This window comes from Lucilia cuprina, chromosome 5 (genome assembly GCF_022045245.1).
Source record: "Lucilia cuprina isolate Lc7/37 chromosome 5, ASM2204524v1, whole genome shotgun sequence".
Classification (NCBI taxonomy): domain Eukaryota; kingdom Metazoa; phylum Arthropoda; class Insecta; order Diptera; family Calliphoridae; genus Lucilia; species Lucilia cuprina.
This window is the reverse complement of record NC_060953.1, coordinates 39,901,406-39,973,494: the sequence shown is the minus strand read 5'-3', so window position 1 is coordinate 39,973,494 and position 72,089 is coordinate 39,901,406. Positions and strand designations below refer to the sequence as shown.

General features: G+C 29.4%; 4 protein-coding genes across 4 annotated transcripts in view; 3 read left to right on the top strand and 1 right to left on the bottom strand.

Annotated features, from left to right (window-relative positions):
* Positions 1-345: 345 nt before the first annotated feature.
* LOC111684810 (lactosylceramide 1,3-N-acetyl-beta-D-glucosaminyltransferase-like) lies at positions 346-6,304 on the top strand. The gene is made up of 4 exons (XM_046952837.1): positions 346-812; positions 2,459-2,615; positions 3,120-3,267; positions 4,801-6,304. Exons 1-4 carry the CDS (start codon positions 449-451, stop codon positions 5,650-5,652), a joined length of 1,521 nt encoding a protein of 506 aa, XP_046808793.1. The 5' UTR covers positions 346-448; the 3' UTR covers positions 5,653-6,304.
* A 2,853-nt stretch (positions 6,305-9,157) lies between these two features.
* LOC111684815 (charged multivesicular body protein 5) lies at positions 9,158-10,504 on the bottom strand. Its single transcript, XM_046951954.1, has 5 exons — positions 10,287-10,504; positions 10,070-10,221; positions 9,847-10,012; positions 9,555-9,788; positions 9,158-9,322 (listed from the first exon to the last, which is right to left on the bottom strand). The coding sequence occupies exons 1-5, from the start codon at positions 10,353-10,355 to the stop codon at positions 9,260-9,262; spliced, it is 684 nt and encodes a 227-aa protein (XP_046807910.1). The 5' UTR covers positions 10,356-10,504; the 3' UTR covers positions 9,158-9,259.
* Positions 10,505-11,958: 1,454 nt separating this feature from the next.
* On the top strand, positions 11,959-44,182 carry LOC111684808 (integral membrane protein GPR155). The gene is made up of 14 exons (XM_023447016.2): positions 11,959-12,664; positions 36,856-37,145; positions 37,213-37,352; positions 37,468-37,802; positions 37,877-38,042; positions 38,116-38,355; positions 39,462-39,653; positions 39,725-39,878; positions 40,224-40,316; positions 40,381-40,699; positions 42,596-42,800; positions 42,865-43,040; positions 43,113-43,238; positions 43,304-44,182. Exons 1-14 carry the CDS (start codon positions 12,393-12,395, stop codon positions 43,503-43,505), a joined length of 2,910 nt encoding a protein of 969 aa, XP_023302784.2. The 5' UTR covers positions 11,959-12,392; the 3' UTR covers positions 43,506-44,182.
* Positions 44,183-66,325: 22,143 nt separating this feature from the next.
* Positions 66,326-72,089, top strand: part of LOC111678989 (prostaglandin E2 receptor EP2 subtype) — a 23,007-nt gene continuing 17,243 nt past the window's right edge. Inside the window, exon 1 of the mRNA XM_046952380.1 lies at positions 66,326-67,005. Within this exon, the coding sequence (XP_046808336.1) occupies positions 66,719-67,005 (287 nt within the window). The 5' untranslated portion in view covers positions 66,326-66,718. The remainder of the gene's footprint in view (positions 67,006-72,089) is intronic.

Here is a 72,089-nt window from a genome sequence, read left to right as displayed (position 1 = left end):
ATGATACCTATATCGACCATATCCGTTTATTATTGATCAAGATATATGCAATTATATATCAAAACTTTGGAGGCCTATAACTCCCGGACCCTAATAGAGCGGATAATTTTTTTTCCTTTGTTGAAGTCACAAGAACAAGTACTATCATGTGATATAAACAAAAGTATTAAAATCAGCTGGATCAGAACGCTTAATTTAAGCCGTGTTTTTTGACATTTTTAATATAGATACTTGTTTAATGGTCTTTTTTTTTGAACAATATTGATAAGATTAATAAACGGTGTATTTATCTTTTATAACTAGCTTTAGTTTTTTTTAATACATTGCTTAATAAAAATAAACCTTTTTCTATTATTTTTCAGTTAAAATGTACATATAGCTATATTTAGGCAAAAAATTTAATGTACAATAATATAATTAAAAAAAATAATAATAAACCAGCCAAGCAATGGGTCGTTATGAGTATGAAAAACTCACACTATTACCTTTAAGTTCAAACAGTTCTAATTCAACTATTAATCACTCATCAGCATCTTCATCATCGGCCGATGGTGATGATAATAGTGATCATGAGCATGAAGATTCTGCCGTTGAATTCAAACAGAATAAAACAAAACAATTTCGCAAAAAAATAGCCGGTGCCATACGTACAACCTCAGCTACGTTAACAGCGAATAATCGACGCAAACTGCACATAAATCGTGGGTTGGGAAAACGCCTAACACGCCTATTATTGTGTGCTTTTATGATTCCCATGTTGTTATTTTTAACATTTTATAGTACTATATTCTCGGGTGCCTCATCGAGACATTGTAAGTATATGATTTTTGATTTCTTTTCTTTCGTTATTTCCTTTATAATTTTTTTGAATACCCTACACATGTATAAGAAGTTTGGCATTTCGTTTGTGATTTCTGCAATATTATCTTGATACTATAAAGACATGTTCGTCCGTAGGTTCAATATTCATGTTTATTGAAATTTATTTTCTGAAGACTTATATACAAATAATTTTTCAATACTTTTTGCAGATTTAAATTTTTAAGAAAATATAAATTTCTATAAATATACGTGTTTAGAAAAAAAGAGTGTTATATTCGGCTGCGCCGAATCTTATATGCCCTTCACCACAGCTTGTTAAAAAAAAAACGTTCAGTACCAAAAAGTCTTCTTTTACAAGCTAAATTTCATATTTCTAGATTCAAAATTATGGAAAAGTCAAAAGAGTTCTTTTTTGAAAAATGAAAAAGTACCTAAAAATTCCCTTTTATGGGTTCTCACCTAATTTCGAATCTACATACTTAATTTCATGTTTCTAGGTTTAATATTATAGAAAATTTAAAAAGTACCTTTTGCAGAACGAAAAAGTACCAAAAAAAACCCCATTGATTTGTTCTCGTCTAATCTGGACTCGACATACTTAATTTCATGTTTCTAAGTTAATTATTATATAAACTCAAAAAGTACTTTTTGAAAAACGGAAAAAAGCACCAAAAAGTTCCCTTTTATGGATTCTCACCTAATTCCGAATCTACATACTTAATTTCATATTCCTAGGTTTAATATTATAGAATATTCAAAAAGTACCTTTTGAAAAAGGAAAAAGTACCAAAAAGTTCCCTTTTATGGATTCTTACCTAATTCAGGCTCTACATACTTAATTTGAAGGTTCAATATTATAGAAAATTCAAAAAGTACCTTTTGAAAAAGGAAAAAGTACCAAAAAGTTCCCTTTTATGGCTTGTAACTTAAGCCAGGCTCCAAATATTTAATTTTATGTTTCTAGCCAATAACAACATACTAGTAGTGCTCCCGCTCTGCTGCTCTTGCTCTGCTGCCCTCACTCTGCATTGTTTTTATAAACAAGAGTACAGTAACAAAATTTACCGTATGATTATGTATTTTGTTTTTGTTTTTTTGCAATTTCCATTTGAGCATGAATAAAAATCTCAATTTTTGATGAAACTCCGTTATTTATGGACCGTTTTTGCTGAATTTAAAAAAGCGATCTTCTCGAAAACATGTCTAACAGATTTATTAAAGATTCGGATCTAGTCGATATCTGGGATCCTTTAAAATCTGATTTTAACAAACATACAGACAGACGGACAACTCTATAAGGATCCAGAATATTTATACTTTATAGGGTCGGAAAACTATATTATAGAAATTACAAACGGAACGACAAACTTATATACCTATACTCTTCTCACGAAGGTGAAGGGTATAACTAGCTTATAGTTGAAGGGTATGTAAGATTCGGCATGACCGAATATTCCACACTGGCTTATTTAAAATTAAATTTGTGGTTACAGTACATTGTACGGAGTGGATTTTGGTTTTGTTGATTGTTTTTTTTTACTTTGTTGTTTTGTAATGTAATTGTTGCTCCTTTGTTTTGCTAATACGTATATTTTCTTTCTTTTTTTGTGTCTTTTTTTTTTTTGTTTTCTTACAGATCCCTTGTCCGATTGGGATTTTAGTGTGTCACGTAATATTAGTGATTATGTTTTGCCATTAAATGATACGACATTATTGGAACCGCGTCATAAGTGTCATGAGAAAATGTTCATTTTAATTGTTGTATGTTCGAGTTTAAATAATTTTGTTGCAAGGTATGTAAAAGATAAGAACATATGTATGTATATATCAAAGCTGTATGATGAATCATTCATTTTTAAATTAATTCGTTATTTATTTGTGAATTAAATTAGCAAATTTTGAATTATTCTTTTTATATAAAAAATGAATTGAATGAAATTTAAATCAATTCAAATTTATTTGGTAAAAATTAATAGCAATTCGTTTCTAATTTAAATGAATTACAATTCGTTTTCAATTCAAATGAATTTGTCAAATGAATTGCAATTCGTTTCTAATTCAAATGAATTTGTCAAATAAATTGCAATTCATTTAAATTTGAATCAATTTCCAACTCATTTGAATTGAATTGATTTGAATTAAAAAAATTTAAAAAATTATTAATTGCCTCTCGAATATTAAATGTGTTTTGTCGTTTAGTGTATTTCAAAAAAATCTAAAATCTATACCAAAACTTAATAAACTTCTTATAAGTCATATAACTACAATAAACTTCCTAACTCTCTCACACTTTTCAGACAAACCATACGAGAAACATGGGGCAATACAACGGAATTCAATTACAGCATGTTTGAGAAATTGCACTCGCATTTAAGCGACAAATATTTGCGACCAAAACGCCAACGCATTGAATTATTTCAAGAATTTTTCAAATTAAATGGCAATGTGAGTGAGCTAATTCGACAAAAGTTTTATAGTATATACATACATATGTATATGACTATGTACAGTGAATCAATTAAGTAATTTGCCTATGCAAAATTTTTTAAATTTTAAGAAAAAACTTTATCTGAACAAAAATTTACAGCAAAATAAAACTATTTGTTTGTTGTATTTTTTAAAGAATATCTTATTGATATTATTTAATGAACTTTTTGATAAAATAAGAACGTATTGTTAATTTTTTAGGTCAATAAAGTATTTTGCTTTTTTAGGATTTTTTTTTTGTTATTTTTTCAATATTGCTGCATTATTTTATAAAATTTAATATTTTTTTACTCCTATATATTACAATAATATTTTTAGATATTTTAGTAGTGGAACGACATTTCTTGGACATTTCTTAACTGCTTTATTATCCTATATACCTATAAGGATATATCAATATTTGACTTGATATGAAATCTATTGTTTCTTTGATTAAATTTCGAAAATAATAAGTAATCTTGAATTGGATACATAATATATTAGATAATTAATGGATTTGGACCTAGAAAAAATGTTTAGTCAGTTATAAATCTATATATTATAACAAAAATAATCTAGGTTTTCGGCCATTTTGTATTGATAAACAAAAACTACATTACGGAAACCACATTATCCTGGGGGGGAGTGTGTACTGTGTAAATTTTATTTAGAATTGTAAAATATTGATTCTTATTCAATAAATCTAACACTAAGTACCATCCTAGCCACTCTGAGTATGGGGACATCACCATGTACCACTATAGAACTATTACATGATAAAATCCTGATTTTCGACCTTATATTTTAAATGCTTTATTTTATGAATAAGATATGTAGTAGGCGTATTAGGATCTGGATAGTTATTCTTGATTTGGGTTCTAAATATTTATAAGTGTATGTATTAGCTGAAAATTTTTGCTTTTGTTGACCTTAGGGTGTGATAACCACCTCTTTTTTAAAATATCTAAATTACACGACATTTTACTTTACATTGATTCCAAGCATCCTAAGGTCTGTTTAGACATTAAAACATAGTGTTTCTCCTAGTTCGTATATAGATTTTGAAAAAGATAAATCAGGAGTCCAATAGTTTTCCTTGGATACAAGTCGCCTCTCTTCGGCAGTTAAAGATTTTGAAGCACCACTCAGTGCGTTTTTTTCTAATAATTCTTTGGATCATTTCATCTATTACTCTATTTTATATTTTTTAATGTTATTGATTAAACATTTTATAATTATAAACATAAATTTACTTTTTACATGTTTTTTTTCCAATTTTATTTATGAACAAAAATCTAAATTCTCTTAAAAAAAGGTAGGCAAAAAACTTAGTTGATTCACTGTATATGTATTTACTCTAATGTATTTAACTTCTTAGTGTAAAAAGAAAAACTTTTTTTGTATTTGCTTTATAATTTATTATTTATTTTATAATTTTTGTGTTTGTGTTTTTCTTATGCTATATGTAGTTTGTCATTAACACTTTCTATTGTTTATTTATTTACTATTTAGCAAACGACAGCAATTCCACCAGCCGCAATGCCAGTAAGAATATTATTCTTATTGGGTCATACAAAAATTGACACAGCTGACGGTATGGGCGGCAACGGGGGTAATAATGAAACTTACATACGTCTTCAACAAGAAGCCGAACAATATGATGATATAATACAGGAAAATTTTTTAGATACTTACAATAATTTAACCATTAAATCGGTGATGGCTTTAAAATGGATAACGCGCAATAAATGTTTTGAAAAGGCTGCATTTTTTATGAAATGTGATGATGATACATTTGTTAATGTACCCAATCTATTGCAATTTCTATTGGGTGGCACCGTTCCACTGTACAATGAAACATTAGATTACTATGACAGTCGTACGTATCAGACTTTATCGGCCATAAATCGTTTAAATGCCACCACCAACTATATGGTCGGTTATATGTTCTGTAAAGCTCCCGTTTTGGCAAATGTTAAGAGTAAATGGTATATGCCTTATTATATGTACAGTAAAGATTATTATCCCACTTATTTATCGGGTTCTGGTTATCTAATGTCCATGGATGTGGTACCACGCCTTTATGAAGCTTCCTTAAATACTAGTTTAGTGTATTTAGAAGATGTTTATGTTACCGGCATGTGTGCCGAAAAGGCCAATATACAAAGACATCATCATCCTTTATTTAATTATGGTCGTTATAAGCATTCGTGTACATTGAAAGGTATGATAACTTTGCATAAACTCACCAACGATGACATGTATGCTGCTTATAATTTTGTAACAAATGTTACATATCATTGTCCGCCACCAGGTAAATATTTTAAGCGTATACGTTTACGTAGATTAAGTGGCTGTGGTTAAAATTTAATAATTATATTTATAATGGTAAGTCCTCTTTAGCATAAAGACACACTTTTTTCTTTAAGGGGAGTGTTTAAGATTATGAAATTTGTTTAAATTTGTGTTTTTTATTCTTAATTAGCACAAATTTATAAATAACTAAAAGTTACATTGTAGATAGCTCAAATTGTATTGTAAGCAGTATTTTTTATTAAAAATTATTTTAGGATTTTTTTAATCTACATTCTCTAAATTCTTATTTTGAAATAAAATTAGTTGTTGTAAGATTTAGTTGGTTTATTTTTGAAATTAAACTGAAAATCAGTCTCGACCAAAATGCACACTACATTTGCTATGAAAATAAATGCTTCATCAGCAAAATATTGTTTTAAATTTTTATCCAGTGACCGGATTGTACAAATCATGGTGATTTCGTTAAAATATTCCAAATATATATTTTTTGGAATTTTATAAACATTCGAAGAGATGCAGAAATTCCAAGGAAAGATTCGGACTTAATGATACAAATCTTTTAGAAAGTCGATATATAGTCCCTGGGTTTTTTCAAATTTTCTTGGTCTGTATTCTATAGTCAATATTGTATATTCTAGACTCTAGTATAGTTTATAGTCTATATCTACAGTCTAGTCTATAGTCTAGTCTATAGTCTACACTACAGTCTAGTCTATAGTCTAGTCTATAGTCTAGTCTATAGTCTAGTCTATAGTCTAGTCTATAGTCTAGTCTATAGTCTAGTCTACAGTCTAGTCTATAGTCTAGTCTATAGTCTAGTCTATAGTCTAGTCTATAGTCTAGTCTATAGTCTAGTCTATAGTCTAGTCTATAGTCTAGTCTATAGTCTAGTCTATAGTCTGGTATATAGTCTAGTCTATAGTCTAGTCTATATTCTAGTCTATAGTCTAGTCTAAAGTCTAGTCTATAGTCTAGTCTATAGTCTAGTCTATAGTCTAGTCTATGGTCTAGTCTATAGTCTAGTCTATAATCTAGTCTATAGTCTAGTCTACAGTCTAGTTTATAGTCTAGACTATAGTCGAGTCTATAGTCTAGACTATAGTCTAGAATATAGTCTAGTCTAAAGTCTAATCTACAGTCTGGTTTATAGTCTAGACTATTGTCTAGACTATAGTCTAGTCTATAGTCTAGTCTATAGTCTAGTCTATAGTCTAGTCTATAGTCTAGTCTATAGTCTAGTCTATAGTCTAGTCTATAGTCTAGTCTATAGTCTAGTCTATAGTCTAGTCTATAGTCTAGTCTATAGTCTAGTCTATAGTCTAGTCTATAGTTTAGTCTATAGTCTAGTCTATAGTCTAGTCTATAGTTTAGTCTATATTCTAGTCTATAGTCTAGTCTATAGTCTATATCTAGTCTATAGTCTAGTCTATAGTCTATATCTAGTCTATAGTCTAGTCTATAGTCTAGTCTATAGTTTAGTCTATAGTCTAGTCTATAGTCTAGTCTATAATCTAGTCTTTAATATAGTCTATTGTCTATAGTCTAGTTTATAGTCTAGTCTATAATATAGTCTAGTCTATAGTCTAGGCTATAGTCTAGTTTATAGTCTAGTCTATAGTCTAGACTATAGTTTAGTCTATAGTTTAGTCTATAGTCTAGTCTATAGTCTTATCTATAATCTAGTCTTTAATATAGTCTATTGTCTAGTCTATAATATAGTCTATAGTCTAGTTTATAGTCTAGTCAATAGTCTAGACTATAGTCTAGTCTATAGTCCAGCCTATTGTCTAGTATATAGTCTAGTCTATAGTGTAGTCTATAGTCTAGTCTATAGTGTAGTCTATAGTCTAGTCTATAGTCTAGTCTATAGTCTAGTCTATAGTCTAGTCTATAGTGTAGTCTATAGTCTAGTCTATAGTCTAGTGTATAGTCTAGTCTATAGTCTAGTCTATAGTGTAGTCTATAGTCTAGTCTATAGTCTAGTGTATAGTCTAGTCTATAGTCTAGTCTATAGTCTATTCTATAGTGTAGTCTATAGTCTAGTCTATAGTCTAGTGTATAGTCTAGTCTATAGTCCAGTATATACTATAGCCTTTTGTCTAGTATATAGTATAAAATTTTCGGTTGTTGGGCTGGTGGCATATTAAAATAAAAAACCTATCTGTAGATCCGTGTCTGGTCTAGTTTATAGCCTTATGCTTGTGTCTGTCTACTATAGTCTTGTATATAGTATGGACTATATTCTAGTCTGTAAACTGGTGTATAATTAACACTTCAGTCTAAGTTAAATTTTTAGTAGAAAAAAAATTGTTTTTTTTTTAAATTTTAAACAAAAATTTGGTGAATCAAAAATTATCCAAAAAAGTATTAAAAATTTTATATCGATTAAATAAAATTGTTTAAAATTTCTCTAATCTTAGGCACTCCCTTAACAAACAACTTTGATTAAGTTATTTATATTAAAATAAATTCAGGAAATTTATACTGCCTTATTTATAAACATTTATCAAAGGTTTATAGAACAAATTTTGTATGAAAATTTCATTTATAAACCTTTGATAAAAGTTTATGAATAAGAACTATAATATATAGTTTATTTGCATCCATTATAATAGTTGTGATTTATGGAAAATATTTTGTTAAAAAAAAAATTAAATTCATTTGACTGCTTTAAGTTAAAATTATAATATTACACATTTATACCATATTATTTTTATTATTTTTTGTAGTTCCTTTTTTTATTTTATAGGCCACATACGAAAAGACTTTTCTATTTTTATATACAATTAAAATAAGTAATTATTTTCATTAAAATAAAGAGTTAAGTGTTGTACAAAAAAAAAAAAAATGAGAGAAAAAGTAATTTTTAAAATATTTAATAAGAAATTCTCAAAATTCGAACAATTTTTTTTTCTGAAGATACTTTTTTTAACACTTTATATGTATTAATTAATTTATCTAGCCTCCACATAATTACAATTCAATTATTTTATTTTTCATTATAAAATTAAACACGTACAATTTACAAAGGCAAAGAAAAGATACAAACTTTGTTCAATAACTTGCAAACACAAATTTAGAAAAATAAAAAATAAACTTATTAAACCTAAAAAGTCTTCCTTAACTAAATTAAACACAAATATTAAAAAATTGTAAACAAAAATGTTTAAATAACAAATATCCCTTTTTCTCTTAACTCTATACTAAAATCTAAAAGTGAAAAAAAAAACGAAACATGTTTAAAATCAAAAAAAAAAAACTTATTGTCCATTATTGTTAATATTTAAGTAATAAAAACAATTATTTTGCTAAGTTATTAATAAAAGAAAAACAAATTTATTTATTTTTTTATAATTAATTTATTTATTCATTCAAATATTTTTTTTCTCTATAAAATGTAAACAAATTCTTTTAACACACAAATAATATTATAAAAAAAATAAAGTGAATACAAACTTTCGTATAACTAAAAAGAAATTATTTATAAATTTTCTTTTAAATTGTTGTTGTTTTAGTTAGCAGCTAATTTTTAAAGCAAACAAACAATAATAAATTGAGTTTAGAAAAAATCGACAGTTTTTTTTTTGTTTAAAATAATAATAAAGCATTAAATTTGATAATGAAGTTAAAATACTAAAACAATGTTAGTTTTAATTTATGAAGTTTTTACCGATGTGGGTACCTTGGGTAAACCAAATTCATCAGTTTCAATGGAATTCTGAAAAGAAATGATAAAGTTTGTTTAAAACAAAACTGAATTTTAAACTATCGAGTACAATCTTCAAATTAAGATTAAAATCAAGAAATCTAACACAATTTAGCTTAATTAAGATATCGAAATAAGTTTTCAATTCGTAAAAATATTTCTTTTATTTTAAAGTTTCTTAAGATTGTTCAAAAATACGAAACTAATTTTGAATACAAGACAAATTTAATAAAAAATCGCTTACCTTATTGCCGGGTATAAAACTATCAGCACCAGGTTCCTTATCTGGAGCCGAAGGTGCTTTAACAACATCATCCAAATAACTAGCATCATCATCCAAAGCAATTTCATCACCTAAAGCATCCAATTCTGCTTCTAGTTCATCATCATCAACCTCAGGCATACCATAAGTGCGACCCAATGCCTCTTGAACTTCATCGGCCTGTTCTAGCATATCGGCCATGTCATCTTGTATGTCCTAAAAATTTTAACGTATTTCATATCACTATATTTAAGACAATTTCTCTCCTCCTTACCTCAATGTGATCAATATTGATTTTCTTAAATTCTTTTTGCATTTGTTTAACGCCATCTTTCATGGCGGCCACTGTAGCCTGGGTATCCTTTAAGGATTGAGCTGCATAATTAGCTTGTTCCATATTAAATGATTGATTGCGCAAAGCTTCAGCTTGCTGCTCATAACTAAGGGTATAACATATAAAATGTTTATCTATTATAGATTTTGCTTCCCTAACTTACGCTTTCTTTTGTTTCAACACTCTCATGGCCTTTTGTTTAACCGAATTCTTTGCCGGACCCTCACGCATTTTCGACATTTGCTCACGATATTTACGCAGTTCATTTTCCAATTTTGTTATTTTCTCCTCTATATTGCTAGCTCTTTCATCAACCTTTTAAACAGAAAATGAGTTCAGTTTTATGGGAAGCTTTATTTCCAACAAAAATTTCAACTTACTCCTTTAATGCAATCGTTTAGATTGGGCGCCGGTTCCTTAGGTTTTCCTTTGCCAAATAAGCGATTCATATTGTGGTATTATAAAATTTATTGAATTTTCAAAGGGAAACTTTTATTAAACTTGCTAAATTCGAGTTTTTAGAAGATAATTTGAGAATTTTAGTAGATTCTTATTGAATGATGACTAATTTTTTTATGTATTTGTTTTGACACAAACAATGAAAGAAAGTGGCAACTCTTTTAAACAGCTGTTTGGGAAAACAATGTTTACAAAAAGTTTTAATTTATAATTAAATAAAAAACATCGAAATTACTGAAACAAAACAACTATTATTTTTGGAAATTTTTGATTACATTTGACAAATTTATGACTCTCCTGCATGATCAAAATGATATGCACTTATCTTTTGATCATGATACGTTCGTCGGGAGATAATGGTACCCTACCCGCGATTCATTTAAAAGAGTCTTTAATAAGCCCCACTTCTTATCAGTTCTGACTCACTTTTTTAAGTAAGTCATTTGTATGTCGAAATACTGGCCGTTTTAGAGTAATTTTCGTATCATATTTTAATCATTTTTAGAACTTTTTTGATTAATTTTTTTTAATCATATATCAGAATTATTTTCAGTGTCTGTGTTCTGTAACTTTCGAATCGACAAAAACATCAAAAAAATGTATAATCATCCTGTTTAAAACAAGATGAACAAACAGTCATTCAAATATATTTTGGTTAATTGTAATGTGTTTAGTATAAAAATCATTTGAATCACTTAACTATAATATGGAAGACTCTAATATTTCAATGTGTTTTTCTTGAAAATAGGCACTGTTGGCTGATTAATCATCCAACAAACTTCCAAATTCTATTTGGGATTTTACATAAATAATAAAATGAGAATATAAAAACTAAAATAAAAATCTAAAATTTTTGAACTAACCTTTGCTTTTTGATTACATTTATTGTAAATATTAGTTTAAATCTTTGGTCAAAATAAAAACTGTAATCTTTCCAACAGTGTATGACATAACTCTTTACATCTTTAATTTTCTTATGAATTTTTTGCGATGCATGCAGTTTATATGAAAACAATTTTAAAAATAACTACAGAACAAAAATGAAAAAAGGTATTATTTTAAATAAAAAAAATTAGAGACGTAAAGTAGTTCCATTTTTTTATTTTTTTTTTAATTTATAGATATTTTATTAAAAATATTTCAATACTGTAAAAATGTAACAGAAATCTGCCAAAAATTCAAAATGTATTTATAAGAAAACATTAAAAATTTTTTCGTTTACCAACACTTTTCTTGAAAATAAACAAATACTAGAACATAGTGGCATCTCTTTCTCCCAGCTGATATAAGCAAGTAATTCTTTTTGATATGACATTTACTAACGAAATGTCAACGTGAGCGTATGTCTGAAAGGAAAAATAAAATTGTGTTTGCGGTGTGAATAAAAAGAAATAAATTATAATTAAATAAATTAATTAGTATAATTGAAACACAAAACAAAGAAATTTTGTATATATGTACATATATATATCCTTAATTATAACAAATTTTAAAAATAAAAGTGAAAAAAGAAGAAAAAGTTATAAATAAAAACAAATTTAATGTAAATAAGTTAAAAATAGCAGGGAAATTTTGTAAAATGTGTGAAAAATAAAAAGACAAAACGTAAATAAACAATTTTTATTGATAATTAAAGTAATTTAAATAATTAAAAAAAAAAACAAATTATTGCCTAATAAATTATAGATAATTTTTTGTAAAAAAAAAACAAAAAATTGCTAGTATATGCTAAAAAGACCTGCGCCCTTTGAATATTGGTGGCCAACCTTTGACGTATTTTTCACCCACTTGTTATAGATTTGTTAAAGAACAGACAAAGCAGCTAAATAACCATAAACCCGCATAATGACGTAGTTTTCGCTAAAATATTATAAATTAAGAAATTCCACAAAAATACCAACATTTTAGGAATACAACAACAATACAATACTTACCTGGCTTAGGAAGGAGACTTCCTTTAGAAAACCACCCTATTTTTTGGTACAAAAAACACGTTTAACGTGTAGTACTAGCTTTATTTCAACAATATGGATAGTTCTATGATGTTGGCAGCTTTGCATGGCGATTCAGCCGTATATGCTCACGTAGCTAATGCTGAAAATTTGGATGATTATGATGCTACTACTACCACCATAACTTCCTTAACAGATGGCTTAGTAAAGGTCATTACCTCAACAACAACGGCAGCTAACACCATCGTCAGTGCTAGTACAACAGCAGCACCGGATCATGATTCTAATATATCAATGAATAATTTTTATCCAGCCTTGGTACAATGTTTTGGCATTATAATTTGTGGGTAAGTTGCAAGCTTTTTTAACACTTCCACGTAAGAAATTTTAGTTTTGTAAAGCCGTGTAAATGAAAATCCTACACTAAAAATGAATTTGTATACGTAATACACGGTTGTTAGATCTTACAATGTTGTCAGTAAAATGTTCACAAAATGTCAAGTAAATGAAAATCCTACATTTACTAAAAAGCTACGTCAACACGATGGTTAGATCTTACAATATTGCTAGCAAAATGTTCACAGAATGTCAGGAAAATTAAAATCCTACATTACACAACAATGTTGTCAGCAATATGTTCACAGAATGTCAGGCAAATGAAAATCTTACATTAACTATTAAGCTACGTCAACACGGTTGTTAGATCTTTCAATGTTGTCAGCAAAATGTTCACAAAATGTCAAGTAAATGAAAATCTTACATTTACTAAAAAGCTACAGCAACACGGTTGTTAGATCTTACTATGTTGTCAGCAAAATGTTCACAGAATGTCAGGAAAATTAAAATCCTACATTACACAACAATGTTGTCAGCAAAATGTTCACAGAATGTCAAACAAATAAAAATCCTACATTAACTATAAAGCTACCTCAACACGGTTGTTAGATCTTACAATGTTGTCAGGAAAATGTTCACAAAATGTCAAGCAAATAAAAGTCCTACATTAACTATTAAGCTACGTCAACACGGTTGATAGATCTTACAATGTTGTCAGCAAAATGTTCACAAAATGTCAAGCAAATAAAAGTCCTACGTTAACTTTAAAGCTACGTCAACACGGTTGTTAGATCTTACAATGTCGTCAAACAAATAACAGTCCTACATTAACTATTAGGCTACGTAAACAAGGTTGTTAGATCTTACAATCTTGTCAGCAAAATGTTCATAAAATATCAAGCAAATGAAAATCCTACATTAACTATAAAGCTACGTCAACACGGTTGTAAGATCTCATAATGTTGTCAGAAAAATGTTCACAAAATGTTAAGCAAATGAAAATCCTACATTAACTATTAAGCTACGTCAACACGGTTGTTAGATCTTACAATGTTGTCAGCAAAATTTTCATAAAATGTTAAGCAAATAAAAGTCCTACATTAACTATTATGCTACGTCAACACGGTTGTAAGATCTTACAAAGTTGTCAGCAAAATGTTCACAATATGTGTCATAACCGTGTCAACTTACAATGTTTGCTTTATTTCCACGACAATTGGATCTTCGCTTCGGAACGACCCGAGTCATGTACGGCCAAAGATTGTCAACCCATCTACAGCTGTATCAACCGAAAGTTTTTTTTTCCACAGGAAAGAACTATTGGCCAGAGTCGAACTGTTAATAACAACCATTTTTAGTTTTCTCTGACAATGTTTTAAAACAAAAATTGAAATTTGACATTATTGCTAGTCATTTTCTGAACTTTTTTTGCCAACGTTGTAAGATCTTACATCCGTGTGGCTTGTGTATTATAATAATTATCGAAAAATACTATTTATAAGCTTTTGCATAAAACAGAGTACGATGTAAAGAGTTTTTTGGGTAAACTCCTGAAAAATACGTAAGACAAACCTCACAGAATTCGGAGTTTAGAATTAAACGTCCCTAAATAACAAGTTGAAGATCATTTAACAGAAATTTCGAAATGTCATTTGTTTGACGATAAAATCAGCAAACGATGTGGAGTGCATTTTTCCGAATAGACGAATTTCGTCTTAATCGGTTTACAAACTAATATATTTTGTGATATTAAACATTAGCACACATATGAATAAAAATTTCTCTACTTTAGATCTTTATAGTATATTAACCCAGATAGCGACTCAATATTATTAATGTTAAGTTTGTCTATACAAATGTTATCGTTCACTGATATCTATCTTTCGCTTATATGAAAACTTAAACACAAAGAAGTTTTAAGCAGCTGTTAAACAAAAAAAGTATAAAAAGCGTACATGTATTAGGAACAAAAATGATATTGATTAAACAATACATATTCATATTGTATATTTCCATATTTTTTGCACTTCTTTAAATAACAATTATTTAATAATGTTAAAAACATATACGGAACGTTGTATACAATATGTATTTGCAGACAGTCAAATTATTCACTCGTGAGAACAACAATTATAATGTTTATTTTTTTACCCCAAAATTTTAGTTAGACAGACACTATCATTTATGGTTCATTGATTTGTTTGTTGTATGTATTTTTTTTGCTTTAATTTGCTACATTTTAGCGTGTTTTTTTTGCGAATTAACCAGCCATCCTATAATTTAACAATATTATAAATGTGTGATTTTGACCTTGAAAACTACAATACCAAAAACCTACTTTCAAAATTTAAAAAGATTTATTTTGTATTTGATTGAACTGCTATGACTCCTTAAAACAGCTACATACAACTTTAAAAATTGTTTTAAAATATTTACAAAGAAATACCGGTATCTAGACTTTTTTAAGTAATTCCCCTTTTTTGCTAACGTTACGCTGCAGACAAACAATTTTAAACAAAAAAAAATAATTTTATCTTTATCTGTTTAAATGTAATGCTTAAACCAATTTTATACACATAAAATAACTTGTTTTATATTTTCCTTAATTCAAATTTGTTGGCCTAGTTTTAAAACAAAAAAAGTTTTTGGGTAATTTCCCTTTTCTCTAGCTTAACTCCAAATTTTATTTTTTGTTACTCTTTATTACTATAATAACAACTAGGCTTAAATCATGTGCAAATCTATTTTAATGGTCACATGTTAGGTAATTCCCAATTTTTTAGTAACGGAATTATTGTTAGATTTTTTTATGTTAGACGTAAAATTTTAATTTAAAACAATTGTCATTAATAATAGGTTAATTATTTAATAGTAACAGGAGTTTAAAATAGGATGAATCACAGTTTTTAATAAAAAAGTTATAATGTCAAATTTCAACAAAACTAAAATGAAAGAACTTCTTAACCGACTGTCTTAAAAAGGCAGTTTTGATGAGACAATTCTCTATACGAAAACTGTTTCAACTAGACACTTTTCTATATAAAAACTGTCTTGACAAGACACTTTTCTATATGAAAACTCTCTTGACAAGACACTTTTCTATATGAAAACTCTCTTGACAAGACACTTTTCTATATGAAAACTCTCTTGACAAGACACTTTTCTATATGAAAACTGTCTTAACAAGACACTTTTCTATATGAAAACTGTCTTAACAAGACACTTTTCTATATGAAAACTGTCTTAACAAGACACTTTTCTAAATGAAAACTGTCTTAACAACACACTTTTCTATATGAAAACTGTCTTGACAAGACACTTTTCTATATCAAAACTGTCTTAACAAGACACTTTTCTATATCAAAACTGTCTTAACAAGACACTTTTCTATATGAAAACTGTCTTAACAAGACACTTTTCTATATGAAAACTGTCTTAACAAGACACTTTTCTAAAAGAAAACTGTCTTAACAACACACTTTTCTATATGAAAACTGTCTTGACAAGACACTTTTCTAAATGAAAACTGTCTTAACAACACACTTTTCTATATGAAAACTGTCTTGACAAGACACTTTTCTATATCAAAACTGTCTTAACAAAACACTTTTCTATATGAAAACTGTCTTAATAAGACACTTTTCTATATCAAAACTGTCTTAACAAGACACTTTTCTAAATGAAAACTGTCTTAACAACACTCTTTTCTATATGAAAACTGTCTTGACAAGACACTTTTCTATATCAAAACTGTCTTAACAAGACACTTTTCTAAATGAAAACTGTCTTAACAAGACACTTTTCTATATAAAAACTGTCTTAACAAGACACTTTTCTAAATGAAAACTGTCTTAACAACACACTTTTCTATATGAAAACTGTCTTGACAAGACACTTTTCTATATCAAAACTGTCTTAACAAGACACTTTTCTATATAAAAACTGTCTTAATAAGACACTTTTCTATATTAAAACTGTCTTGACAAGACACTTTTCTATATGAAAACTGTCTTGACAAGACACTTTTCTATATGAAAACTGTCTTGACAAGACACTTTTCACACTTTTCTATATCAAAAACTGTCTTGACAAGACACTTTTCTATATCAAAACTGTCTTGACAAGACACTTTTCTATATGAAAACTGTCTTGACAAGACACTTTTCTATATCAAAACTGTCTTGACAAGACACTTTTCTATATGAAAACTGTCTTGACAAGACACTTTTCTATATGAAAATTGTCTTGACAAGACAATTTTCTATATGAAAACTGTCTTGACAAGACACTTCTCTATATGAAAACTGTCTTGACAAGACACTTTTCTATATGAAAACTGTCTTGACAAGACACTTTTCTATATGAAAACTGTCTTGACAAGACACTTTTCTATATGAAAACTGTCTTGACAAGACACTTTTCTATATGAAAACTGTCTTGACAAGACACTTTTCTATATGAAAACTGTCTTGACAAGACACTTTTCTATATGAAAACTGTCTTGACAAGACACTTTTCTATATGAAAACTGTCTTGACAAGACACTTTTCTATATGAAAACTGTCTTGACAAGACACTTTTCTATATGAAAACTGTCTTGACAAGACACTTTTCTATATGAAAACTGTCTTGACAAGACACTTTTCTTTTCTATGAAAACTGTCTTGACAAGACACTTTTCTATATGATAACTGTCTTGACAAGACACTTTTCTATATGAAAACTGTCTTGACAAGACACTTTTCTATATGAAAACTGTCTTGACAAGACACTTTTCTATATGAAAACTGTCTTGACAAGACACTTTTCTATATGAAAACTGTCTTGACAAGACACTTTTCTATATGAAAACTGTCTTGACAAGACACTTTTCTATATGAAAACTGTCTTGACAAGACACTTTTCTATATGAAAACTGTCTTGACAAGACACTTTTCTATATGAAAACTGTCTTGACAAGACACTTTTCTATATGAAAACTGTTTTAACAAGACACTTTTCTATATTAAAACTGTCTTGCTAAGCTACTTTTCTATATGAAAACTATTTTGTTAAGTGAAAACTGTATTGACAAGACTTTTTTTATAAGAAAACAGTCTTGACCAAAATTGGGTATAAGAAAGCTAAGACTGAGGTAACTGCTAACTGTCTTGAGAAGTCATTGTTGAAATTTGTCTTCACAAGACTCTTTTGTGACATTAAACTGTCTCGACAAAGCAATAAAACTCACAAGATTGTTTTGTAAAAGAAATATTACTATTTCTATTTCGAATAAGAAAAATTTAGAATTTAAAAAAGTTCTACAAATTTATAGAAATTTATGAGAATTCTTCATAAAATAACAGTTAATTATGTACTTAATTATAGAAAAATTCCAAGTAAATATAATTGCAATTAAATTCTATAAAAAATAACTTGTTAAACAAACTTGTAACCACTGAATAAAAAAAAAACATAACAACAATGCAACAATTTATTTAAATGCATGATTTTTTTTTAATTAGTTTTCTTTTTTTTTTTTTTTGCACCATAACTCCCTGTTAGCATTAGAATTTGCTTTTCATCACTGTCTAACTGCTATGCTCAAATTATGACGTTTTATTGAAACATACAAAGTAAAGTTTAAAAATTAAAGTTATTTGAAAAATTTCCCCCGTTATTAGTCATTACAAAAAAAACGAACAAATTAACATTAACTACATATAAATGTTGTTAGTTTTTTTCAACTTTAACTTAAATATGAATAATATGAAGTTAAAATGCAATTTAATCAGTTTTTATACCCTACACCACTATAGTGGGGAGGGTATTATACGTTTGTGCTGATGTTTGTAACATACAAAAATATTGGTCCAATACCCACCTTAAAGTATACCGATCGATTCAGAATCATTTTTTGAGTCGATTAAGACATGTCCGTCCGTCTGGCTGGCTGTCCATGTAAACCTTGTGCGCAAGGTACAGGCCGCAATTTTCAAGATAATTTGATGAAATTTGGACCAAGCATGTTTTTTGGCACAAGGACGAAGCCTATTGAAAATGGTTGAAATCGGTCCATTATTTCACCTAGCCCCCATACAACCGTACCTCCCGATTTGAACTTTTTATGCTATAATTACGTCAAATATTCTGCTAGCTCTCTAAAAATTGGCACAAATAAGTTTTATATAAGTATAAATGATACTGCAGATTTTCGTAAGGATCGGCCTATATTTGACCCTAGCCCCCATACAAAACCCCCTTCAAAAAATGACTTAAACGTCTAAAATTGACTTGTAACCATTTGTATCGCAATGAAACTCAACAAAACTAACTGTTATTTAGAAATATATCCTTTTCTCAAATTTACCGAGGATCGGCCCATATTTGACCTATATAAAGCCTCATTTAGAAATTTTAGTTTTTTATCAATAAATGGCTTAAATATTTTGGAATTATGGTAATATTCAACATAAAAGTTTCTTTACAAAAAATAAAAATTTTATAAAAGTAAAATCATGGTGTAGGGTATCATATGGTCGGCCATGCCCGACTATACTTTCCTACTTGTTTTTTAATATATAATTTTTAATTTATCCAATTACAAACACGTCGTCGTTGCATTTAAGTAAAGTGCAGCACTTTTTTTTTCGAGTCAATCAAATTTGTTGTTGTTGTTTCTTTTCAAAATAAATATTTGACACAATTACACCTGCTAAAATAGAAAAAAATAAGTAAATATTTTATACTGTAAGTGTATTCTAATTATAATTAGTTGAATTAAAAGCAAATTGTGAAAACTGTATGAAATGCATCATACAATGCATTAGGAAAATATTTAATTTCTTTAATTTATATAAACTTAATTAAAGTAACAAACTACTTATAATATGTGTATTGTGAGTAACTTACAATTAATAAATTTATAAAAGGTGTATTCTTTTTAGAAACAACAACGACAACAACAACAATAAAATCTTGATACAATAATAATAATACAAATAATTAGTAAAACAAAACAAATAATTAGATCCACAGCATTTGGAAAATGGAAAATTTTTTTCTAATTACTTACATATACAGCCAATTTTATCAAATTTTATTCTAAGAATTTTGTTTTGTTTTTTTTTTTTTTAATTCTTTTTTTATTTATCAATTTTAAATCAATATTTATCTTATAAATATTGATTTTATAACAGTTTTATTTACATTACATGTTAACTAATAATAATCTTAGAGCAAATTAAATTTGAAATAGTAAAACGAACGACTTGAACACGAATATTTTATTTTGTGTTGACGGCCCAGTTACAAATTAATTTTTACAAATTTTGTTTGTATAATAAATAAATATTTAGTTTTTACATGACCGACAAAGAGAAAGTACTTACAGTAAATTATTATTTTTTTTTTTGTTGAAATGTGATAGCAAAAACTTTATTATATGTACTTATGTATAATTATTATCAATGTGAATTTCAAAAGAGGCTCTTATTTAGGTACTTGGGTCAATGAACTTAAATAGATTTTTTTGAAATCGATTACTTTATCTTAGTTATAAACCGATTTAATCACGGAACGTAAGACATTTTTAAACTTTAAAATCATATTTATATTAAACTAGCTATAGGGTAGAAGAGGGATCATTCGCCATAGGGGCACATCTGTAAATGCGAATAACTTGAAAACCGAGTAATCGATTTTATTGCATTATTAAAATTTGTTTTCGTTTATCAATTATCTATCATCCTTGAAAATTTGAAACATTAACTTTACATATGATGGGAAGCAGACATGTTTAATTGTTTTTCAAAGGGCGGTGAAAATATTTCACTGTGTGAACTTTTTTTTGCTAACTTTTTTAGTTTTTGTGATAGAAAAAATATATTGGTCAGTATTAGAATATCAATAATAGTGAACAATAAGACATAATAAAATTTTCGATAATATAATTTGAAGCCCGAAAAAAATTGAAACTAAACCCCAGATCTGCCCGTGGGGCACATACGCCAAATATATGTAATGCTTATGATGTAGAACAAAATTGTTTAAAATATAGAAAAAATCAGTAATAATTTGTTTTAATTTTTTTTTAAGTATTTGTATTTTTTTTCTTTTATTTTACTAATGACAAATCTGCCCCATCCCCTTGGCGCATTTACCCCATGGATGGGGTGGTATCGCCGTTTTTGGTCAATGCGGAAAAGTTAAAAAAAATATGTACATGAGGATGACTTAAGAAAAATTAAAAGGAATAAAACTAAAGCCAACATATCTAAGTATCCGAACCAAGAAAAAAATTAAGAATATGTATTGTAGTTTAATTTGAGGCCGCCTCAAAAAAACAATTGGCGTATGGTCCCCCTTCTACCCTACGCAGTGTGCTTTGCTACCCTAAAACCAATGTAAATTAAAAAAAGAGCTATTTCAAATGTTTATATTGATTTAAAAGATTTCGTGCAAAATTTGAGGATTTTTGCTATAATTCCCAGACATTTTTTTCTATTTCATTAATATGGTGGATTCCATTCCACCTAAAGAAAGTCATTAAAAGAGTTTAAGATAAAAATCCATTTAACTTTGAAGGCAATTTTATGTTTGAGAATAAGTTAAGGAAAAGAAATATCAGTCATCCTGAGGCTCTTAAGTAACAAAGAGGTTAGCTGGTTATCATGGACCCCGTTTGCTGTCATATTCTGTTTAATAGGCCCTTGATAATCTACCCATTGTGATGTATTTGCAATCCGGGTGAAAAGAGCTTATATATGTAATCTGGTACCACGAGAACCGGTAACCCACAGAACTGAATTTCGAATTGTGTCTAGACCGGGTTATTAGAAAGATCCCTTTGGGGTACACGTATGGAATGGAATGGCTGGTTATCGCGGAGCTTGTATTGACCACGGCTAGTAGTCTCAATATATCCTGCTTGTTTTTTGTTATATGTGTCTACAATAAACCATTGAGGATAATACTTTGATATTATCCACAGGTAGTTACTACCGAAACAGTTCATGTCCTTCAGATCCTTCTCTACAGGCCATGTTACCTTAAAAATAATCTATCCACCTTGATGTATTTGTAATCCGTATGAAAAGAAGTGTAATCAATATCTTTAGTCTGCCGGGACTATAAACTGTTAGAGTCAAATGTATCTTTGTCTTTTCCATAGAATCATTTAATCTGGGGGTCGAACCATGGGGCCTTGTAATCTCGAACCACGAGAACCGGTAGCACAAAGACCACAGTTTCGAACTTTGTGTAGTATCGGCTTTTAGAGATATACCTCCGAAGGAAGAGAATGTTAGTTAAAATACTGATACACGGTAAATGCTATTATTCGGGATAAGTGGGAGTAAGCTTTGGAAACAAGTTGGTGTCAAATGTTTATGATACGGAAAAAATGTAGGGATATGAGGGCTTTATTCATCCGTGTACGTAGATTGTGTTTTTGTCAGTTGTTTGATAAGTGATGAATGTTAGATATTTTATATATATCGGCTATTTTGTTAGATTCGCTTTTCGGTCTATCTATTATGTCTCTAGGTACTGTTGTCGAATCAATCCCTTCTGCGTGTTAATATACGGTGTAGCAACAAGTTCACGGCTTAGATTCATATTTCGGTCTCCCAATTACGTCTCCAGATGCTGTTGTCAAATCAATTCCATCTATGTAAGTAAGTAACCCAATGCCAGAGTTTAGATGGTTCGAGTACTTGGACAAAGTGTCTGTACATGGATCTGCAGAACCAAGTATAACAAATTGCTTCAGACATTTAAAAAGCACCAAAGGGGCAGTGGTGTGTCGTCTAACTAGTTCACCTTGTAGTTCTTAAAGTACTACCGTTAAACAGAGAAGTGGTAGTAAGTATAAGAGTTTAATGAAAATAGAGTCGTTTAGTTATCGACAAAATCGATGTCCAAGATAAATCAAAGGATGTTAATTTCATTGTAATACCCTATTTATAAAACATTTTTTCTTTCTATTTCCTGTGGAAGTCTAGAGTTCTATTTACTTTATTATTTTGGTTGATCTGTACATGGACCTGCAGAACCATGTATTACAAATTACTACCAGCATTTAAAAAGCACCAAGGGACAGTGGTGAGTCGTTTAACAAGTTAACCTTGTAGTTGTGAAAGTATAACCATGAAATAAGGCCAATATGGCTGGTGTTAACGTAAATCACTTGGGCTTAGATTAACAAGGAAGTGATAGTATAAGAGTTTAATAAAAGTAGAGGCGCTTGGTTATCGACAAAAAACTGAGGACCAAGAGAAATCAAAGGATGTTATTTGCATAGTAATATCCTCTTTATAAAACAGTGGACAGGCTATTCATTATTAAACAAACATTTGTTTTTCTTTCTATTTCCTGCGGGAGTCTAGAGTTCTATTTACTTTATTATTTTGGTTGCTCTGTATTGCAGGATTATCTCTGAAAGATATATGGAAATAGTTGCACGATCATAAAGATCTTGTTAAATGATCGCTGCTCACATTTCGGAAAGATCTAGTAAACTTTATGTAATATCTCCATCAATGTTACATAAAGGATTATCTCTGAGAGATATTTACACGATCTCTGCCTACATTTCAGAAATATCTAGTTACACGATCGCTGCTCACATTTCGTAAAGATCTAGTATTCTTTATGTAATATTTCAATGATAAGTCTGAAAGAGATACTTACACGATCACTGCTTACATTTCAGAAATATCTAGTTACACGATCACAGCTCAAATTCCGGAAAGATCTAGTATTCTTAATGTAACATTTCCGTCAATGATAAAAAGTTCTAATAAGTTGCTAAAATTGTTAACAAACTATATAACTTCAAATTATATTTCATAACAAACTGTAATTAAATAGTTTTTTTTTAACCTAATTGTCATTGCACCCTAATTGTAAACAAACAAAAACTTAAACCTGTGACTAAAAACTAAATTTAAAATAAATTACACACGAGCTATAATAATTATACTAGTAATAAGCTACATATATACTTAAAAAAAAACAAAATTGTGACGCCACTTCATACCCAATTACACTTTTGAATATTTATTTATCGTAACTCTATATGTCAATGTACGAATATAACGGTATTATCTAGATAAAATACTACACATTTATAGAATTGTTTATATTTAACTAGCATACCCTGGGTGCTTCGCTACCCTAACTATGTTCAATAGCGTAAAAATATCAAAAAGTACCATCGGAAAAACGAAAAAGTACAAAGACCTCTCAATAAATTCTCATTTAATAAGGACCGTGTGTTCCGGTTAACCATTATAAAGAATCTATTTGAAGAATAGAAAAGTACCAAATAGTTCCCACTTACAGAATATTATTCAGTCAAGGCCTTGTATGTTAAAATTAATGTTCCTAGGTTGAATATTTTAGAAAATTAAAAAAAGTACAATTTATGAGATAAAAAGTACTAAAAAGTTGTCTCTTAAAGAATCTTATCCGATGAGGACTGTGTATGTTTAATAATCATGCGTTTTGAGTTCATTTTAAAGAACATACAAAGAGTATCATTTGAAGGAAGAAAAAGTACCAAAAATGGAATAAATTTTACCTAAGTGGAAAGTACTAATAAAAAGAGTATAATTTTTCCTCTTTTTGCTTAAAAATATACTTTTTCGAGAATTAAGTTTACAAAATGTTCCGTATTTAAATCTATATATCACAGATAAAACTCAAAAGATTCATATATGCTTTCATTTGTTCGAAAAAAATAGTGCTTTCAAAAAGTACCAAACAATTTACTTGAATTTGGTCCTATATAGGCCTTAGTACTTGAATTCCAAAATAATAGCTTATTTTATGTGAGTAAATAAAATACTTTTTCATATTTTATAAAAATTGGCCCAATGAGTTTAAATAAAATGAAATTTCCCGTTTCTTTTTGGTACTTTTTTCCCCAGTGAAGTAGCAAACATTGTATTACAATAAATATTACAGAGTTATTCCGTAGTTTAATAGGAATAATTCAATAAACCGAAAAAGTTTTCTTAATATGCTAAAAAAGTACCATAAATGCAGTTTTCTCCCATTTATATTAAAAAAAGGACTGAATTTTAAAAAAGTACGAAACAGGTGTCTCATAATTTTGAGAAATGTATCCAAAATATTTAGAAAATTTTATTATTTTAATTAGTTCAAAAGTTATAAAGAGCTAAAAAAGGTACCGAAATCACCTTTGTTACACATTTTTGCCCCTTAAAAGTACAAATTTCAAAAAAGTACCAGACACCCATCTGCTCATTTTAAGAGTAGATACAGGTAAATTTAAAATTTTTCTTGTATCATTAATATTATGTAAGATAATTAAGAAAACCTGTTTTACCCGTTTTTCCCCTTTTTACCCGGAAATGTGCAAATTTCCAAAAATCCCTCCTTAGTGGATCTATATAATCAAAAACACATATACTGTCAAAATTTCATGATTCTAGGTTCAGCCGTTTGGGCTGTGCGATGATGAATCAGTCAGTCAGTAACGCTACTCTTTTATATATATATATAGAAGATTATTAGGCGCAGTAAATGTTATTCAAATACAAACATAAACGTTTGCATGCAATAATTATTTTGTAAATTGCATTTAAAAAAAAATAATATTGATATTATATAATAAATCAATTGATATATTCTTTTGACTTATCGCTGTCTTTAAGAATTACTTAATAAATTAAAGAATATATATATATTTTTTAAATTGATTGTTTTTAATTTGTTTAAATGAATACAAAGTCAAGCCGCAGTTTTAACATAATAATGTTCTTTTGTTTTTTTTTTGTCTATATGTTAAATATTGGTTTTTGATTAAAATTTTTTAAAATTTGTGTAAAAAAACGTGATCAAAACGATGGGTATAATTTTCACGTTCTTATAGACAGATGTTCATTTTAGCGTAGAAGCACATCTTTATTTATTAACAAAACAGTAAAGAAAAAAACTTGTTATCAATTGTTTAAATGTTTAAAAAAAAGACATAATAAAAATGTATGTACTTTTTTTTTTGCAATGCAAAATGACAAGATCACACCTTAAATTCTGGGAACAAAAAAAAATTACATCAATTTCAATGATTCACAGCGGTTATTTCAGTTCAGACCAGGAAATCCTTTAATCAAGTAAGGCGTTTCATTTGTTTAAAGGCCAAATTTAAGTGAAAGTCAATTCTTGTTTAATTTGATAAAATTAATCAATAAGAAGTTTGGAGTTCGATGAAATATGTTTGAATTGGTTATTTTAAAATGATCTCACCAACCGGTAACTGCCAAAAAATCTAAATCTTAAGTGGTTACTATGGTTAAAATATTGATTCACTATAGAATCTCATACAGATATTTGAGCGACATTCTGACATTTATTATTTATTATTAATTAAAGCAGTTTTACTAATTAGTCTATTGCACAAGATACCGCTATTTCCTATGGTTTTCAATAGTCTTGATTTTATGAATATATTCTGTCTTGTTCTCTTTCATATTTAAAAATCCTTCCCAAAAACTTAAAGTTTTTGCGGAAACAGGACTCCACACAAGTTTAATTGTCTTACGCTATTGAATAGTCTATTCAGTCCAGGGCGTGTTATGTTGATGAATCTTGCCTGATCTTGGTGATATTACAATCCCCGGGTAAAAGTGTTGCACCTGTCACCTCGGCGATTATTTGGAATCATATGACTAGCGGTTGAACCGGGAAAACTACTGTAGAATAATGTGTTGTGAAATGTATGGTTCTCGCCACAACGGTACACTCGAATGAAAGTTTAGAAAGGTTTCTCTCCGATGTACCGCATTTTTATCGGATGTTATCATTATCGGATACCCATATTTGTCGAGATATGTTTTTGTTCTGTCAATAGAACGTTCTCTGAGAATAAGAACTAGTCATATTTTTCTTGGCTTATTTGATGAATACATACTTCGAGCTAACGATTACGTATCTACGTGCTATTGCCGAATGCATTAGCGTGGTTATAGAGGGAATTATCCCGGAAGTTTGACAGTGGAGCAATAATGGTCAAAGATTAGATAGTTTTAAGTACTTAAGCAAAGTGCTTATACATGGTCCAATGGGGACAACGGTGGATCGTTTCTAGCTTACCACTGTAATCCGTTACCTTGATAACATCTCCATGTTATTGTTATTGCAATATCCCGGGAAAAAGAGTTGCTACCTCTAGTCTACCGGGACTATAAACCGGTGATGTAAAATGTATTCACGGCCTTTTCTTGGAATAATTTGGCATGGATTCCAACTAGAGCAGAGCGAACTAGAGTCCCGGCTGGATGTGGTTTAAACCCAAAATCTTGGCCAAAGGATGCTGGTTTAAGGACTGATAAATGTTATGGTATATATGTCTGTATTCTTCTTCCGGTACTGCTGCCATCTCAAGAGGTGTCACTGGGCGATATGACAGAGCAAACCATGCTGAATTCCTAAACTTTGCGTAGTAGGACGTATAGGTTAGAAAATTTTCATTTTAACGCTTGGTGATTGCCTGCTAATCCGTATATCGTTTCTTATGGTCATAGAATGGAACTGATGTATGTTGGTAAATGATCGGTAGAGTCTCCTTTGCCCGACAGTAGATTTAGTATACCTCATACGTTGCGGAAGTTCTCTAGTGCTATGCGATTTGATTAGGGTCCACCACCACTTACTTGACTCACTTACTTATCTGGGTATTTCAGACTAACCTCATTAAGAGGTTAAGGAATGCACTGGAATGGGTCATTAGTTGAGAGGGATTTCATTGTAGTTAATATTTCAATATTAACTTAATGCAATATTTATGACATCAAAAGGGTCATCTAATCTTATCTACTGCATAATCTATTGACCACATATCTTATTGAATAGTCTTAAGAATATAGGATAATTTGTGAACAAGTTTAGTAGTGTTCTAGTTTGCCAGTGTAGGTCTGTCTTTATTATCAGCAAAGACTCTGGTAAACGTGCACACAATAGACAATAGAGCTTTTTGAAATCATGTGAATATTACGGAGATTGGACGTAGAGAAGTATTTCATACGCCCGCAATATCAAGAACGTTTAACACCATATTAGGCAACATAATTTGTATTCTTAATACGTCACTGAAGAGGGATTTATGTCGACTCTATAACCACGACGCCATAATTACAATTCAGAGATTGTCATTATGTCCTCACTCACACTTGGCTAAAAATCAAACGAAATCAAGTAGAGAGCTCACTTTTCACTCCAATTCTACGGCTGTTCTATGACATCAGACATATACACACACATATGTATATACGTCCCGTTTATATGTTCGCTGGGTTATTCGTCTCACTCATAATCAATTAATCAAAATATAAGCTAACGTTTAACATATCTTAATTATAGTAATTAATAATGTTCAAATTATTCTTAAAACTGCTACTGTTTTTATAAAAAAAAACAATATCGTCAATATGTTAATAAACAAATTTAATAAGTTCCTTCTTTACTTTCGTTAAATTGTACAGCAAAATTTTAATTAACTACCTCAGTTTCCTTCTTTTTTATTTTGATATTTAAGAATATATTGTATTCTATTTAATACGGAAATAATTACAATGTGTTTGTATTTTTATGAAGGTATACATTACGCACAATTTCATTCAGCAACTAGTGGCTATTACCACTTAAACCAGTTTTAGGTAAATTTAAATAGTTAGACAGCTACAGGCCGAATATGAAAAAAGCCGAATAATCTCTGGAACTCTAACGTATATTCTTCTGTAAGATCAGAGTGTAGTTGCTTTAAATATTAAGAAGTCTAAAATCAGAAACCAGACTATAGACTAGACTGGGGACTAGACTATAGACTAGACTATAGACTAAAATATAGACTAAACTATAGACTAGACTATAGAATAGACTATACCCTAGACTATAGACTAGACTATAGACTAGACTATAGAGTGGACTATAGACTAGACTATAGACTAGACTATAGACTAGACTATAGACTAGACTATAGACTAAACTATAGACTAGACTATAGACTAGACTATAGACTAGACTATAGACTAGACTATATACTAGACTATAGACTAGACTATAGACTAGACTATAGACTAGACTATAGACTAGACTATAGACTAGACTATAGACTAGACTATAGACTAGACTATAGACTAGACTATAGACTATGCTGTAGACTAGACTAAATTCTAGACTATAGGCTATACTCATTTATAATTATTCCATTTTGTTTGTGAAATACGCCAAAAGTTTCCAAACGTTAGTATAAAAGATCCAAATTTGCCGCCAACCGCTAAGACGCATTTTTACCCAAGATTTGAAGGTAAAACGTCGAATTAGCAACACTGACCCTGATAAATTATTAATATTTTAAAAATATTTTTATAACTTTTAACGACTTTAAGGCTTTTTTCTATTTGATATGCTTTCTTTAAAACCGAATACAAGTTTTAAACTTAAAAACGACCCACCGAATACTAAACAATAATTGTTTTATTCTCAGCACCTTACTTAAGCATAATTGAAACTATTTAAAAACAAAACACGCGTAAGTTGTAAATAACATGATTTAAAATCCAGTTAATCATTTAAGACTCTATCTCTCTTTAAAATGTATACAACTTCTTAAGGAAATAAAGCTACCAGTTTAAATAAATAATATGCTTTGAATGCGATGTATGTGGGCGGACGTTGAACATAAATAATCAAATTTCAATTTTCAAAAATCTCTATTATTAAATTTATTGAAAAATCATGCTGTCGTTGATTGTGTTTTATAAATTGTTTTTTTATTGAGAGACTGAGAGAGTATTATGGGTATTATTTGGTATTATTGTTGTAATTAGAAGTTTACAAGCATTTAAAAACACAATAAACAAATTGAAGTTGCAATTATACAGAGGTGGGTTAAGTGAGGAAAAAAGGTGGTTATAATAAAAATCTTTATTTACGAAATTGTTGTCCTCTATTTTAACGTTCAGAAACTAAAATTTTTTTTGGAAAAAACTACCTTTGACACTGCAAAAACTATTGGAGTACGTGACCCATTTAAGTAATCAAAAAAAAAAAAAAAAAAAAAAAACGACACCTCTGTAAATATTATTGTGGTTCATGATCCGTTTAGTAGTCCTATGTGATGCAGGCTTGGATGAAAACAACATCGCATTTGATAGGACCATGTTGCGGATCACGTTATCCCAAAATTTAAAAAAGTCTGTAGTTTTGGAATAACTCCGATGTAATGCATGGATGTAATACATGGTCCTCACCTGTGAAATAATAATGTTAAATGGATTTTTTCCATACATTTGGATTAGTTATGGACTAGTCCTTTAAAGAGTACTCTTTGCATGTGTATGCAGAGTAGTCTCAATTTTTGCAGTGGAATTTTTCTCATAGTGTTAATAAAAGATGCAATATCTAGAGTAAAGCTTCTAGAACAACTATGATGATGGAGAGCTTGCGACTACAGTCTATTACCTACGATCCTAAAGCTTTAAATGCAGACTACACAAAGGGAAACAAAATCGACAACGAATTGTTACAACATTGACAACGTTGCGTTGAATACATATTGTTGTACGTATGTATGTACTTTGACAACGGATGTTATTGAAAAATTATAAACATTTTGGTATCAATTTGGCACTAGGCGTGTAATATTTAAAAACGCTGTTTTTTCTTTTGTGTATGTGGGTATATGATTTGCAATTAAAGAATTTCTCTTAGTAGTGTATTGACATATTCATCGTAGTCTATCTACCCTTTTCAAAAATATCTGATCCTAAAGCTGTTGCTGTAAAACTGTACTCTTATACAGAGGGAAATACCAGTAGAAAAGTACCGAAATTGTTACAAGTCGTTGTGAAAAGTGAGCTTTCCACGTGTTTTAATATTTAGACAACGAATGTGTATAAAATTTAAATAACACCCAGTTATCATTTTGATAACCACTGTTGTAATTTTGACATCGCATTTTGATTACACTTTGAGTCTTTTCAACAATGCATCGTTGTGATTTCGACAACATAGCATTGTCATTTTGATAACTCATTATTATTTTTTTGCTGATTTGATAACGTCATATATTTTTAATATTTTTTTGTTGATTTGCAAACTATTCGTACATACTTTGACAACGGATATTATTAAAAAAATATATATACTTTAGCGTCGATTTGGTACATGAAATTAAAACGTATTTTTTCCCTTTGTCTGAATATGATTATAACAAGAAGGAAATTAGAATATATTAGGAGATTAAAGGACTTAGAGAAAGCAATAAAACTTTTTTGTATCAGTACTGCTATGTCGGATATTTAAAGCGTTTCAAAATTGCAAGATATAACGCTTATATCTAGTACAATATCAATAAGATAGAATCGCACAATCAAACGAGATTCCTGGAAACTTTCCAATATATCTCTGTCTATACCTTTCAATTTCGAAACACTTTTAATATCCGACAGATCAGGACTTATACAAAAAAGATCAATAGCTTTCTCAACGTCCTTGTCATAGAACATTAATCTCCTGATAGATTCTCATTTCCCTCTTGGTATAATCATGTCTACACTGAGGGAATAAAAAAGTTTCCTGATTATAGAAAGAGGGAAATGAAAATCTATCAGGAGATTAATGCTCTATGACAAGGACGTTGAGAAAGCTATTGAGCTTTTTATTAAAAGTGTTTCTAAATTGCAAGATATAGAAAGAGAGATATTAAAAAATTTCTAGGAGTCTCGTTTGACCGTGATACTTTTGTGCGAAAAATATACCCAAAATATAAAAAGGTATAAAATCACTCAAAAAGCTCTCAGTATCCTTATCAACTGACAGATTCATTAGATAAAAATAAGACTTTAAAAATTAGGTATTCAAGTGATCAGGTCGATAGTTAAAATTTAAATATGTAATTTTTCCTTTTATCAAATAGAAAGCTTAACTATTGAAGTAACCATGTACCCAATACTTTCCATCCCTGCAGCATATCTCGTAATTCAATACACACTTCTCAAAATATGTAATTTTCGACTATTTTCGTAATTAATCTGACCTTTAATGTATAACAAAATTGCACAACAACAAAAACATTATTACAATCAATACAATTACAGTGAAAGTGAATGAATTGCATATTTTTCATTTTTTTTTCGTTTCTCTCAACAAAAAAATTTATTACTGCCAGTTAAACGATTAACAGAAATTAAATTGTTTTTAATCAAAATTATTTATATACAATTTTTGTAAAATATTCTAAAAGTAAGTATTTTCAAATGAATTATTAATTAATTCAATATGCTAATTTGTGGTTGGAATATCCAACGCATACTTATCGAAATTTCTCAACTCACACCGATTGATTTTTCGTATACATATAGAGACGTGCTTAATAGTCCATATTTCAATTTGTCATCAATAACAAAAAAAAATCATTTTTTTTTTTGATTTTATTTCTTCAATATTCTATACATAATAATGTTTTAACATTTATTTTGTTTCAAATAATGATTGTACAAAAAGTGTGTTTCAATTGAAAATAAAAAATCTTAATTACAGATAAGTCACGTTGTTTAAGACAATGAGTTACAGTCGTCAATAGTAGACAATTTTATTTTATTTTATAGTTATTTTCATACATAGACAGCTGCTGTTCATTAACCTTTGAAATTGTTTTTATTTTTAATTTTTTTTTTGTTTTTTATTATTATTTAATTATAAATATCTTCAATATTTGATGCTGCATCTATCAAAGATGAATTGTTGAGATTATGAATTAAAAATAGAAATTGATTTATGTTTACGTTTGCAAAATGAAAGAATAAATATTAAATAGTCTGGATTTTTATTGAATTAAATTACTTGTACTTGTTTTGTTAATATGACATAAATGTGCAAAATTTTGAAAAGAAGTTTTAATACTTGGACTTAAACTCTTTTTGAAATCATTCATCCGACTTGATGTACTAGTCTTGTTAACTCTTTAATTAGCTTTAAGTTACCACAAAACCCTACATTGCTGCAGCTGGGTATTATCGATTTATTATGATGCTTGTTATTTAGGTATTTTTATACCCTACACCACTTTTGTGGGAAGGGTATATTGGGTGGTTTGTTACATACGAAAATATTGCTCCCATACCCATCCTAAAGTATACCAATCGGCTTAGAATCGTTTTCTGAGTCCATTAAGCTATGTCCGTCCATCTCGCTTATTAAACCTTGTGTGCAAGGTACAGGTGTCAATTTTCAAGATGATTGGATGAAATTTGGCACTATTTTTGGCCCAGGGACGAAGCCTATTAGATAAAATCGGTATTTCGCCTAGCCCTCATACAACCGAATAGATCCTTTGGGTTCATAATTAAGTTAAATGTTGTACTATGCCAACAAAAGTCAGCAAAACCTAGTTTCATAAAACTTTAAATGATTTTTATAATGATCGGGCCTCATTTGATCCTATCCACCATACAAACTCTCCTTCAAAACTGACTTGAAGGTCAAAATTCATTTATAAACACTACTAACACATTTAAATTATACATAAATGACTTTGAAGTAGTAGTAAATTCCTTTACCAACATTTATAAGGATAGGTCCATGTTTACCCTTACTCCCCTGTGAGCTCTCTTGTAAAAAAAATGTTTTTGTCAAAAATGAGTAAAAATATTCTGGAAAAAGTCTGGACATCAAAAACAAATTAAATGTTTTTTTTATAAACCACATTTTTAGCATACTGACTGGTGTAGGGTATTATATGGTCGGCTATACCCTACAATACATTCATACTTGTTTTATATAGGTTATTGAAATGAATATCACACAAAAATGATATTTCTGAAAATTTCACGTCTAATGGAAAAGAACCTCAAACTTTCAATTGACTCTCATTTCCATCGGAGAGAAACTTAAATTGGAAGAATAGAGAGATAGTCGTTGTAAGTCTATTTAAGTCTCCTTTACCTTATGATATTTTCCGGTCAATTTTAGTCCCATAAAGGAAAGGGGAGGGTATCATGAGACGTTGTTACAACAAACATGATCCCGGCTTTAAACAAGATTTTCTCATCATTTTAAGCTGCAGGATCAGATATTATTGGGCAACTCATCTGTTAATTACAAACCATATATGACAAAACAGGTTTCCTTTTTGGACTCTAATACACAAACACTACTCTATATAACCGATCGCATACCGGTGATAGAAATCATTGGAAACTATATGACATATGTATATAAGAGATCATGATCAAGTGCAATAACAACCATCTAACAACAACTTCTTCAGTTATATATAAGTGGTGTCACGAATACTACCAAAGCTCTTGAAATATCGATGGCTATAACTCAGAAACATCACAGGATATTTCTTAAATCGGCGACAATTACGGACGAGCGGTGTTCCCACGACAATTGGACAATTGGAGTCATACTCGGCCAAAGATTGTCAACCTAGCGACAGCTGTATCAATTGAAAGTTTTTCCTCCAAGAATGAACTATAGGTCGCAGTCGAACTGTTACAACAGCAACAACAACAGAAAAACAGATCATACGTTAGGTGATTTGATCAAAACAGTTTTCTGTACACGCCATTAATATACTAGACAAAATATATATTTTTTTCATAAAAATCAGCACACAACAGACCCGATAATGGTCAGGTGTATTTCTTCGTATTTGATGTACTATACATCTTCCTATCAACCTAACCAGATATACGCGATCGCTCACCGGTAACAGAAATTTTCTAGAAGTGTATCATATTGCAAACACTTGGTGCAATCTGTTGTTAATTAGTGGGTTTTAAACCGGGAGGCAAAATGGGTCTGAGTGTTAATATTGATAATTTAGAAAGCCAGACATTCTTTCAAAAACCTTTCATTCCTAAGACAATTGAATCTTCTCTTCAGTAAAAAAAGATTTTCAATAAGACAAAGATTGTCAACTCAGAAATAGCTGCATCAACCGGAAGGTTCTTACCTAGAGAACAACGTCCAGTCACAGCCAATCTGTTACAACAACAATCTTACCATATCTTATCCACTGCTTTGATTATATGTAAGTGGTGCCTTGTATACTAAATTAATCAAAGCTTAGGGAGTAATTTCATAGAAAACTTTTACCACATATACATCATCAATGCATACTGTATGTATTGGACAATTATACTTTCAAATAAGAGATCGTGGTCTTGCGCTATGTTCGCGCAAATCACTTCTGTTGCCATTTATTGTTATGCGAATTACTGGGAGGGAAAAACTCCCAACTAATTAACCATAACTCTGGCTTTAAGGCAGAAGAATGTTCTTGATACAAAGGAATCTTGAAGACGCTAACCTAATGAATACAAAATCCCGTGTTAAAGAAGTGCTACCAATACCTCTAGTTTGTCTAGTTGGTGGATATATAAACCGATGGTTTAAAGTTGCTGGAAGGGGTGAGTTTGTTTAAGGCTTGATGTACGGTGAATTTTTTGTTAGGAACAGTTAATTGTATCGCATTGCAGGTTGTTTAACAATATGTTGGAGTCGAGATGATAATATAAATATTAGTGATGATGAGATGTATTATGAATGTTGGATATATGTATGTTGGATCTGATGGAAGGAATGGTGAAGATAAGATGTTGTTTGAATGCAACTGATGCAAGAGATCGGTGATGATGTAGGAACCAATGATGATAAGTCGTTGTTTGACTGGTGGATATATATATAATATATATATATATTATATATATATTATATATATATATATATTATATATATATATATATATATATATATATATATATATATATATATATATATATATATATATATATATATTTTGTATACAATTAAAGAGATAAGTGATGATGCAGGAAGTTGGATGTTGATTAGAATATGTTTTGATCACTGTTTTATCCGTGATTTCCAGTTCATAGTTGGGTGTATTTAGAGTTTTTCCTTATCATGACTGACTCATAACTGTATGTCTACCAATTTTGTCTCTAAGAGCTGTTACCGCATCAACAGAGGCCATTCTATCTGTGTGGTTGTAAACGGAAGTGATATTTTGCATCCGAAAGTTGCGCAATGGGGCAGAAAAGGGTGAAATGAAATAGCTCGAGTACATGAGAAAAGTGCTTGTACATCGACCGGTGGAAACATGTACAAAAACTGTCACATGTATGTAAGAAACTTAAAGCTCATCCAATGTTGATTAGAAGATGTTTTGATCACTGTTTTATCCGTGATTTTCAATTCATGTTTGGATGTATTTAGAGTTTATCCTAATCATGACTGTCTCATAACAGTATATCTACCAATTTTGTCTTTAAGAGCTGTTACCGCATCAACAGAGGCCATCCTATCTTCATGGTTGTAAACGAATGTAATGTTTAGCATCTCAAAAGTTACGCCACGGAGCAGAAATGGTGAAATTAAATAGTTCGAGTACATGAGAAACATACAGATGAACCGGTGGAACCTTGAATAAAAACTTTCACATGTGTGTAAGAAACTTAAAACTTTAGGAGGCTATTGAAAATATTCTTCTTATAGAAATATTTGAAAAGAATTTCGGGAATAGCATCTCGAAAGTTACGCCACGGGGCAGAAATTGTGAAATTAAATAGTTCGAGTACATGAGAAAAGTACAGATGGACCGGTGGAACCATAAACAAAAACTGTCACATGTGTGTAAGAAACTTAAAGTTCATCCAATGTTATTAATCCGTGAAATTATTCCATCATGTCAGATCTTCACATAAATCACTTTGACTTCTGTACACCCATGACAAAGAAACGCTGATCTGTTCAGGAAACTGAGTATATAAACAGCAATATATAAGGTTTTTAGTAGGCTATAGATATTGAAAATATTCTTCTTATAGAAATATTTGAAAAGAATTTCAGGAATAACATATGCGTCACACTTAGAAAATAACAATTTTTTAAAATATCAAAGTTTATTATGACGCATTCCTACAAATTCCTGGTGATTTCTTTTTTTTCTGTATTTAACTTGATATTCCGATACCTGTTGTTAAATACAAATTACATTCATAATAAGATTTAAGTATTGGGCACTGTAACAGATAATAAATTTTAAATAATATTGAAGTATTGCGTAATTTATCAAATGAGGTACTTATTGATATTGATGAAGAGTGTTTTTTTTTTGTATTCATTGTTTGTAATAAAATTCCTTTTTATATTTATTTCCTTACAGTTATATAGCTGGACGCTTTAAAATTATCTCAAATGCAGAAACAAAAGGTCTGGGCACATTTGTGGGTACATTTGCTTTGCCTTCTTTAATATTTTTATCGTTGGTGGAATTAAATTGGAATAAAGTCAATTGGACTTTCCTATTGGCCATGTTAATATCAAAATCAGTGGTATTCTTTGCTGTTCTTATAATATCACTGTTTATAGCGAGACCTTTAAATGTAGCCAGAGCTGGTCTGTTGGGTATATTTTGTACACAATCAAATGATTTTGCTATTGGTTATCCCATAGGTAAGTGTTTTTTAATTAAAATTTGAATAGTATCTTAATCATATTTATATTTTTTCATAAATTTAAGTAATGGCTTTATATAAGGATATACATCCAGAATATGCCTCATATTTATATTTAATGGCTCCCATTTCGTTGGCCATTTTAAATCCTATTGGTTTAATATTAATGGAAATTGCCAAGATATCACAAAATAAAACTGAACAGGTAAGTTTTTACATGAATACAATGAATATTTTCCTAATATTTATGAACTTTTTATATTCGTTATATATGATTTAGTTCAGTTCAAATTCTTATCTTATTTTTTCTGCTTTTTTAGGCTCAAAATCCTCCTTTATGCCCTGAAACCTGTCCAGCCGAACAAATGGCCAAACGTAGTCGCTGTTTAAATGAAAGATCTTTAATTATTTTAACCACCATTAAATCTTTATTCTTCAATCCTTTGCTCTTAATGACAGTCTTGGGTGTGGCTGGTTCTTTTATATTTCCTAATGGTTTGCCTGAAATGGCAGCCAGTGTTTTACGTGTATTTGGTCAATCGTTTTCTGCCACTGCTCTATTCTTATTGGGTTTGAAAATTGTGGGTCAGGGCAATAATAGTTCTTTAAAAGGTTCAGAGTTTTTATTACCCGGTATATTGATTTTAGTTAAAATGTAAGTTTATTTACTTTAGCATACTTTTAGGTGTTTCTTTTTTAAATTTAATAATCATAAAAATATTATTACAGTTTAGTTTTACCTTTGGTTTGTCGACAAACTGTTAATATCATGCAAGCTGGTGCTGACTTTAATGATACTACCGAATTAAGTACTTTTGGTTTTCTATATGGTACATTTCCAGCTGCTCCCGGGGCTTTTGTTATAGCTACACAATATAATATGGATGTGGAATTGGTAAGTTAAGGGGTTAATAATATTTTATTTATATATATATAATTAATTATTTTTTTAATACTTTTTAAACTAGATTGCCAAAAGCATGGTTTTGTGTACCTTTATATCGGCTCCTTTAATGTTTATCTCAGCCAAAATGATTTCTCTAACGAATCTCAATCCTATTGATTATATTCATGAACTAGATGCCTTTTCTTTTGACATCAGTGTAGCCGGTGTAGCTGCCTGTATTTGGATGCTTTTGTTATTAATAACCACCAAACGTTTTAGGCGTATGCCTCATCGTATTACCTTCTGTTTGGTGTTGTCTCAGGTAATTGTAAAAAAAACATGTTGTTTTTTTGGACCCTACACCACTTTAGTGGGGAGAGGTTTATTGGAGCACAATAATAGTCGTCCTATACCCACCTTAAAGTATACCTATCGGCTCAGAATTTTCTGACACGATTTAGCTATGTCCGTCTGTCTGTCCGTCCATGTAAAACTTGTAATCAAACTACATTTCGCAATTTTGAAGATAATTCAATGTAATTTGCTACATGATCTTCTATTGTCTCATGGACAAAGATTATGGGAAATGGTTAAGATCGGTTCATTATTTCACTTAGCCTCCATGCAACTGAACCGCCGAATAGGGCTTGTAAATCTTGTAATCAAAAAAATGGTCGCAATTTTGGAGATAATTCAATGAAATTTGGCACATGATCTTCTATGGTACCGTAGACGAAGTGGGTTTGTGCTGATGTTTTTAATGCACAAAAATGTTTCTGAGACGATGGGTAGTCTCAGAATCATTTTTTGAGTCTATTTAGCTATGCTTATCCGTCTGTCCGTCCATGTAAATCTTGTTATCAAACTACACTCACAATTTTAAAGATAATTTAATGAAATTTGGTACATGATCTTCTATTGTCCCAGAGACAAAAGCCTATTGAAAATGGATAAGATCGGTCCATTATTTCAACTAGCCCCCATACAACTTAACCCCCAAATGGGGCTTGTAAACCTTGTAATCAAACTACATGTTTAAATGAAATTTGATACATGATCTTCTATGGTACCGTAGACGAAATCTAATGAAAATGGTTGAGATAGGTCCATAATTTCACCTAGACACCATACAACTGATCCCGCCGAATAAGGCTTCCAAGTTTAATATACTCGTATCTCGACAAAAAGCTACAAAATCAACTTCTGTACCAGACTTGATGACCCTCACGAATTCTATAATTATCGGACCTCATATGACCCTAGCTCCTATGAAAAGCCAGCAACAAAATTTCACTTAAATGTCCATAATTCTATTCAACAATAAACGGCTTAAATTGTAGGGTATTATATGGTCGGCCTTGCCTTCGACTATAATTTCTTACTTATTTGTAACTAAACTAGTTTTGTTTTTACTATTTTTTCCTTTAGTTAATGTGCTGTGTTGGTGTTATTTTATGGTCTAAACTGGAGCATGTACAAAAATGGCCTTTAATTATACAATTTGTTTTATTTAATGTCGGCACCTACAGCAGCCGATTATGGACTGGCATATTGGCTATTTCTCTGCTGTTCTTGCAATGTCGTAGTCTTTGTTTTGTTTTGAAATTATGGCCTTATATGGTAAGTTGTCTTTCTCTCTTATCAATCTAATCAATCTCTAAAGTATTAATAATGTTACATGTTTCTTAAAGATTGCTTTTGCTTGGGGTGTACCGGCCATTATATCGGGCTTATTGCTAGCATTCGATAGTAATGTTATGTCAGGGGAAAAACATAATCCTAGTTTTCAATATGGTAATGCTCAAGCAGCCATATCGGTGTTTATGCTGGTCATGTGTTTTATAGGTAATTTTGTGAAACATTTCAATTTATTTTTTTTTAACTTTTAAACTCACACTATAATGATGAGAAAAAATTATTTATTGATCAGTTATTAAGCTTAAACTATGTTAAAAGTATGTTACAAAACAACTAGTTAACTGTGAATTCTCTAAAATTTTAAAATAAGTTATGTTTTTAAAATTTTGTTGGGAAAATCAGTGCTAAAGTTTTAATGCATATGAAATAATAGTTTAAACTTCTACAGTGATGTCTAAATAAAGTTTTCAATCTGATTGTTTATACACAAACAAATTGTTATTAAAACTTCCTATTATATTTGCATAATAACCAATCATATCTTTTTTCCAGTTACCGTGGGCTGTTTGGTTATGCATCAACGTTACAAGAAACGTTATGAAAAATATCTAACCTTCTCACGCGAATTATCCAATCCTGAATCAGGTAATTTAGTTTGAAGTCAACTTTATCGCAAATTTTCATTAAAATTCTTTTTCTCTTTTTTTAGAAACTTCTGATTTACAATCAACTATTTCAACGGCAAATCTTATTACCTCCTCTGCAAATAGTAATATTCATCAAAGACGTCGTTATACTTCTTATTCGTCATCGGATGATGATGATATGTTACCCAATACTGTTAATCCTTCTAGTAATGGTGGTTGTGGTAATGGCAATGGTAATTGTTGTTCTTCAAGCGCAACAACAACGCCCTCTACCACTACTGTGGTAGTGGATATTGAAGATCTTTTGAATAAACGTAATTTGGAACAGACTAAAAAGGATTCAAAGGATTCGGATATAACACCGACAACGGAAAATGAAACGTGAGTGGAAAGAGATTTCGTAAAGTTTTGAAAAAGTTCTTTTTTATCTTGAACACATAAAGAATTTCCTTATGTACCTTCTCATGGTTAGGTTAGGTTCGGCAGATTATATACTATCACGAGTATAGCTTTACTTGGGTTTTATTAGGCCGCTTTGTAAAGACTGGAAAGAAACAAGTTTAGGAAGGATAAAATAGCGATGTAGACAGTAAAGATAATATTAAAGGGTAAAGAATAAGTTGAATAAAGTAAAGATGGTAACGAGCCTATAGAGAAAAGTGTGTGTGATTGAGTACACACCCATTTTGATCTTTCAGAACAGAAAAGTATGTCGACCCTATTGCCTGATAACGAATAAATTCAAGGGCCGGGCATTTACACAGAAGTTGAGTAATTCTTCCTCATTTTGACAGCTCCTACAAAAGTCATTGTATGGAAGACAAATGCGTCTTGCACTGTTTTCGATCTTGACATGACCAGTAAGAACTGATAACAGATTTCTCAGATGTATTCTGCTTAGCCCTAATATATAGGATGTTTCATGAGGATCCATATGAGGCCATAACATCGAGCAAGTGTATTCTTGAGAACACCTGTCATGATCTGAACTAAAACACATGTTGTGTATTTGTTTCTTAATGTTCTATAGGGTGAAACCGCAGAACTTCTCTAAGACGCTTTCAAGGGTCCAACTGATTACGGTCCCTTTGTCTAATGAACTCCTGGACAAAGGAGTTCATTAGACTTAGAAATTTTAAGAAAATCTTTTAATCTATCCTGAAAATATCCTCCATGAATGCGAAAACAGTAGATCAGAAATAGAGCTCTCTGTTCCCATTAAATGTCGGACAGTAATAGTGTATATGAGATATAGTCTCCTTCTCCTCCTCTTTGTGACAACTTCTGTATTAGTCATTGTACTGGAGACCCATTCTTTTAGCGTTATAAGCAGCGTTCATCATGTAAAGGCCAAGTTGTCCTCGAAGTTAAACAGGTGGTTTCACTGAACCATCTAATTTGAGCCATTTCATATAGTTAATTTTGAACAAGTACCTTACAGTAAGTAAGTGAAATACCAGTGAAGGCGTCGATCTAATTCCTGGCAAGTTCGTCAGCAATGCAAGCCAAACAGTCTCATAATGTCTTTAAGAAATGCAGATTGAGTTGAGCGCATGATAATAAGTTGCGGACGAACTGGCTAAATTAGGTTCGAACCCTGACAGAGATGACAGAGAAAGTATGTTAAAACCATCCATTTGTCACTATTATAAGTTGATATTCGAAAGATTCCGTGACATCATAAACCACTCCTGGAATAGTAGATTGGGTTGCAAAGTATAAAAGGCCCTATAGCCAAAACTTTATAGAGGAGCTACCAAAATACTTGTAAGACTAGACAGACGCAGTCTAAGAATTCTGATAGCGATGCTTACTAGGCACTACTCAGTTAGGGCCTTTCTCTGTAAATGCAAGATATCGGTCTATTGCAGGTTGTGAGAAGATGAGAAGGATATAGAGACGATCGAGCGTACAGTGTGCTTAGGATACATTTTAGCCTGAAATGGCTAGGGAATAAATTTCATGACAAAATGGATGATATTGCAGGTCTTGACCCTCGCAGTTTACGAGCTTTAGCTTGTCTTCTTTTTACTTTCTATTTTTTCTTGTAGGGTTTTTTTTTTTTTTGTTTTTCTGTCTTTCAAATTTTCATTCTTTTGAAGAGAATCACAATTGACCTTATGATTTCCGAGTGAATATGCATCTTTTTATGGTGCAGAAGCCTTCAAAACCTAAACCAACCTTTTCAGTTTGTTTTTAAGGCTGGGGTTAGAAGTTAATTAAAAAAATATCATAAAAATACCCATTTAGAAAAGATATCTTGATTCTTTATTATAGACACATTAATGGTCGCCCCAATTTATGTGGTCCCGCTTTCAATTGTGGCGCCAGTACATCACAAAATTGTCAGTCGATTATAGAACGTTATGAGGAACATACAAGACGCGGTTTAGAACCTTTAGAAAAAGCCAATGATGAAGATGATCATCAGACACTAAAACACATAGTATTGTTAATCATATTACTGTGTTCCATGTTTGTGGTAAGTTTGTTTTTCAAATCATGATTTTTTAAAAGATTCTCTATAAGAATTTTTAAATCTACAGGGTCTAGCGGTTTCCATTTGGACTTTGGTTATGGAAGGCATGTCTGGTATATATTTGGAATTAAGTTTTCTCGATGCTTTCTTAAATTTCGGGCAAAGTTTAATAGTAATGGCTGTGTTTATAACTGATACTGGTGAATTGTTAATGCCGTTGATTAAAATTTGGCGTAAAATATGGTGAGTTTTAAAAAATACTTTTTAATGATTAAGATTAGTTGGAAACTTATTCCCATTTCTTTCTAATTAAAGGTACGGAGCAAATGTTGTCACTTTGCCGCATTGGTCTCATGTTAGTCAGGAAACTAAACATATTTGCGAACAGTTCCGCAATCATCATTTGGAAAATTGCAAAAAGGATATTGCTAAAGACAGAAGGTAAGAAACATAATATTGAACTTTTCTTTTCTATGGACATTAATTCTAAATATTTTCTCTTACAGGTGGCGCATACGAACTTATCGTAAAGTATTTTACGGCTGTGAATTTGTTGATTGGTTAATAGAAGTTGGTTTATCTAAGGATCGTTTGGAGGCCGTACACTATGCTAAACATTTAGTTAATGGTCGTGTCTTGCGTCATATCAATAATGTCTATCATTTTGAAGATAAACAATTACTTTACAACTTTTGCAGTCGCATGTAAAGAAAACAAAATGTAGAAAATAAGCGACGACATACCCACATACGTTTTGTAAATTTATTTTTATTTAGATATATTTATATATAATTTTTGTGTTTGTTTTCTTCAATCAGCTGTGATTTTTGTTAGTTCATTTTAATTTTAATTATTACAACAACAATTCCTTTTTTATTTTTCTTAAAAAAAACCCATTAACAAAATGAAAAACAAACTTTTCATTTTGTTTACTTTTATTTTAGTTTTGTAAGTTTTTCTCTTCTCAAATTCAACAAAAAGTGTTACAAATTTATTATTATTTTTTCACAAAATCTTTTTTAATTAGTGTTATAGTGTGTCAAAACCAACCATATTTAGCTCAAGCAGAGAAATTAATCTTTGTTTCTCTTAAAATTTATAATTAAGAAAAGTGCAATTTATTCTTAATTTTAATTGTTATTTCTTTATTGTTATTGTATATGTGTGAGAAACTCATACAAAATTTTCAAATTGTATAATAAAAAACACAAAAAATTTTGTCACAAAATAAAAGCAACAATACCAAATGGAATTTGTATCAATATAGAGAAAAAAAGAATGCTGTGGCTTTTAAACAAATTAGGGAATATTTTTAAAAATTATTTTACAATTATGTATACTAAAACAATTAGAATTTTTCTAAAAATAATTTATCAAAATGGAAAATCCTATTTATATTACAAAAAAATATCAACTATATACCAAATTTTGCTTATAAATATAAATTTATTAAAAAAATATATATATTGAATACAATTTACAAATAATGTATTAATTAAATTGATAAAAATAAAAATTATTATATGGTCACAAAGATGCTTAAAAAAATCACTTACACAAATGACTTTTTATTGACCTTGTGTTTTTTCATATTAATGCTGGAAAGTGGGTTAGTAGAAATAAATTTTATTAGTGTGGAAAGATATTGAACTTTCAATATTACCATATACAGTGGTTTCCAAAACATATAACTAGATGAGATTTTTTTAATAAAAAAACAAAAATTTTTAAAATTTCAAAATTTTTTCACACAAAACTGATACTTTTGAAAATTTTCTATAGGAAACTGAAATCTTCTATGAAAAAAAAGATAAAATTTATTTAGAATAACTGAAATAGGCCTGGCCTAGAACTGAGGAAGAACCGAACTAGCACTGAACTAGACCTGAGCAAGAACTGCACTAGAACTGATCAAGAGTTTAATTACAACTAAACTAGGAATGAACTAGGACTGAAATAGAACTAAACTGGAACCAACTAGAACTGAACTGGAACTGAACTAGAACTGAACCAAAACTTAACAAAAATTTAACTAAAACTGAGCTAGAACAAAACTGGAACTAAACTAGAACTGAACTTGAACTGAACTAGAAATGAACTAGAACTGAACTAGAACTAAACTAGAACTGAACTAGAACTGAATTAGAACTGAACTAGAACAAAACTAGAACTGAACTACAACTTAACAAAAATTAAACTAAAACTGAACTAGAACTGAGCTAGAACAAAACTGGAACTAAACTAGAACTAAACTGAACTAGAACTGAACTAGAACTGAACTAGAACTGAACTAGAACTGAACTAGAACTGAACTAGAACTGAACTAGAACTGAACTAGAACTGAACTAGAACTGAACTAGAACTGAACTAGAACTGAACTAGAACTGAACTAGAACTGAACTAGAACTGAACTAGAACTGAACTGGAACTGAACTAGGAATGAACTGGAACTGAACTGGAACTGAACTAGAACTGAACTAGAACTGAACTAAAACTGAACTAGAACTAAACTAGAACGAACAAGAACTAAACTATAACTGAACTAGAACAAAACTAGAACTGAACTAAAACTTAACAAAAATTTAACTGAAAACTGAACTAGAACTGAGCTGAAACAAGACTGGAACTAAACTAGAACTGAACTAGAATTGAACTAGAACTGAACAAGACCTGAACTAGAATTGAACTAGAACTGAACTAGAACTGAACTAGAACTGAACTAGAACTGAACTAGAACTGAACTAGAACTGAACTACTTAGAACTGAACTAGAACTGAACTAGAACTGAACTAGAACTGAACTAGGAATGAACTAGGACTGAAATAGAACTAATCTAGAACTAACTAGAACTGAACTGGAATTGAACTAGAAAAGAACTAGAACTGAACTAAAACTAAACAAAAATTTTACTGAAACTGAGCTAGAACAAAACTGGAACTGAACTTGAACTGAACTGGAAATGAACTAGTACAGAACTAGAACTAAACTAGAACTGAACTAGAACTGAACTAGAACTAGAACTGAACTAGAAATGAACTTGAACTGAACTAGTACTGAACTAGAACTGAACTAGAACTGAACTAGAACTGAACTAGAACTGAACTAGAACTGAACTAGAACTGAACTAGAACTGAACTAGAACTGAACTAGAACTGAACTAGAACTGAACTAGAACTGAACTAGAACTGAACTAGAACTGAACTAGAACTGAACTAGGAATGAACTAGAACTGAACTAGAAATGAACTCGAACTGAACTAGAACTGAACTAAAACTAAACTAGAACGAACAAGAACTAAACTATAACTGAACTAGAACAAAACTAGAAATGAACTAAAACTTAACAAAAATTTAACTGAAAACTGAACTAGAACTGAGCTAAAACAAGACTGGAACTAAACTAGAACTGAACTAGAATTGAACTAGAACTGAACAAGACCTGAACTAGAATTGAACTAGAACTGAACTAGAACTGAACTAGAACTAAACTAGAACTGAACTAGAACTGAACTAGAACTGAACTAGAACTGAACTAGAACTGAACTAGAACTGAACTAGAACTGAACTAGAACTGAACTAGAACTGAACTAGAAATGAACTTGAACTGAATTAGAACTGAACTAGAACTGAACTAGAAATGAACTTGAACTGAATTAGAACTGAACTAGAACTGAACTAGAACTAGAACTGAACTAGAACTGAACTAGAACTGAACTAGAACTAGAACTGAACTAGAACTGAACTAGAACTGAACTAGAACTGAACTAGAACTGAACTAGAACTGAACTAGAACTGAAGTAGAACTGAACTAGAACTGAACTAGAACTGAACTAGAACTGAACTAGAACTGAACAAGAACTGAACTAGAACTGAACTAGAACTGAACAAGAACTGAACTAAAACTGAACTAGAATAAAACTGGAACTAAAACTAAAAAAGAACTGAACTAGAAGAGAACTAGAACTGAACTACATTTAACAGAGCTACAACTGAACTAGAATAAGGCCTAGATAACTAAAGGAAAACAATATTTTACTTGAAAATATTAAACTTTTGTGTTACCATTTCCCTAATAAAAATCATTGTAATATTTGCCCACTGTGCTTTTAATATGTGCACATATCGCACACCCAACGAAGTACTTCCAAATGAATAAAATTTATCACCAATTCAAGAGTAGCACTAAGTGAATTTCTTTACCTTGTGTGGAAGTACTGTTTATTGGCTTCCAAAGAAGCGAAAATAATCCAATTTTGTTTAAAATTGAAGGTATATTTTTTTGTACAGGATTTTTTTTAATTAAATCCATTTTATTTTGAAGTTGATTGCGTTTAATTTATTTATTTGTGTTAATATTATTTAAGTCAAATTTGTTGTATTCTACAATAATACTACAATTTCACTTCCTAATAACTAATAATAAAAAAACATAAAAATTACTTCCTGAGAATGACTTCAGATGTAATTAATTTAGAATCAAATAAAAAGAACATTTCTCCTATGACAAGCCTGTGTTAAAATCATTACTTTTTCAGGTCTTTTCCAGTACATCCATGAAGTAAATTCTACTTCTTTGGAAGTTTTTTTTTTGCTGTATTTTTTTAAGAAAAGAAAATGCTTTAATAATCATATAAAATCGCAAAAAAATAAAATTTTTAGTTAAGTCACTTTTGCACTGAGTGCTCGATATGTATATATGTATTTATGTATGACAATCAATAACATCTACATATTCTATCAATCATTTTATTTAATTGTTTTTTTTTTATACTTTGATGAATGCATTACTTTTCTTCATTTTTTGCATTGAAAATTATTCTTTTGTAAAGAAATCTTTATAATTCCTTAAAATACATTTTTACAAAGTCGTTTTGTTCTATGATCAAAAAGTAGAATTATAGAGATAAGGTACTTTTAAAGTTTTGTTGTTTTTTTGCATTTATTTTGGCTTTTGTTTGTATTGTATGAGAATGCTCTTATCCATGTCTGTAAGTCAAATACATACAGTGAATCAACTAAGTTTTTTGCCTACCTTTTTTTAAGAGAATTTTGTTTTATGTTCATAAGTAAAATTCGAAAAAAAACAAGTAAAAGCATATCCTCATTGGGTGAAAATGTGATGGTATTTGCTTTAAAATGTTTAATGGATAATAATGAGGCAATTTCGATATAAAAAATTAGTTTAGATTTCTAGAACAAGTGTAAATCAATAAAATATAATTATGAAATGTTTAATCAATAACATTAAAAATATAAAATAGAGTGATAGATGAAATGATCCAAAGAATTATTAGAAAAAACGCACTGAGTGCTCTTTCAAAATCTTTAACTGCCGAAGGGAAGCGACTTGTATCCAAGGAAAACTATTGGACTCCTGATTTATCTTTTTCAAAATCTATATACGAACTAGGAGCAACACTATGTTTAAATTTAGACCTCTAAACAGACCTTAGGTTGCTTGGAACCAATGAAAAGTGAACTGTCGTGTAGTACAGGAAAAATACCAAATTTAGATATTTTAAAATAGAGGTGGTTATCATACCGTAATGTCAACAAAAGCAATATTTTTCACCTAATACATACACTCATATATATATATATATAGAACCCAAATCAAGAATAACTATCCAGATCCAAATACGCCTACTGTATGTACTTATTCATAAAATAAAGAATTTAAAATGTGAGGTTGAAAATCAAGATTTTAGCATTTAATAGTGGTATATGGTGATGTCCCCATACTTAGAGTGGCTAGGATGGTACTTAATGTTAGATTTATTGAATAAGAATCAATATTATACAATTCTTAATAAAATTTATACAATACTGCTCAAATAGATGGAGTTTTCGTAGTGTAGTTTTTGTTTATCAATACAAAATGACCAAACACCCGGATTATTTTTGTTATAATATATAGATTTATACCTCAAAAACATTTTTTCTAGGTCTAAATCCATTGATTATCTAATATATCATGTATCCACACGCAGAGAAAAAATATAGTTGTGGTAACCATAATCTAAGAGCAACATATTATGGTTAGAATTATGGTTAAAGTTAAAATATATTATGGTCATTTTTACTATAAAGAAATATCATATTATGGTCATTATTAGTATAATAATCTATCATATTACGATTAAACATAGTCCAAATATTTCATCATAATATAGTTTTATTAATCATAATGTGATGTTGTAGCATCATATTGTAGTTTCAAGCAACCACATTATGGTTTCTTGTAATCATATAATGGCTTCAAGTAATCATATTATTGTTTCAAGTAACCATGTAATGGTTACAAGTAGTCACATGTCTTCAAGTAACCATGTTATGGTTACATATTAAACATAATATGGTTAATTTAATGTGCTCGGCGTAAAATGTAATTATTTGTTAATTTTCTTTTAAACAAACACAAAACTTCCAAGCCCATAAAAATATATATCCACACTTTCATGCCAATATAAACACAATTTAATTTTTTTTATTTATTAATTTTTTATGTACACTATTTTATTTATTTATTTCTTTTCTTTTTTCACAATTATTTTAACACTGCGATTGTTTAACAATTTATTTAATCCTATCTAGTACGAATAAACCATACAACTGATAGAAAATTGGGGATACCAAAATATTTTGAATAGTAAACGTATTTTACTTATATCTTAAACATTATATGGATAAACATGTAAAATCCTACCATTTAATGGTTATTTGATATTTTAAATTTATCTAAATAACATAATATGTTTAAATAATTATCATTATTTAGTTGTTGTGAAAATAACTATTTTTCAGAGAATCATTCTCAAATTTATAATTGTCATAAACATATAAATGTTTTCAGTAACTAAAATATTGATGAAGTTAAATAAAAATAACAATTGTTTGGTTATGACAGCAAAATATTGTTACAAAAGACATAGAATAGTTGTCCTAACCATGCCGAACCATGTTTTTTCTCTGCGTGCAATAAATCGGTTAAGAAATGTCCAAATTTAGTAGTTCCACTACTAAAATATCTAAAAAATGTTATTCTAATATATAGGAGTAATAAAAATATTAAATTTTATAAAATAATGCAGCAATATTAAAAAAATTAACAAAAAAAACTAAAAAAGCAAATTACTTTATTGACCCAAAAAATTAACATTACGTTCATATTTTATCAAAAATCTCGTTAATTAATATAATGATTTTACTTTTTATGGTAGAAAATTAAAATATAATATATTATTTAAAAAATACAACAAACAAATTGCTTTATTTTGCTAAAAATAATTGTTCAAATAAAGTTTTTTCTTAAAATTTATAAAATTGTACATAGCAAATTACTTAATTGATTCACTGTATATACAATGACTGCAATGGCCATTGTAAATAATATTTGTATAGCCAGTAGCCAAGTCAAATATTTAAATGCATTTGCATTTTATTGTTTCATTTCTGCTTCAAATAACTTCCATTTGCACTCGATTAATAAGATAAATTTAAAATTCAATTAATGTAAGTAAGACACACATACACATTATGAAATCAAAACAATTATATAAAAAAATATTCTTTTAGCAGAAGTTTAAAAGAAGGGGATTTGTATTTTAATAAAATTTAATTACTAAGTGGGTAAGAATGTTATATATTTTTCTACTTGCGGTATATATTTTAAATATGAATAATTATTCCTAGAAAATAACAAATTCTATTTTTAAAATGTTTATAAAAATATTACTTTATTCTTTGAATTACTGTTAAAAAATTGTAGAAAAATATCAAAATGAAATTATGTCAGTTCATATGATACCCTACATTAAACGTAAATAACTTTTTTTAAACAGACTAATATAGAGTACAATTTTGACACTAGAAAAACAATATTAGTTACGAGATATCAACCTGTAACCGTTAATAAATTATTTCCTTATATAAATACTTTGACACTTCCGTCAAATTCTAACAGATGTTACAAACATTATAAAAAACTTAAACCCACCCACCCATATTGTGTATCGCAACAACTAATTGTCGGTATGTATTCCGGCAATAAAACAAACGCATTTTATTTAAAAATTTCTTGTTGTTTATATATTTTATTTTTTCAAATTTATTTTATTAACATAAAAAATCTTTTTCGCACTTCAAGAAAATTGTTTATATTTTAATCACGTTTTTATTATACTTTTGTGTATTGTTATTATTTGCTAAAAATGTCTGTCAAAATGAAACAAACAAATACAGCAGTAGCAGCAACAACAATTACAAAAATAATTTAAATTGTTTTTGTTTAATAATCGTTTATTGTTTGGGGGTACTACTCAACAATAAATAAATTATTCTTTGACGACGATTTATTTTTTTTTATATATTTTAGTTGTTTATAATAATGCGAAAATAATTAGTACGTGTTTAAAGAAAATAGAATTTGGCGCAAATGAAAAAAAAAGAAATATTTTTGAGAATAAAGTTTTCAAAACTATTTAAATACATACAACATAAATCTACTCTCATGATAAACGAACTATACTCTAGACTCTTGTATGTATGTATTCTAACTACAGCCCATTTTTGATTCTCCATTTTGGAATTTGGTCCAGATTTAAGTCTATACTCTTTACTGACTGTAGTCTTGAACACTATTATATACTCCATTCTAGACTTTAGTCTAAACTCTATTGTGGACTGCAGACTTAATTCTAAACTCAAGTCTAGAATATATCCAGCATTCCACTAAATACTCTATTCTAGACTTTATTCCACACATTAATCTATACTAAATACTAGGTTCCAGTTTGAGCTTTATTATAGACTCTAATCAAGGCTCTATTCTATACCCACCTCTAGACTCTATTGAATATTCTATTCTAGACTCTAATCAAAACTCTATTGTAGACTCCATTTTAGACTTTTTTCTTGACTCTATTCGTGACTGACTAAATCTACTTATGACTCTAGTCTAGAATTTAGACTTTATTCTATTCTATTCTCTCTTCTACATCTATACTATAATCTACTCTAATTCAAGACACTCTCACAATTCTAGTCTATTCTTGGCTCTATTTAAAACTGTATCAAAACACTATTCAAGACTCTATACTAGACTCTTTTCTAGACTCTAGTCTAGACTCCATCCTAGACTTTAGTCTAGACTCCATTCTAAACTCTATAATAGACTCTAGTCTAGACTTTATTCTGGAATTTATTCTATACTCTAGTCTAGACTCTCGTTTAAAATCTATTCTACACTCTAGACTCCATTGTAGACTCTATTACGGACTCCATTATAGACTCTATTACGGACTCCATTATAGACTCTATTATAGACTCCATTTTAGACTCTATTCTAGATTCTAGCCAAGAATTTATTCTCAACTCTTTATTAGATTCTATTCTAGACTATAGTCTAGACTCTATTCTAGACTTTAGTCTGGACTCTATTCTAGACTATAGTCTAGATTCTATTCTATACTTTTATATTATATTTTAGACTCCATTCTAGCTCTATTTTAGACACTATTCTAGAATCTAGTCTAGACTTTATTCTAGACTCTTTATTAGTCTCTATTATAGACTATTTTCCAGACTCTATTCTAGACTATTCTATTCAATTTTAAACTCCATTTTAGACTCTATTCTTGATTCTAGTCTATGTTCTATTCTAGACTCTAGTCTATATTCTTTTATAGATTCTAGTCTAGATTCCACTACTCTATTTTAGTCTCTAGTCTAGACTTTATTTTAGAATCTGGTCTGGACTCTGTACTAGATTCTACCTTATATTCTATTCTAGACTCTAGTCTAGATTCTATTCTAGACTCTAGTCTAGATTCTATTATAGACTCTAGTCTAGACTCTATTCTAGGCTCTAGTCCAGACTCTATTATAGAATCTAGTCTAGTCTAGGCTAAAGTCTAGACTCTATTCTAGACTCTATTTTAGACTATAGTCTGGACTCTATTCTAGACTCTAGTCTAGACTCTATTCTGGACTCTAATCTAGACTCTATTCTGGACTATAATCTAGACTCTAGTTTAGAATCTATTTTTAGACTCCATTCTAGCTCTATTTTAGACACTATTCTAGAATCTAGTCTAGACTTTATTCTAGACTCTTTATTAGTCTGTGTATTCCATTTTAGACTCTATTCTAGATTCTAGTGTATGCTCTATTCTAGACTCTAGTCTAGATTCTATTATAGATTCTAGTCTAGATTCCACTACTCTATTTTAGACTCTAGTCTAAACTCTATTTTAGACTCTAGTCTGGACTCTATACTAGGTTCTAGCTTAGATTCTTTTGCAGACTCTAGTCTAGATTCTATTATAGAACCTAGTCTAGACTCTAGTCAAGACTCTATTCTAGGCTCTAGTCTAGACTCTATTGTAGAATCTAGTCTAGTCTAGGCTAAAGTCTAGACTCTATTCTAGACTATAGTCTGGACTCTATTCTAGACTCTAATCTAGACTCTATTCTGGACTCTAATCTAGACTTTATTCTCGACTATAATCTAGACTCTATTCTAGACTCTAGTTTAGAATCTATTCTAGACTCTAGTATAGATTCTATTCTAGACTCTAGTCTAGGCTCTAATCTCGACTCTAGTCTAGACTCTAATCTAGACTCTAGTCTAGACTCTAATCTAGACTCTAGTCTAGACTCTAATCTAGACTCTAGTCTAGACTCTAATCTAGACTCTAGTCTAGACTATATTCTAGACTCTAGTCTAGACTATATTCTAGACTCTAGTCAAGACTCTATTATAGGCTCTAGCATAGACTCAATTCTAGATACTATTATAGACTTTAGTGTATAATCTATTCTGGACTCTAGTTTGGGCTCTGTTATACTAGGATCTAGTATAACGATATTATATTATATAGTCTAATATAATGTAGGTTCAACTCTATTATTTACCGGAGTCTAGAGTGTAAGCTCTATTAAGCATTCTAGTTGTAACTAATCTATGCCTTAGGCTGTATATTACTCACGTTTAGAAATGAGCTGGTATATATTTCAAAACATTTATATTAAACGCTAATATATCCTTGTTACTTGATTGTGCATAGGAAAGAATTAATCAATATACATATATTGCTTCGTAAGCTTATTACAATAATTTATTTAATTTAACAAGAATTCATGTTTATTACATCCAAATGTTTATAAATACTTTATTAATGTAATCTTTTTTGTTGAATATATGCACGAGTAATTGTTACTCGTAGAATAAATGTAATTAAACGAATAAATGAATTTCTTTATTGTACTTTTTATTCATAAAACAAAATATTTATTTTTTTACTTATTTCTTTAATGGCGTATGATAAATGTTTTAGGGTGCAAATATTAAAATCAATCATACGCATATAAATTGAAAAATTTAAATTGAACTTTGTACAACGATGCGTATATTTTATCTGGCAGTTTTAATAAAACAATACTTATGCGTTTCATTTTGTCTGCAGAATTTATTTAACTACTATTTTTTCATAAATTAATTTACTTTATTTTAATCATTATATTAAGTATTCTACTCTTAACTAATACATAAGTAAATATTTAATTCGTTATACTATTAATATTGTTGGAAAAATTCCTGACACTTTTTTTTATTGAGGTTAATGAACTTAATTTACTGTTTATACTTTTTCTTATTGGAATTACTTTTTTATTAACTAATGATGTTTAAAGAAAACTCTTGACACGAGTGTTTGTTTAAGAATTTAATATAGATAACGGTGTATGAGTATCTCTGTAGAAAATTACATGTGGACAGGTTGAAAGGACCCACAGATAATGAATGTTTTGGAAAGAGTGATGATATGTTTAAACATTAGGAAAACTTATCATGTAGATTTTAAAAATAGAAATTTTAATATACTCTAGTCAAGACCCTATTCTTGCCTCTATTCTAGATATTTTAGACTTAGTTCAAGACTCTATTCTAGACGCTATTCTAGACTTTAATCTAGACACATTTCTCGACTTTAGTCTGGACACTATTCTAGATTTTAGCCCAGGCTCTTTTCTATACTGTATTCTATATTTTGGTCTAGAATCTATTCCAGACTCTAGTCTAATTTTAGACTCTTTATACTCTGTTTTAGACTCCAGTCAAGACTCTATACTAGTCTCAATTTTACACTCTATTCTTGTTTTCTAGTCACTATTCTAGACTTTATGCTAGACTCTATTTTAGAATCTAGTCTAGACTCTAGTCTAGACACAAGTCTAAACTCTATTCTAGATTCTCGTCTATATTTGAGTCTAGTCTCTATTCTAGACTTGAGTCTAGACTCTATTCTAGACTTGAGTCTAGTCTCTATTCTAGACTCTAGTCTAGACTCTATTCCCGACTCTAGTCTAGACTCTATTTCAGACTCCAGTCTAGACTTTATTACAGACTCTAGTCTAGACTCTATTCCAGACTCTAGTCTAGATTCTATTCCAGACTCTAGTCTAGACTCTATTCTAGACCCTATTCTCGAATCTATTATATACTCTATTATAGACTTTTTTCTAGCCTCTATGCTAGATTAAATTCAAGACTCTAGTCTAGACCCTATTCTAGACTCTAGTCAAAACTCTATTCTAAACTCAAGTCTAGGCTGTAGCATAGACTCTATTCTAGACTTTAGTTTAAACTCTATTCTAGACTTAAGTCTAGACTCTATTCTAGACTTTAGTCTAGACTCTATTCTAGACTTCATTCTAGACTCCATTCTAGACTTTATTCTAGACTCTATTCTGGACTTTAGTCTAGTCTAGACTTTAGTCAAAACTCTTGCCTAGACTCTCTAATATAGACTCTAGTCTATACTCTATTCTAGACTTCAGTTTAGACTCTATTCTAGACTTTAATGTTCAAGATTTCAAGGTTCAAGATTTTAGTCTAGACTCTTATCTAGACTTTTGTATAGACTCTTTTCTGGACTCTATTCTAGACTATATTCTAAACTCTATTCTAAATTATATTATAAACTTAAGTTTAGACTCTATTCCCGTATCTATTTTGGACTCTATTTTAGACTTTACTATAGACTATAGTATAGACACTATTCTAGACTTAAATCTAGACTTTATTCTAGATTCTTTTAGACTTTGTTATAGACTCTGGTCTAGACTCCAGACTAGTGTCTAGTCAAGACACCAGTCTAGATTTAATTCTAGACTGTTTTCTAGATTCTATTCTACTATATTTTAGACTTTAGTCCCCATTTTATACTCCATTCTGGACTGCATTCTAAACTCTATTTAGGTTCTATCTATACTATATTCCAGACTTAATTTAGACCCTACTCTAGACTCTATTCTAAACATTAGACTATATTCTAAATTTAACATATGGTTGTTCAATACTTTATTGGCTTTTAATGCGCATGAACACATCAGTAGAGAATCTTGTCAAAATTAAAAAACCTGTAAAAGCATTTCAAAGGTAAAATAAAACTCGTTAATTTAATAATATTTAATTAATAAATACACCATCTACATTCATAATATTTTCCTTTGAAAAAAAGCTAAATACATTCACAATTATGCAACAAAAAAAAACATCATGTCAAAAGAGCAAATTATTAATTAATAAATAAACTCCCTCTCATTATACAGAAAATAACCTTGGAAATAAGTCTGCATGAGAACCCACGCATTCCAACTACTTAGGTTACATGTGACTTCTTAAGTCATACTATACCCATCAGACTTGTGAATGGCCTTGAGTAAATACAAACATAAAGATAAAAAATATTATTCATTTTAAATCCAACAATCATATATTATCCTTTTTTTCCTTCATAAACATTTTTCCTTAGAATTTTTCTAATAAATTAAAGTCTTTCAAACTTTCAAGAAAAAGAAGAAGAAGAATAATAATGTTTATGTTTGTAATTTTCTTTGTTTTTCTTATTACAAATCATAGGGTTTGAGGCTACAAAAAAATAAAAGTAAAATAACATGTATTTTACACGTTTGCCACTTCATTTGCCATCAAACCCTAAAATTATTTTCGGTTCCTTCACACACAACAAACAACAAACAGACGTCAGTCACCAAATTACCGACGTCCATCACTAAATATAAAGGTTATTTTTATAATGCTATGAAGCCATGCAGTAAATGGAATGAAATAAAATTAAAATGAGAAGAAAATTTTAGGGAGGATGATGGGTATAGAGGAAACTGAATTTATGGTCTTTACTTGTTGAATGAAAATGCCTGCTTTTTATGTTTATTATTATGCCTAACATTCAACGAAACAAAGAGTGGAGCCTACAGAAATGAATAAAAATGCCCAAAATAAAACAATGAAAAAAAAAACACATTAAAGTTCGAAAACAAAAATACATTCAAATGTTGAGACACCATTTCCTTATGTTTAAAGTAGTTAAAACTCTATATTAGAGTTTATAGAAGATTGTAGATAAGGACCAGAGATGGATGTAGGCTTAAATTTTGTTTTTTTACTTATATTCTTTCTATCTTTCTTCCTCACTTTTAAATTTTGTATGAACAATTTTCGGTTTCCCATGGATCCGCGCCTGTTCTAAAATTGACAGACAGATTTTAGAGTATAGACAGAGTTAAGAATAGAGTCTAGACTAGAGTATAGAATAAAATGCGTCTAGAATGGAATCTAGACTTTAGTCTAGAATTCAGTCTAGAATAGAGTAAATAGTTTAGACTAGGGTCTAGAATAGAATTTAGACTAGAGTCTACAATTGAGTCTAGACAAGAGTTTAAAATAGAGTGGAGAACACAATCTAAACTTGAGTCTAGACTTTAGTCTATAATATAGTCAAGATAAGAGTCTAGAATAAAGTCTAGCCAGTCTAGACTACATTCTACACTAGAATCTAGACTAGAGCCTACACTAGAGTATAGATTAGAGTCTAGATTACAGTCTACACTAGAGTCTTGATTAAAGAATAGAATATAGTCTAGAATAGAGTCTAGAATAGAGTTTAGCATAGAGTTTAGAATAGAGTCTAGAATGGAGTATAGAATAGAGTCTAGAACAGAGTATAGAATAGAATCTAGAGTAGAGTCTAGAATGGAGTGTAGAATAGAGTCTAAAACAGAGAAGGAGTTTAGCATAGAGTTTAGAATATAGTCTAGAATGGAGTGTAGAATAGAGTCTAGAACAGAGTATACAATAGAATCTAGAATGGAGTGTAGAATAGAGTCTAGAACAGAGTATATAATAGAGTCTAGACTAGAGTGTAAAATAAAGTCGAAAATAGAGTCTTGAAAAGAGTCTAGAATAGAGTCTAGAATGAAGTGTAGAAAATAGTCTATATTAGAGTATAAAAAAGAGTCTATAATTGAGTCTAAAATAGAGTCTGGAATAGAATCTAAACTACAATCTGGACTAGAGTCTGCACTAGAGTCTAGACTAGAGAGTATAGAGTATAGATTAGATCTAGATTAAAGTCAGGAATAGAGTCAAAAATAGAGTCTAGACTAGAGTCTAAAATAGAGTCTAGAATATAGTCTAAAATAGAGTCTAGACTAGAGTCTAGACTAAAGTCTAGAATAGAGTCTAAAATAGAGTCTAGACTAGAGACTAGAAAATAATCTAGAATAGAGTTTAGAATAGAGTCAAGAATAGAGTCTAGAATAGAGCCCAGAATAGAAAATAGAATACAATAGAGTCTAGAATAAAGTCGAGAATAGAGTCTAGAATAGAGTCTAGAAGAGAATCTAGAAGAGAGTCTAGAAGAAAGTCTAGAATAGAGTATAGAATGGAATTTATCATAGAGTCTAGAAAAGAGTATAGACTAGAGTTTAGAATACAGTATAAACTAGAGTCTAGAATAGTATCTAAACTAGAGTCTAGAATGGACTAAAGTATAGAATTTACAATTTATAATAGAGTAAAGAATAAAGTCAAGACTAGAGTCTATAGAGTCTATAGAGGCTAGACTCGATTATAAAATAGAGTATAAAGTCTAAACTGGAGTCTAGAATAATTTCTACACTAGAATTATGTGTAAAGTTTAAACTACAGTTTAGAGACAAGGCTAGAATCTAGAATAGAGTCTTGTATAGAATCTAGAATGGAGTCTGTATTAGAATCAGTAATGAATTCTGTACTAGAAACTAAAATATATTATAGAGTAGACTTAAATAAAACAATAGATTTGGAATCAGTGTTAAAGGATCAAAAATACAAAAGATAAAACAATGATACACATTCATCAAGCCAAACAATAATATGATGAGCAACGAATACTAAATTTACAAAAACAAAATAAAAAAATAAATAAAATACAATATTTATACCAATAATACGCCATAAAATTATATACACGACGGTTTAAGAAGCTTTACAAACAAAATGTTTAAAACAATTCCTTAAACCAAGACCCTACATTGGAATGATAAACAATAAATTTTGTTATAAATTTGTCATAAATATTGTAACGCAATTAAATTTTCTAAGAAACAATATCATCAAAAAAGGTTAAAGGCATGAGGATTAGCGTACAAAATAGAAGTATTTTGAACGCATCTAATAGAAAAGTATAGAATATAGAAAAGTATATTGGTAATTAAATGTTTACATATTATTAATAATATATTATGAAATTTGGGTCAAATGTTTTTTTTTTTTCTTTCTTTCTGCTACTGTATTGTGCGTATTGTTTAAGACTCTTAAAGACAATAAACAATGATATTTTATAATAATAATAATAATAATACAATGTATGCGTTCTTGGCACATTATTGTTGATATTGTTTTCCATAATGACGTATAAGTAATTTTATTTTCTATCTTAGGAATTAAACTCACTTTAGTGTATAGACAATCATGTATGAATGTTATTGTTTTAAGAGGATGTTAATAAACATTACTTATACGCCCTCGCATATTTACTATTTAAATAAATTTATAATTTTTTTTTTAATGAAACTTTTGTATAATTAAATAAAGTTTTTTATTTTGTGTGTTTTCTTTTATTATGATCTTAGAGAAAATATGCGTAGCGCAATTATGGTTATAGTAAATAAGATACAGTGAGTTTTGTTGTTTAGTATGACCAAATTATTAAGTTAAGTCCGAAAGTCCATATTTCGTTCACAAACTACATTTTGTATTTTTGATATATTATATTTAGCCTTTAATATGGATGTAAAAGAGTGAAAATAATTTCTTACATATTTAATAGTGTCTAGACTTGAGTCTAGAAAAAACTCTAGAATAGAGTTCAAAATAGAGATTCGAATCGAGACTAGAGGCTAATTTATAGTGTAAGCTAGAGAGTATACTTGAATTCAGAATGCTATCTAGACTAAAGGATAGTTTATACTAGATTCTTAAATATAGAATAGAAACTAAAATTTAGGATATATTAGAGTCTATGCTAAAGTCTAGACAAGGGTCTCGACTAAAGGAAGAGTTGAAACTGTAATATAGCCTCGATCAGAGACTGGAATATATAATATATAATTGAAGGCTAGCCTTTAGTAGCAATCTAGACTAGAAGATAGTCATACTAAATTCTAAACTATGCTCTAGATTAGAGTCCAGAATAGTAACTTAATGATTCTAGACTACATTCATAAATAGAGTGTTGAATCTTGCTAAGGTCTAGACTGAAGTCTATGTCTAAGTCTAGAAGAGGTCTTGAATAAAGGAAGACTAGAAAGTGGAATATAGACTCAATCAAAGACTGTAATATATAATAGAATATAGAGCTAGTCCTTAGTATAGGCTAAAGAGTAGACCAGAATTAAAAAAAGCAACATAGGCTAGAAGAAACTATACTCTAGATTAGAGTCCAGAATAGTGACTTAATGACTATAGACTACATTGAATTTATACTAGCGTTTAGATATAGATTGAAGGCTGGTCTTTAGTGTAGGCTAGAGAGTAGACCAGAATTCATAATGCAATCTAGACTAGAAAATAATCAAAACTCGATTCTAAACTATACTCTAGATTAGAGTCCAGAATAATGACTTAAAGATTCTAGACTATATTCCAAAATAGAGTGTTGAATCTATACTAGAGTCCATGCTAAAGTCTAGACAAGGGCCTTGACTAAAGGAAGACTAAAAATCGGAATATAGACTAAATCAGTAACTGGAATATTAAATAGAATATACATTGAAGACTAGTGTATAGTGTAGGCTAGAGGGTAGATCGGAATTTAGAATGGAATCTAAGCTATAGGCCACCGTAGACAATATTCTAAACTAGAGTCTAAAATTTAGTTTAAGTAGAGAGTAGCATCTAGACTAGAAAGTGGACTAGAGTCTATACTAAAGTCTAGTCTAGATTTCATGGATAGAAAAGAGTTTAGTCAAGGTTTTAGAGTCTATAATACAAATTAGAATAGAGTTAGGAAAGTGGTCTATAACCAGGCGGGGATCCAACTCCAGCGTACACTAGAGATTAGAATAGAATCTAAACAAGAGACTAGTCTACAGCTTTATTTAAAAACTTGACCATAACATACAATATAATTCAGACTAGAGGCAATTCTTAAGTCTACACTTGTAGAGTAAAGATTGGAAGCTAGTATAGAGTCTATTGTAGACTATGGTCTATATTCTAGACAAGACTATTCTCTAAGCTATAGTAGATTCTTGAGTTTACACTAAATCCTACATAATTTTATATATTCTGAAATAAGATCTAGATTAAAAGTTAACGTTTTATATAACTTCAAATACCACTGTACTTTTGGCATCGCCAAAATAAAACCAAAATACACTCGCCCTTTTTTAGATAATATTTAATTAATATAAGATTTATTTCCGATTCCAATAAACAGTCAGTGCACGTGCTTTATGTAACTTTTTGTATAGCTGCTGATTTCTATTTAATAATTATTATTATTTTTATTTGCTGTTGCTCTTTTTTATTGTTACTGTTGGCTCCACATCCCAAACATTCATAAATCCATAAAAGCAAAAAAGCGAGTGAACAAACAAACAAACAAATAACCATTCCATAAATTGCTTAAAAGTTATCGACACTTTGGATACGAAATATTAAATCTGTAATTGTTTTTTGCTATTTTGCATAATTTAGCATTAAGAATGCATTGCATTACATGAGAAATACCAAAATGTTTACAATGCAGATTTCATTGGGGATCCGTAGTTTGTTCATTCGTTTTATTTGTGTACATTTTTAATAAAAATTATTTATATTTAAATATTAAGTTTATTTTTTTTTGGATTTCTGGTATGCACATAAAATATTCAATTATTTCATTCTTATTTAAATTTACTGCCAAATTGCTTTTATTTATATGTACTATGTAAATTTTAAAGAGGAAGAGATTGGTATTTTAAAAATGCATTTTAAATCTCATTTGGAATAAATAAATATAAACTTGAAGTTGCCAAGATATGTAAATGAAATGGGAAACACTGGATTTATAATATTATTAAAGGACTAACTAGTTTAGTTCAGTAACTAAGTAGTTTACGAAGTAAATAATTAGTTAGTCAGTTAGTTAGTTCATCTATCTATCTATCTATCTATCTATCTATCTATCTATCTATCTATCTATCTATCTATCTATCTATCTATCTATCTATCTATCTATCTATCTATCTATCTATCTATCTATCTATCTATCTATCTATCTATTTATCTATCCTTCTATCTATCTATCTATCTATCTATCTATCTATCTATCTATCTATCTATCTATCTATCTATCTATCTACCTATCTACTTATATCGCATAGAATAGAATACATATTCTGTGAGTTAAACATTTATCGCCCTGTATTATTAATAAATACATTCCCAAACTCTTCATAGTTATTTAAGTTCATTTATATAAAACCGAAATGTCTGCTGGTGTATGTTGACAAATTTGCCCTAAGATAAAGACAAATATTAATAATATAAATTTGGAAAACTTTTGTGTTAAATATCCTGTCAACGAGTTTTACCATTGATTAACTTATATTGAGACAAAAATACTTATGTTTTAATGAACTAGAAATAAAAAAATCTAGATTTGTTATTTATCAATATATTATTTATTTTCCTATATTCCGTAGAATAATGCAATGGCATGGAGATGAAAACTTTGTTTAAACCAATTTCTCAAACTCTACTCTAATAAAATAAATATTATTAGCGATATCTTAACAAGGCCCAAAATCTTGCATATGTTAATCAAGATGTCCTTGTATTGGGAAATTGGAAACTTTATGACAATATATTGATGTTGTTATATATTTTATATAGATATTAAGAAATGTTTTAACAATGGTTTTGCAAGGATACATAACAAGCAGAAAGGTATTTATTGTTGTCGTAAAGTTTCTACATTGAAAAGCAAGGACATTTGTCGTCTTTTCTCAAAAGGCAAGAAGTATTTTTTTGTTTTTTTTTTTTTTGCAACAATACCAACACAATTTACATTTAGGCGCAATCAATATGAAAAATTATTAATATTAAATTTTATATAGAAACATTATTTTGTTTTTATTTTTTGTCTTTTTTAATACAGCAAAAAGGTAACGACTCCTTAATTTATAATTACACATTAAAACCCACTAGATAACGTATACACACATGTTCAAGCAGACTGATATATGAAAGTATGTATGAAAAAAAAAAAAATAAAATATCCTGCAGTTCCATGTGGAGTTTCTCTGGTTACAGAATGAACCAGAGAACAAATGAATATTTGACTCTGGAATAGTTTATTTCTTAAACTATTAACACTATTAGTGTTTATATCACTTAAAGATACTAAAATGTCAATTGCCTTCTCTAGATTACGCGTCAAAAGTTAAAGGTTATATAACAAAATTCTAGGTCTTAACGACTTAATCTGACCGTGGATTCTTTCGAAATTTGGTTAGAGACTGGCCACCACTGGCATCCAAATGACTTGTAAAATGGCTCAGGTAACAATGATATCACAATCACTCACTTTTCTCAAGAAGCCGAGCTTTAAGTTTCCCCGCAACACAATCATATATCCCGATGAAGGAAATACAAACGTTAGTCTGAAGAAATAGAAAGCTCTTTGAGCAGAGCACCGATAATGACGCCATGAGCAAGCATTCCATTCCTTAACTCATAAATCCTATGCAGGCAATCTATTGAGGTGGCTTCAATACTTAGAGACACATTATGCCAAGACAGATACGAACGATGAAAACACCTCCGTGTGGAGTTGCACCTCTTTTAGGGAAATGCATCTTTTTAACATAAACCTAACCATCGAAACACACAACTTGTTATGCCAACGCTTTCTCCAATATATAGTCCTAAAGCTACTCCACTTTGGTAGTGTTGTTACCAATATTCGGTTCCTCCAATTTGGGCCTTATGAGAGCACAAAGTTACTTCACCAATAACTCCTCTAGTTTAAGAAATCTGCTGAATCAAAGAATCTCTATTACGTGGGACTTCACTGTGGCCTTTTTCATCCACTGGTCGGAGTAGAAACGATTTAAAAATTACCTCCTAGTTAATTTAAAGGCGAAGAACACTTAGGTGGCAATTTTGAACATTATTCAGCCACTTATCTAAATATCTTGAGAAAATCCTAATAAAAAGTATGCAATTGAGGGAGATTCCTTTAAACCCCAACCATCGCACATGATACACACGCGTCTTTCCAAACGAAAATTCCGACTATCTTTTAGAACATTGCCGTTATCTATGCCAAAGCATTTCCTCCAGGTATATTTATTACACTAGAAATGCGCGAATGTAAATCAGGTTAGACACTAGTCGAATCTATTTTGACAAAAACGGTACCGAAAATGTATTCCAAAGCAGATACTACGGGTATACATCAGTATATTAAGCAACGCTCTCGTATCTTAAATCGGCAGCACATGACAAGTCTTTTTTGCACTGACTGATAAGATAGATATTCTAGTAAAAACCCCAAAAAGATTCCTAGGCCAATTGATTTTCTAGTGCCCTCCGGAGCATGTTTCCTTGATGACAGATCAAATTGGTGTATTGCAATCCTGGGGTATAGAGGTGCTACTAGAACCTCAAAAGTAAACGGGTGACGTTACTTAACTCCTCGACTAGTCCTTAATATGACATGGGATCTAACCAGAGAACCTCACAATTTAGTACTACGGGTGGCCAGTTGACCGCAGGACTATGTCCTGGCTGGTCAGTTGGTTGAGGTTCCTTCGGAATCCAAGTAGTGGCTGTGGTTTAAACCCAAATTCGCGGGAAGAGCAAATAGTTGTAATAAGACTGATGTAAGTTGAAGTCAATATTTCGGGATAAGATCGGTGCTGTTGCCGAAGACAACAGATACAGGGATACAGAGAAGTGACTGTGCGACTAAGCATTGGAAATGGGTTGGTGTCAATTGTATATGATACATGATGAATGTAAAGGTATGCAGGCCACGGCCACCCGAATACTTAAAATAAGTGTGTCGTATATTTATTTCTAATAAGAAGTGTGATGACTTCAATGATGATGCCACTAAAGGTATCATGTACAAGTGATTTTTCCTTCCTGGTCCAGGTATCTTAAAAGTAAACACTGTTCATACCAGAATTACCACAGTATCTCCCTGTGAGTAAGAACAAAGTTTCGGCTTATTTGATAGATTCGTACTTCGGTCTACCGAATACGTCTCTAGGTGCTGTTGCCGACTCAACAGAGGCCATTCCGTCTGATTGGTTGAATACGAAAGTTTAAACAGGAAAACTTAAAAGACAGTTGGAAATGTATTGGGTCCAAATAATGCCACTAAATCATTCGCAATCCTAATAGAATTTAAATCGATGCTTATGTAGTAATTTGAGTTCTGTCTAAATATATTTTGTTCTTGTAAAATTGTCTTCTTTCTTGATTTCTAAGAGACGCCAAGTACTCCCTAGTCTTAAGTGAAAAGAGATCATACATAGAAAAAGGGAACCTAAGGCAAACCCGTTCGTTGCAACAAAAGCGGAATTAAATCCATTTGTTTAAATCCAACGAGTAGAGGACGAAAAAACTTGTCAGAATGATTAAGTCCGAGGTAAGTTTAATGCTACGTAGAGAACCGTAATACATTTCAGTTGTGATTAAACCAATTACCTTGAAAGTCGTGTTATTTCAGATATAATATTATTTACGGTCACAATTAGAAAAACTTTATGGAACTAGTACGTTCCGAAAACTAAATTTCTGAATATCAATTCTTTCAACTAAACCATAAAAGGATACATTAACTCCTTGTAAAACTGCCGAGGTGTTTTTTTGCAAATGTATGAATGTTTATAAAATGTTTGCTTCTAGAAAAGTACTTCTATAAGTAGAGTTTATATGACAGAAAAGAACAAGTACAAGTAAATAAAATGACACAAACACATCCAATAAATATACAAAAATTCCTACATACACACTTTTTCTATACAATTGTCGGAAAAACGAACGCACTTCGTATGGGGGTAATAACAAATAGCAGCTGCTGGCAGCTGTTGCTGTTACTGCTGCTGCTGCGGCTGTTGCTGTTGCCGGCATAAACACAAGCAAAAGTGTTGTAATTAAAGTCTATCGTTAACAACGCATCACAATCGCACAGTTTCTCAAGAGCCGCGCATACGAATGGACACGTTTTTCCGCAACAACAAGTGAGAGTGAACGTTATTTATTTCAGTTAAATTTTTATTCAATAAAAATATAAAATAATAAAAATTCAAAATATTAAAAAAAAACTAAATTAAATAATAAATTGCACTTGTTTTGTGACAAAAATAAAAAAACTAGTTTTGATTGCTGTAAATATATTATCATTTAATTTAAGAAAAATATTTAAGTGTTAAAAATTTACAAGAAATTTATTTAACTAGTAAATAAATTAAAGAATTTTATTTTATCTGTCTAAAAGAATTTGAAAGTTGGTTTTAAGTGGTTTTTCTTAGCCAAAGCACACTTGCTTACAAACTCTAAAAAATATAAGAAAAACAAAAATGTTAATTAAATTAATTTTAAAATTAATTTATATTATTCTGCCTTTGTTAAGCCTTTGCCATGGCTTTAATACGGAGTCAACAGAAACTTCTAGCGATTTATACGATAATTTTACCAGTACAGAATCCTCTACTACATCACTGCCTAAACAGTTGTATCAGAATAAACGTCGTTTACTATTGAGCGCCATCGTTATAGTTCTCGGAGTGATTGGTAATTTTTTGGCTTTAGTGATTTTGGCGCGCAAAAAGGCCACCAAACATAGTAAATATACGTTTATGTTGCGGTAAGTTCTAAGTTTGGTTTGTTTATAGTAAAAAAGAAAAATAGTTTGTAGAACAAAAAAAAAATACTTTGTTTATACACTCATAAGAAAATGTTGGCAAAATTTTGGAAAAAACTTAAAAATTTTTATTGGAAAAGTAAAGTTTTTATTCTCTATGGAATATTTCTTTTTTGAACACATAGTACCTACTTTTCTTACACACTTTATATATCGATTGGCTGGTCAATTGGTTGAGGCTCCTTCGGAATCCTAGTAGTGGCTGTGGTTTAAACCCACTTTGTTTATACACTCATAAGAAAATGTTGGCAAAATTTTGGAAAAAACTTAAAAACTTTTATTGGAAAAGTTTTTATTCTCTATTGAGCATTTCTTTTTTGAACACATAGTACTTACTTTTCCTAGACACTTTATATATTGATTGAAAGGTATACAAATTATCTTTATTATGATATAGAAGTTTTCTATAACTTCTATGAGATATAAAAATATCCCTTTTTCCTGAATGTGTATATGTCTGATAGTAATTTAGTAATTTTATCATTTATCTGGAATGGTTTCCACACAAATGTATAAATCAAAATTTCTTGAAAGAACTTCCAAAATCGACTACGGTTAGAAACACTAACTAATTACATATTAGACATACGCTATAGACAATTGACTACAAATTCTATTAAAAAAAATTTATATTGATAACGACAACTCATTACCAAGTAATATATGAAATAAGTGCAATACCTACAATACTCATTGCCAAATTTGAAAATATTTCACTAGGCTATTTTTTTAATTTTATATTTCCTCTTAAAAAAATCTTTCGTTAATCTCTTTTGGTTTTGTTTTCGGATTTTCTTAAAGGGATTTTCAAAAAATAAATTTTTATAATTTTATATTTTATCTTAATAGAAAAATGTCACAAAGAAATTCTATCTAGTTCAGTTCTCATAGATATTTGGGGCTTTCAAAAAATGTAGTTGAACAAATACACAATTCTAAATTATAACTTTTATCTTATAGAAAAATTTCAATCTGAAATTCCCTCTAATTGGGAACTCACAGATTCTGGGGCCTTGAAAAAAAACTGATTTAACTAAACCTACTGACATCTCTTAATTCGATTTTATACGACTTAGTCTGATAGACCATTCTTAAACATGATTAATTAGTTTTGGATGTCAGACATTTTGTTCCAAACTTTTTTTAGTTAGACATATATGGTCCATTTTCTAAACAAACTTTTACCTTATTAACAGGGATCATTTGTGAAGAAAGTGTTAGTCCATTTGATATATAAATCCCTAAAATATCGAGTTTATTAGTTAATTTTAGATACGGTGCAATTGAGTAAGAGGGAAATTTCAAAAACCGATTCGTAGTTTAATTTTTTTATTGAACTTGTTTCCAGAGAACCCCAGATATCGTGCAATGTCAATTTCGAAAGGCGTTCTTCCGATGCTACAGGCCCAAAACGTTGGTAAATCTGTAAAACATATGTTTGCTTAGGTTTAATGGTGCTCTCCAGAGCTGACTGGAGAGTTCGTCTTAGAACAAAACGGAAGCAAACTCTTTAAGTTCTATAAATTCCTGAAAATGTTTCAATAAAGTTATTTTGCAAAAAAATAACTATAAACTTGTACAATTTGCGAGATATCTTCGCCTTAAAGTTGAAAAAAAAGATTTCAATAAAATCAAGAAATTTGTTTTTTTTTAATTATAGACACATCTATTGATGGACATTTAGATACAATTTTTTTATAAATCTTTAATAAGTTTTGGTATATGATCCTATAGGTTTAACCTATATAATATCTTGTTCGATATTTGAGATATCTTAACCTAAAGTCATAAAAAAGACTTTAAAAATCTCACAATTTTATGATAAAACGGGAGATATCTCAGAATAAAAAGAACATAAAAAACAATTCAAAAGTTTAGCATTTAAGCTTGAAGAATGAACAAGATATAACTAAGGTTAAACTTCTATCTGGCAAAAGCCAATGACTTGTACTTAATGAAAAACATACTTGACAACTACATACCCCCATCATTGCAATGCATTACTTAGAAGGAGACTAGTAATGTATTTATTTTAAGAAACACAAAATCCCGAAGTCTTGTTGGCTCTTTTTAATTTAAATTCTTACCTAACTACTTCTTTGTAAGTAATAGTGTTAAGTGTTTATCTTCAATGACATCACATTCCATACAACGAAGTACTTCCAAAAGAATAACATTAATTACCACTTTAAAAGTAGCACTAAGTGAATTTGTTTACTTTCTTTGGAACTGATAAGAATGACTTCAGATGCAGTGAATTTGGAATCAAATAAAAAGGACATCATTTCTATGAAAAAATCATAACTTCTTCAGGTCCTTTTCAGTTTATCTATGGAGTAAATTCTACTTCTTTTTCGCTTCTTTGAAAATTATTTTTAGCTGTTTAGTAAAAAAAATCATTTTTTAGCTTTTTCACTTATTGCCTTTCAACGTAAGTTTTTCCTGGGTAGCATTTAGACTGCAAAGAAACTTTTTGAAATATAGGTGAATTCTCGAATATGGCAAAATTAGAACAAATATGTATCGAAAACCTCAGATGATGACGAAATTCTAAATCAAAAATAATTTTTTTACCTTTTTGTAAAATTTTTAAAAAATAGACTTAGCACTTTTCTAATCTAAGCAAACAATCTGATGGTTTTTGTTTAAAGTTCTACAAAAAGTTCATGATTTAGTGCTTTTAAAAATATGTTTTAATTAGACAACAATTGTTTAAAAACCTTGCCAATTACTATAATAATTTATTCAATAATCATTTAAGAATAAATGAATCTATTTAATTCACCAACATATTTTCTCTAGTGTATGTACTTTTGCTATAAAGTGGCATTTTATTATTATAAATTACAATTTATTTACTATTAAATAAAATAGAGTTCAAGGCATTAGTTTATTGAAATTATTATTTACTTATTATGTGAACAATGTTTGGTTTAAAAATTGTGTTTATCTTTTTTTTTATTTTTAAACATGCCAAACAAAATAATTGTAATATTTGTTTTGAAAGTTTTGACATTTTTTATTGCTAGTTTTAATGTTATTTTTATTTTTTTTTTAATTTTCTAAACCAATAGATCGAGTTTATTTACAGTTGTAAATTTACATATTGCAAGTAAATCAAGATTTAATTTAATTAGATTTGTATAATTTCATTTAGATACTTTATAGATAGATGCATATGATAATATGTATATGAACAGCATTATGATGATATAAAGCAATAGTAATAATAACTACTTATATAACTAATGATGTGTATCGTAGATCATTTAGCATTTAAATGATTTAAGTGTTACCACTTTATTTGTATTTATACGACTCCTTAGAGTGTCATTTATTTATGTTTATTGCTTAATATTAACTAAATGTTTAAAGTCTAATAGAGTTTTTTTTTTTATTTAAATGTATGTTTGTTTAAATGAATAAAAAATAATTTTGTTCTTTTTTTAGTGTCATTTATATTCTCAACGTTGATTTCAAAATTCAATATACCTACACACTGTGTACATTTTGGTGTTCTGTTTTAAGTTTAAAATAAACGTATTTTTTCTCACTTAAGTGATGATGAATTAGTTTAATATTTTAGTAACACAATCTTATGTGTATTTATTTAATTTTTTATTTCCCTAAAGTTTATACGAAAAAAAAACTGGACAAATATTTAAATAGAAATTTTTAAAAGTCATGTGTACCTTAATCATCAGAGGTGAATAATTAGAAAATAAATTAATTGCGCTTTTTAATTATTATAATACTTTTTCCCTTAGAAAAACTATTTTTATGGTGGTGTAACTTATGGAAATAGTTTATAAACGAAAATATCATCAAAGGGAAAAAACCCACTTTCTTAAACATTTTCTATTTTAGAGGAATGTTCTGAATTATAATTCTTGCTGTTCACGTTGCAGGCCCATGGTAAATAGATAGATAGATAGATAGATAGATAGATAGATAGATAGATAGATAGATAGATAGATAGATAGATAGATAGATAGATAGATAGATAGATAGATAGATAGATAGATAGATAGATAGATAGATAGATAGATAGATAGATAGATAGATAGATAGATAGATAGATAGATAGATAGATAGATAGATAGATAGATAGATAGATAGATAGATAGATAGATAGATAGATAGATAGATAGATAGATAGATAGATAGATAGATAGATAGATAGATAGATAGATAGATAGATAGATAGATAGATAGATAGATAGATAGATAGATAGATAGATAGATAGATAGATAGATAGATAGATAGATAGATAGATAGATAGATAGATAGATAGATAGATAGATAGATAGATAGATAGATAGATAGATAGATAGATAGATAGATAGATAGATAGATAGATAGATAGATAGATTAGATAGATAATAGATAGATAGATAGATAGATATAGATAGATAGATAGATAGATAGATAGATAGATAGATAGATAGATAGATAGATAGATAGATAGATAGATAGATAGATAGATAGATAGATAGATAGATAGATAGATAGATAGATAGATAGATAGATAGATAGATAGATAGATAGATAGATAGATAGATAGATAGATAGATAGATAGATAGATAGATAGATAGATAGATAGATAGATAGATAGATAGATAGATAGATAGATAGATAGATAGATATAGATAGATAGATAGATAGATAGATAGATAGATAGATAGATAGATAGATAGATAGATAGATAGATAGATAGATAGATAGATAGATAGATAGATAGATAGATAGATAGATAGATAGAGATAGATAGATAGATAGATAGATAGATAGATAGATAGATAGATAGATAGATAGATAGATAGATAGATAGATAGATAGATAGATAGATAGATAGATAGATAGATAGATAGATAGATAGATAGATAGATAGATAGATAGATAGATAGATAGATAGATAGATAGATAGATAGATAGATAGATAGATAGATAGATAGATAGATAGATAGATAGATAGATAGATAGATAGATAGATAGATAGATAGATAGATAGATAGATAGATAGAT

What these genes read in the sequence shown, in the direction of transcription:
- LOC111684808 (XM_023447016.2), top strand. Translation starts at nt 12,393, where the DNA reads ATGGATAGTTCTATGATGTTGGCAGCTTTGCATGGCGATTCAGCCGTA. An exon ending in ATATTGATTTTAGTTAAAAT is followed by an intron (nt 37,803 to 37,876) that starts GTAAGTTTATTT and finishes ATATTATTACAG; the next exon opens with TTTAGTTTTACCTTTGGTTT. An exon ending in CCGACAACGGAAAATGAAAC is followed by an intron (nt 40,700 to 42,595) that starts GTGAGTGGAAAG and finishes TCTTTATTATAG; the next exon opens with ACACATTAATGGTCGCCCCA.
- LOC111684815 (XM_046951954.1), bottom strand. Translation starts at nt 10,355, where the DNA reads ATGAATCGCTTATTTGGCAAAGGAAAACCTAAGGAACCGGCGCCCAAT. An exon ending in TAAACGATTGCATTAAAGGA is followed by an intron (nt 10,222 to 10,286) that starts GTAAGTTGAAAT and finishes TCTGTTTAAAAG; the next exon opens with GTTGATGAAAGAGCTAGCAA. An exon ending in GTTTTATACCCGGCAATAAG is followed by an intron (nt 9,323 to 9,554) that starts GTAAGCGATTTT and finishes ATTTCTTTTCAG; the next exon opens with AATTCCATTGAAACTGATGA.
- LOC111684810 (XM_046952837.1), top strand. Translation starts at nt 449, where the DNA reads ATGGGTCGTTATGAGTATGAAAAACTCACACTATTACCTTTAAGTTCA. An exon ending in GGGTGCCTCATCGAGACATT is followed by an intron (nt 813 to 2,458) that starts GTAAGTATATGA and finishes GTTTTCTTACAG; the next exon opens with ATCCCTTGTCCGATTGGGAT. An exon ending in TTAAATAATTTTGTTGCAAG is followed by an intron (nt 2,616 to 3,119) that starts GTATGTAAAAGA and finishes CACACTTTTCAG; the next exon opens with ACAAACCATACGAGAAACAT.